Source organism: Fundulus heteroclitus, chromosome 22 (genome assembly GCF_011125445.2).
Source record: "Fundulus heteroclitus isolate FHET01 chromosome 22, MU-UCD_Fhet_4.1, whole genome shotgun sequence".
Taxonomy (NCBI): domain Eukaryota; kingdom Metazoa; phylum Chordata; class Actinopteri; order Cyprinodontiformes; family Fundulidae; genus Fundulus; species Fundulus heteroclitus.
The window spans coordinates 17,354,627-17,419,865 of record NC_046382.1 but is presented as its reverse complement, the minus strand read 5'-3'; the positions used below and the strand labels follow the sequence as shown (position 1 = coordinate 17,419,865).

Here is a 65,239-nt window from a genome sequence, read left to right as displayed (position 1 = left end):
GAGTTTAGTTCTGGTTTTGAAGAACACTGCATCTGAAAACAGCTCCAATCCTGTCCACGACTCACGCTATATGGCGCCGAGTCTGCGATATATGTCATTTCAAAACAGCCTCATGGGTATTTTATTTCGATCCGAAAATCACGTTCGCTGCATCCATCTTGGGAATTGAAAAAAAAAAAGAAAAAAAAGAAAAAGAAACACTGGCTAGAGTCTGTTTCCATCTGTCTTGTTTTAAATCCCATTTTTGCTTCAATAGGTCGCACCGCCATTGCTGGACCTGTGATTGTGCTTTTATTTATTGATTAATTCATCCACCGTCGCTGCCGTTCCACGCCTTACATCCCCTCTTGTTGTTCCCGGATCACTGCTGATAGAGACCAAGCTCCGAGGGGTTCCTGAAGTATAATGAGGAAGGCACAACTGGTTCACGAGGAGAGTAATTTGTGAAGCACTGCTGAGAGACAGAGAGAGAGAAAGAGAGAGAGAAAGAAAGAGAGAGAGAAAGAGAGAGACAACATGAAATAAAACTCAGCCCTTTCCTTCCTTCCTCTTATCTTTTTCCCCTCCGTCTACGGCTTCATAGGGTGGCCAGATAAGGCCAGGTCCTCTCTTTGTTGCGTTACACCAACATAACACAGACTTTATGATCACAGGGTGTCATTATTTCTTCATTCTTGAACCTGGAGACTAATTAGACCCCCTAATAAAAGTGTCTAATTTGCCTCACAACTGTACGGTCCGTCCACGTGTCTTATTGAAATAACATTAATGTGTATGCTTCTTTCTCTTATTAAGTCAGCTGCCTCAGGCGGAGGTATGGTGAACGCAGACACAGATAGTTGAGTGATAGTGCAGTCAGCAGGTTTAACAGCAGCTGCAGCATATTTTTTTCTCTGCTCACACAGAGGAGAAAGAGAATCAGGAAGCAGGGTGGAGGACGATCTTTTGCACGCAGTTTTTCCTCCTTACAATCAAACATTTAAATCCTGTACATATTTAGGTTTGTTTAGTCTTTATTTCACACGACCGCCTAAAACGTGCAAACCGAGAGGATCAGCTACCCGGGAGGGAAAAATTCATGACAGTTCTTCATCATCTCCAGAATTTAAGCTCCACTTGAGACACACCAAGTTGTGCACGCTGCACACCGATTTGCAATTCAAAAGCTATTTGCATTCATTTTTAGAATACATTTTTACTGCTCATGCCAAAATGATGGGAGCTTGTCTTTGTCCCACAAGTGAGGGAAACCCAGCCTGCACATGCTTTATTTTTAGTATACGCTGGATTCACTGTCTGGGAAATAATGAAACCCTGCGATCATAAAGCGCCCTTATTTTACTTTGAGCAATATGATTATATTGAATTTGATGCAGTTTCACCTCAGTCTTAATTTTGTTATCTTTGCTATATATATATATATATATATATATATATATATATATATATATATATATATATATATATATATATATATATATATATATAATACAAACACAGTATATGTATACAGTCTTTTTTTTTTACTGCAATTGAGTATAAGTCAGTAAAAGTCAAACCAACCACCTCTGGGTTTCTTAAAAAGAGGTCTTTCTCTATAATCCGTATAAATGCAGACTGTGGAAGAACCACAGTGCTGGTATTAATGGACCTGAGTGCAGCATTCGACACAGTTGATTAATCCATCCTATTAGAGCATCTGGAAAACTGGGTCTCTCTTTCTGGTGCATCATTGACTGGTTTAAATCCTAGTTGAAGAGCAAGGGACTTTTTTTTATGTCAGTAGGTAACTTTACATCACAGACGACAAAAATCAAATGCGGTGTTCCCCAAGGGTCCATCCTGGGTCTCATCCTATTTAATATCTAAATGCTCCGTCTAGCTCAAATCATAAAAAACAACATCAGCTACCATAACTATGCAGACGACACACAGCTCTACATCACCATGTCACCAGGTGACTATGAAACAGTTGAAGCACTGAGAAAATGCCTAGAAGAAATCAATGCCTGGATGTGTCAACATTTTCTTCAGTTGAATAAAAAGCGATCAAGTTAGCACACAGCTTCGACTGCTTCAGCTAGGAACCACTGATCAGGCCCGAAATCTGGGTGTAGTGATGGACTCAGACCTGAACCTCCAAAAGCATCTAAAGACAATTACAAGGTTAGCTTTCTATCACCTGAAGAACATTTCCAGGATTAAAGGACTAATGTCTCAGCAGGATCTGAAAAATTAATCCACGCGTCTATATTTATATTATATTATAGTATGAATTTAAAATTCTTCTTCTAACGTATAAAGCCCTTAATAATCAAGCTCCATCATATATCGGAGCTCTGATTACCCCGTATGTTCCTAACAGAGCACTTCGCTCTCAGACTGCAGGTCTGCTGGTGGTTCCTAGAGTCTCTAAAAGTAGAATGGGAGGCAGATCCTTTAGCTATCAGGCTCCTCTCCTGTGGAACCAACTCCCAGTTTTAGTCCGTGAGGCAGACACCCTGTCTACTTTTAAGACTAAAACTTTCCTTTTCTAAAAACTTATAACTAGAGTGGCTCATGTTGCTTTGAGCTACCTTTATAGTTTTACTGCTATAGGCTTAGGCTACTGAAGGATATCAGGATCTAATTTTCTCATTCTATAGAGTTCTACTGTTCTTCAATTATGCATTACCTGTTGTCATTTCTGCTTATAACTTTTTGTTTTCTCTCTTTTTTTTCTTCATAGTAGGTACATCCTGGTCTGGCGTTCTGTTAACTGTGACATCATCCAGAGAAGACGGCTCACCCGCTACTACCATCTAATGTAGAACAGATTACTAGATCAATGTGTGCTTCTGTGCTTTTTTGTCCCTCTTGTTGTGTCTCTGCTCTGTCTTCTGTAACCCCAGTCGGTCGAGGCAGATGACCGTTCATACTGAGGCCGGTTCTGCCGGAGGTTTTTCCTTCCCGTTAATGGGGAGTTTTTCTTTCCACTGTCGCTTCATGCTTGCTCAGTATGAGGGATTGCAGCAAAGCCATGGACAATGCAGATGACTCTCCCTGTAGCTCTACGCTTCTCCAGGAGTGAATGCTGCTTGTCGGGACTTTGATGCAATCAACTGGTTCCCTTATATAGGAACATTTTTGACCAATCTGTATATTCTGACCCAATCTGTATAATATGATTGAACTTGACTTTGTAAAGTGCCTTGAGATGACATGCTTCATGAATTGGCGCTATATAAATAAAATTTAATTTAATTGAATTGAATATTTAGTAGAATTGATTACTGCGACGGTGTTTTTACAGGTCTGCCTAAAAAGTGGATCAGACAGCTGCAGCTGATCCAGAACGCTGCTGCCCGCGTCCTCACTAAGACTAAGAAAGTAGAGAACATCACCCCAGTTCTAAAATCTTTACACTGGCTCCCTGTATCTCAGAGAATAGACTTTAAAATACTTCTGGTAGTCTATAAATCCCTGAATGGCTCAGCACCTAAATACATCACAGACTTGTTATCAGTGTATCAACTCTCCAGACCACTCAGGTCTTCTGGCTCAAATCTATTCTGCATACCCAGAACCAGAACCAAAAATGGAAAAACAACATTTAGTTCTTTTGCCCCATTTGTCTGGAACAAACCCTCAGAAGACTGTAAAAGTGCTGAAATCATGAGTTCAATGTGCTTTCCTCTGTATGGTTTCTTTTCTTTAAATTGTCACTTTGAATTGTCTTGTTACTGACATGATCATACTGTGTACACTAGTATGAATAAGAAACAGGTAAAGAATGACACAGCTAATAGAAAACGGGCTCTCTGAGTCTGGACCAATCAGTTCAGAGCAGTTCTAAGTGGGTTCTAGAGCCAAAGAAATCACCCCAAAGTCTTAAAGGTATGAAATGGATAAACCAACATTTGGCCTTTCTGCTGCTTTTTAAGGTAAATCACAATTTTCTAAAACGTGTTTTTCTGACACAAGAAAGACATTTTCACGCTGTAACCAGACATGTGCTTCCTTGTATGGATGTTGATTAAGCCGTCTCTGTCACTGACCAGAGATGTAAATAGAAACGGATTGTTGTCTTGACAAAAAAAAAGATCTGTTTTAATGGGAAACATGTCAAAAAAAATACTGAAGATCTTCTAAAGGCGGATTGTAAATTTTCAAACCATCAGTCTTAGGAAATTTCTCATTATAGTTTTGTATTAAACTGACATATTAATTCAAAGTATAGCTCATAAAATCATGTCAGCCCTACTGTTCTGCATGAATTCACATGATGAATGAGAAAAACAACTGACTAAACCAACATTAGTTACACCTTAATCAAATATTCTGACAGGATGTGTTGCCTTAAAAAAATAGTTAATGTTTTTAAAATTCAGTCCTTATTTAACATAACCTTAACAAACATGTTTTATTAAAGTTTCAACAATCTTATTATCTAAAATATAATTACCTCCCAAAAATCTAGTGTGGGTCGATTATTCTTTTGTTAAATGTTTAATTTTGGAGTCACCTTAAGTTGCTCTTATAGCTTGAGTTTAGTTGTTCTTGTGACTGCTGCAATAAAACAAAACCCACTTTCTTTTTAATTACCAGACTCTGCCCCCCCCCCCCCACCCCGCCACCTCCAACTCTGAGACCCAGAGGCGTTTAAAGCTGAAAGCTTTTGTCCTCACCTCCAACTTGATTAGCCTTTTATCTGCTGTGAACTCTTGTAATTTAGCCAAGCAGACAGCCAATATTTCCTCCATTGCCAAACATCGCTCTCCTCTAATCAAAGATCATATCAAGGTGTATTAGCTGAATTGGTGAGTCTGCTTTATCTGTTAACCCCTCTCTCCGCCTGCCTCCTCTCCAGCGGTAATTGAGCTTCTCTACATGTAAATGCCTCGTCTCTCTCGACAACGGCTTCTCGGGTTTTTCACGCACTACCTATTAATTCAGCTGCGCTCCGGATCTCTTCAGACACCATTAGAGCTCAGCTGGATATTTCGGCATGCTTTCTCCGTGTGCTTTCTGAGTGGAGTGATGACACAGTGGATGACATGAAAAGTGTGCATAAGAAGAGCTTTTCTCGGCTGAAAAGGGATTGCTGACAATGTGAAATATGTTATTCCTCCAGGTCGAGGCATGAATAAAAAAAAGTTATAAAGCAGTGACCGTTATCAAGTGCAAAAGATTTCATGATTTTGTTTTTTACGGATAGCATTAGAAAAAAAAAAAAGAGATGTAAATGGGAAACTTACCTTGTTTTGAACTGTTCAGCTGCGGATACAAAAGTTTAATTGTTGGCGGTCTCATTTTTACGTGTGCACAGCAGGCGACAGAATCTGTGCAGCAGGCAGGCCCGTTTAGCACCCAGGCTATTTCACAGCGGACCCGTGCTGTTGTGCTGCATTCAGAATGAGACAACAGCTGTTTGGAAGCGTTGCTGAGCTTATGCAGTGATTCTATCTTCAGGTTTGTGTTGGTTTTGATGAAACAATCACACGTGCTGAGCATCAGTTTGGAGCGCAGAGGTTGCGTTGATGTATCTGGTTATTTTAGGCAATTATGTTCCAATAATTGCATATTTCTACTTTTTGCAAACAGTAATGTACAAAAAAAAAAACAACACATTAATTATTTCCTTCTGTTGGTCCCCTCCTCTTCTGTTTGTCAGCTTGTCTTGGTAGGCCTTTAATTCCCAGTGGCTTTTGTTGGCTGTTGCTATAAAACCTAATTAGTTTTGAGATGTGCTGCTGAGTGATTTTGTTTTCATCCCCACAACCTTCTTTAACCCCTTAGCACATCGACTTTTGATATCTTGTCATGCCAAGTTCAGCTTTAGATCTCAGGATTACTTGACTTTATGTTCTGCTTTTCCAGGAATTGCAGGTTGCACTTTATCTTGTGCCACATTTTCCAAGAGAAATGGTTTTCTATGTGGACTGGACAGGGACAATTTTTCTCTTTTACTATTTTTACAGATTTTATCAAATGATATATATATTTTTTTTGACAGAGGTTATTTTCAGCTGTGGATTTAAATACACCCAGTGGAGCAGAGATAGATTACAGAATCCAGATGGCAAACTTTGAATTTACTCCACATGATGTCCACTCCCCCACACGTATCTTAGTGTTGCATCACGCTGCTTTAGTGAAATACGGCGCAGCTCATGTTTCTGACTGTTTGGAGACACGGTGAAGATCTTTTGGCGCAATAAAACTGTGTCGTATAATATGCAGTGGGTCTCCAAAGTGTGCACACTCTAGTTAACTTTCCATGTTTTGTTCTGCAAAAATCCATGATTCACTTTAAAACTCTTTCCATTTTTATTGCAACACGAATCTATTGCAATTCAACTGGAAATAAAGCAAAACACTATATTGGATGGATTCAAAAGCAAAATAAGCAAAAAAGAAAGAAAAAACAACCTGATTGCATGAGTGTGCTTAAAGTAATACTTTCCATTAGTTTTTTGTTTAAAAACACATTGAGTCTTCCTTGTTAAAAGTCACTGGACATGTTGCATCTTAATCCGGAAATATTATCACACTATGCTTTGCAAAAGGTCTCCAAATTTCTCAAGTGATGAGGAGGTCTGTTGTCCAGCCCCCTCGATCTTGTTTCTGGACTCTTACTGGGTCGTTTAAATTTTTGTATTTTCTTCTAGTGAAGTCATTCTTTATTGGATTTGAACGACTGAGATGCTGAGAAGCAAAATCCATCTTCATCTTTCATCATTTGATCCACTTTGAACAAAAACAGAAAGCTCAGAGCATGATGCTGCCACCAGTATATTTCTTCATGGGTATTGTGTTCTTTTAGGTTCTGGCATAGTGTTGTTGTTTTTTTGGTGCTGAATAAACAAAACCTTTTGGTATTGTGGACCAAAAACTGTATACTTGGTTTTGTCCGAGAAGAATGCATTCTTCCACAAGGATTTGAGAGATTTTAGTAATGCCAAGACCTTTTTGCTAGATGAGAGGACTTCTGTCTAGCAGACCAGATATATGCAGAAAGCAGGAGACTGTGTGTTTTTTCTCTCATGTACAACAAGCAGTGCTTGGCAGAAAAATCCTGCAGCTCCTTCAGTGTTGGTGTCTCCCTCAGCATCCTTTCTGACCAGCTTACATCAAATCTTCTCAACGCTTCAATTTTTTTTTTTTGTAATGCCACTGTTGTCCCATTTTTTCTTTTTATTCAATTCTATTAACTTATTTTACCAAGCAAATCATGTGGAATATAGCACAGACACCAAATAAGAACAAAATGCTTCTGGCATGGCCGGCAGATAGCGATAAACATAAAATATCAAAAGAAATAGACGCAAAATTATTTCAAATTATTACTTTAACTAAAGGGAGCAAATAGGCAAATGTCAGAAGAAATCCTTCTGGGACGGCAGAACCTTATTTCAGGTTAATCAGATTCACTATAGCTGATAGCCGATGTGAACTCAGAAGGACTGAATGCTGAAATTGAATCAAAAAGATCTTCTGCAGAGTTTTGGTCTAAGTGTTTTGCACAGATATGCAACCAGGTTCCTGCGCAATGATTTAATGTTGATATAGGCTGTCATGGTGGAAAATATTTATTATTTATTGCATTTTTATAGGGTTTGTAGGACTGAAATCACTGGTATGAGCATCTTCTCCTAAGCAAACATATAAATTAGGAATGAATTTCTCTATTACCGTTTAGTGATTAGAGGCTCACAGGGATTCTCCTCGACCCTGTCGTCAAACTGAATTAATGTCTGTTGCTGTTGTCGTTTCTAAGGATTGATTGGACATTGAATTTAAATTGACATGGTCTCAAAAACACTTGACTATTAAAAGCTTCTCTGTGAAATCCCTCGTGACGATGTTAAACGAAGACGAATTGCATCCAGAGTGAAGAAAAGTGGGTATTTTATCAGTGACTACCACAGAAAGATGCTACCCGACTGCAGCTGTAACAGAGCGTTTTACATTTAGCCGGATAGTAAGAAAAAAAAAAAAAAAAAAGACACGAGCAGTCCCCGACAAACAGCAGGGATTCAGTGCCGCAGTGCAAGAAGTGAGGCACATGTCAGCGACACCAGCTGAAACCCAGAGGAAACGCTCCAGCCTGCTGATGGAGATTTCACTGCGGTCCCGTCTCCCCGTGGAACAATCTCTGTCTGGAAAGTAGGAGTGTGGAAGTGGGGGCTTGTTTGCACGCCTGAAACACTGTAAAACTGAGGAAAGACACAAAAAGAGTTTATTTTAGGGGGTATTTTTAAAGGTTTTCTGAATCAGAGCAAAATTTCGGGAGCCGGCGTAGTGATGGTTCTAAATTATTTACGTTGTTTTACAGAGAAATAGATGTCATTCCCACTGTTTTTGCACAACTCTGGAAACGTGCCAGTTTTCCAGTGAAACAAAAGCCCTGGTGATCAATTGGTGAGCATGAGGAGCTGGAAAAGCTGCAGTCCTCTTTAGGTGGGTGTTAGCTGCTTCAGCAACAACACCGGGCGGCGTTCTGTCCATCCTCACAGGAGAAACCAGCCTTCTAGACAGAAAATTGCTGCTGAGTCCAGGCTTTGTGGCACGTTTTCTCTGGACACACTCCTCTAAAGGCCTTTTGCTGCAGCACGATAATGTATGCTGTGTTTTCTCTTTTTTCGGCATAATTTGCCGGGGATCAGACTCATCTCAATAATGAATGCAATTACAGGTTTCCCTTTATGCCTAACATCCTGATCGGCCCATTACTGTAAGAGCCAAGCTGTTTCACGGTCCTGTCAGGAGGTCTGCATGTGTTCTGTGTGCAACAGGGCCCAAAGAAAATTAATTCAGCAGAATTACATACCGAGAACTCCCGTTAACTTACAGTTAATTCAGTTCCACAAATACAATCAAAGAATGAGCTTTTAATGGCAAAAAAAAATAAAATCTCCCCTTCAATGTATTTTGCTCAGAAATCTAGTGAAGCTTTTCTTCGAAGAATATTTCCTTCTTTGAACATGAATGGTTTCTTGCGAAATGGTTCGAACCCGTTGAACTTCTCGACCTAGAGAGCAATGAATTTCCGTTGAGTGTTTAATAGTGCTGTGATAAGAAAAATGATGTTTTCTTTAACACATTTATTTGTATGGGTAAAATCTGCAGGTGTGCGTGGTTAAACATTCAGCCCCCCTGAGCCAGAACCTGCCAGTCTTCAGTTGTTTGACTCCGCCGGCTTTTTGGTCATTCTTATCGGTTTACAGTCAGTGTGCTGCTGAAAGGCCGTCATCTGCTCCACCTGTAATTTATTTGTAACCTCTAACAGGTTTTCTTGTAGTATTGCCCAGTTTTACCTTAAATGACCTAACTCGCTGTCCCAAGTGGAGGAAAATGTCCTTCCAGCACAATGGCGCCACTACCATGTTTCATAGTGGGGATAGTAGGTTTTAGGACAGTGTTCAGGACGACTTTTCCACCCCTGACGGTGTTTTTTATGAACACCAAAAAGGGTCGTTTTGGTCTCATCTGACCAGAGCACCTTATTCCACATGTTTACTCGGTCATCTGTGGTTTATCCCTCACGACTTTCCTGTTGCCTTTGACCAGGGCCAGATGTGGCCCCCCAGGACTTACAGCGGCGGTATCTGCTTTAAACTTCGGCACAACTTTGTCCCTCGCCTGTCTGGTAGCACTGGATTCAACACTAAGGAAAGGGTGTTAAATAAATGCAAAAAAAATGGGAAAAACGTGCAACAGTTTTATTCCACTTCACCAGAACATTGAGTTTGCAGTCATAGTTTGAGAAAATGTCAAAAAGTTTAAGTTTGGAAAGGATGGTAAATTCAAGTTAGCATGTTTCTGAGAGAATTTGTGTTTCAAAACAGTGCTGATTTAAAAGTTTGAATATCTATCTATCTATCTATCTATCTATCTATCTATCTATCTATCTATCTATCTATCTATCTATCTATCTATCTATCTATCTATCTATCTATCTATCTATCTATCTATCTATCTATCTATCTATCTATCTATCTATCTATCTATCTATCTATCTATCTATCTATCTATCTATCTATCTATCTATCTATCTATGATTTATTATGATTTTGACTCAGTTTGTGCAACCAGTTTATCATGAGGAAACAAATATACTGGCTGGAGTTCTTAACTTTCATTTTCAAGGATATTTTTACTTTTTTAATGTCATGTGCAAAAGTTCCCACACTCTTCAGATGACAACAAAAATCTTCATTTCTGAAAAGTTTCTCTGGCTGACAATTCTCTTATTCTACATTTATTTGCCATGGAGTAATTAAAATAAAAACTGTAAAATGAAGAAAAGTAATTTTTTTTGTCAGATCTGACTTTAATAAAATCCGTTACATAAGCTCATTATTTAGCATGTTTTAGCTCCGTTTAATCCACACAAAAGCCCAAGTATCCAAACGAGGTCTGTGGCTTTATGGAGCTTATGCACAGGCTTATTCTTGGCAGTAATTTCCTGAAATCTGTCCTGCTGTCTGAGAAAACTACAGACAGATCATTAGGGAATCGTAATGCAATAATCGTGTAAGATTGGAGTCATTATAACAAAGATCTTTCACAAAAACCTAGAAATGGCTGAAAAATCTTCAGGTCATCTTGAAACCAAACTACTCAGGGTAGCATTTTTCTCTCCATAAACCTTTTAAAGCCGTTAGAAAAGAAAGACAATGAATAAAACAAGCAAGTCTCTGTATCATTATCGTTTAATGCAACTCCCTTCTCATCTCATATAGGTTTCATTTTCCGTTACATAAATATAAAAGTACAATCATTTGTATAAATGTGCAACTTGCAAACTGAATTCATTTGCATACATTAACTGGATGTTACAGCATGAAGCAAGCAACATGAGACACGCTGAGGTATGGAGTGGTGCGGATGCAGTCATGAGTTAAAGTAAGTGGATGGCTAGAGTCGTGAAGCAGCTTCTAAATCAAGTGTGTGGCTCCAAATCATCTGCCTTTATAGGGACAAAAACAAAGGCACAAATGTCTTTTAGCTTTTGAAATCAAGCTCGGTGTGAAAACCAATATTGTTCAGAGTTTCGAGCAGCCAAGCACAGTGAATAATACGTCCTTATTTTTTGCAAAGTCACCCATGTGTTACCCGGCCCACCGATATGACTTTCAGCCAAATTAATGTCAATAAATATTGATCCCCGCAGAAGCTGCTTTAACAGCCATAAACACCAAGAACGCAACGCGCTCCTCCTTCGCAGAAATCCAAGAGAGCAAATTGTTATGCCTCACACCGTGATTGTGGAGAAATATGCTAAATAAAGGATAATTGTGCCACCGCTCCATCAACCGCATCAGCAAATTACACACTAACAGCGTCTCCAGCCTTTTTTTTTTTTTTACCCCCCATGTCAAGCTAATTGTTTTATTATCGGGCTTGCCATGGAAGCATGACATTTTAATGAAGAGCCGCTGCCTACAGAGCCGCGTGAATGCAGTGCAACATGTGTTTACAGGAAACAAACAGTGTCAGTGATCATTTCTAACAGTTCACGATCAGATTAACACCGAGGACTCGGCAGCGCTCGAAGTCGTCTTGGTTGCTCGCAAGTTGCGTGGCCGCCGCTTTTGCACGCTGCCTAGTTTCACTTGAATGACGGGGCCTTGTCGAGGACATGAGTAAACTGATTAAAATGCAAAAAAACAAAAAAAAAAAACAAAACAAACAAACCCACAGATATCCAAATTCAAAGGCATACCTGTTGCTACCAAACGCAAACAATGCTTAAGACCACCGGTTTTCTCCCTCAGAAGATACAGAGAACAGCAGGGCCGTCGAAACCATTGTAATCAATGGAAATCACTTTTGCAAACTGCAAAAAGGGGAACGTGAGGTACAAACGCGCACAAGCTCTGCTTGTCACGGAAAAAACAACAAAAAACAAACAAAAAAAAAAGGAAAGAGTTTGTTGTACGCAATGACTTCGGTAAGACAATTGATTTAAAGCCACACATGCCTCAGGGGGGGACCAAAAGTTACTCTCGATATAACAACTACAGCATCAGCCGGATATTTACATACACCCATCATTTGCCTGGAGGTCGTTCAAATTTCAAGCCTCTGATGATCGATTGGAACGTCAGAGATGATAATTTGTCGCTCAAATTTGAATTTATTACATATTTTATATAATCCACTCAGGGTCTCAATTCTAACTGCAGGCTAGATTATATACATACACCCCAGCTCAGTGCTTGGATAAGTGTGGCTCACAATGCTAAGGCCAATCCTGGACTGGAGGAGACTAGGAAACATCCATAAATCCAGTTTAACATGATCATGAGCTTAGACATTAGCACCAAGAAACAAGCAGCTTGTTGAAAATCTAAAATGTACAGCTGACCCTGTGGACAAGCCAAACGTCTACTGGAGAAAATGTTAATAGTCAGATGAGACAATGATTGAGCCGTGTGTCCACAGTGGCAAGAATAATAATAACTTGGTCACAATTGGATATTCAAACAGAACAAAAATCATCAAACTGGTGCTGGGTTGAATATAATGGGCCAACGTTAAGTTTCTGCAAAGGCCGCAAACTTAACCCTCTAACAAGTGTTTGGACTATGCTTAATAGTAAAGTATGTGTCAGAAAACCAGCCATTTTAAATGATATCACTATAATGATATATATTAAATCAGAATTACACCAGGACCTGGTTTGTGGCTATAGAAAACATTTTTAATCACAAGGGGTGCATGTATACATCTAGGCATGTTTAAAAAAACCTTTTGTGTTATCAGTCGACACTAAAAAAAAGGAATGATTAAACTAAGTAATTAATTGCCCAAGATAAAGGCTGCAGTCGTTCCATGATGAGTCTATGTAAAATTCTGAGCGACATTGTATCTTAAATATCTAGACGTGTTTCATTTTCAAGGAAAAGACAGATTTAAACATTGTCATATATCTTTTTTTCAAATAACATCTTCAGTAGAGCATTCACCTACAGTGTATCCTAGAAAAAAGGAAAAAAAAAAAAAATAAAAAATCACGCGTTGTCGTCTTTTGTTTTCAGTCCTGTGTGGTACAGTCCGGCTGCAAGAGTTTATGCAAAAACGGCGTGATCCTGTTCGAGAGTGCGGATACGCAGCGGCTGATTATGGAGGTGTAGAAAAAAAAAGTCCTGAAACCTCCTCCACTCCACAACCGTAGTTCTCCAAAGGAAAGGTGAGGGTTCACGTAGGACATTATTAATCAGTACTGATTAGTTCAAAGCGGTCCCACAAATTCGACCCCTTCTTACCCGTGGAGACAGTTTACAGCAGGGAAATCATCACTGAATCCAATATGTAATTTGGTACAGAATGCCCACCTGCCTGCTAAAACATGGGTGTAAAGTCATTGCTGTAGGAGAGCATAGGATTAACTTTGCTGCTGCTGCTGCTGCTGCAGACATCTCCACATCTTCTCCACATATTTTTGAGAAACATAAAATATAAAGATATTCCAATTAAAAGCCCATTTTATGCAGCAATGAAAGGCTTTGCTCTCATTCCTTCCTTTCATCTCGTTTTGTTTGTCCTGCTGATTGACTGTATAACGGAGTGTAGATATTTGAGCTATAGGTAGAAAAATAGATTTAAAACAGTACTCTGTTTGTATGTACAGCTATGGCTTTACCATAATGGCATGCAAGGAAGAAAAAAAAAAAACGACAACAAAAAAAACTAAGACAGGCCTGAAAGTTGAACTACCTGAGTCATTTTCTCTAAATCCTCTTGGTGAGACTACAGGGAGATTATTCAGATCTACGCACTAGAACTCAGAGCTTCAGATTCGGTTCACACCTTATTGGAAATGGACTTCAGAGACATTCCAGTTCTTTACATATATATATATACATTTATGACGTGTCTGGTATTCACAGTGTAAGAGGGACGAGCGGGAAAAGGCAGAAATGCAAGGAAATGGAAGCAGTAGGGGGGGGGGGTTGTGTGCAGTGCATACAAAGTGAAAGCAGAGGTGATGGGGGAAACGCAGAAAAAAAAACAAAAAACAGAAAGCGCATGGAGGGACATTAGATGTGGAAGATAGATGGCGGCGGTGGGTGAACCCGTGGCCGTAAATTAGCATTGCACACGAATCTGGATCTGAAAAGGGGTCGATTAACGGCACCACGACTTCCCGCAGCTGTTCCCGCCGCGGCGCTTCGTCCATCATGGTCGCCACAACGGTTTAGCCATGAAAGTGTGTTAATCTTATCTCCGACACATAAATAGCTGCTAGAAACAAGGAACTGTTGTCCAACAGCGCCTCTACCTTGAAACTGAGATTAAAACGTACAAAACAACACATCAGTTCAAGCTTTACCACTTTGAATAACACTCGTGAGTTTCCAAAGGTAGTGGCGACTGCAGCTGCAGATTCCAAGTGTGGTTTCAGGAGTGCAGAAAGTAAAGGTTTGCTTGGGGGATGAAGAACGCAGGCGCTCATAAAGCATGCACCTCTCAGCGGGAGGCCATTATCGATCCTGCTTTGGGGGGGGGACTGTGCTTGCAAGGGATCTTTTCCTTTGAGGGAGTCCCCAAACTAAACATCATCAAAAATCTGCGGGAGTCCCTCAAAAGAGCGGTGGACAGCCAGAAAGAGAAACAACTTCAATATGTCTTGCGAAACTGTGACATTTAGATGTCAGCGTGGACGTGTTGTAAAAAATCTGCACCGCCACTTCTGAGTCAAGCCGAGAAGATTTCAAGCCACACACAGATGTTGATTTTTCCCTGCCTTTCTAACAGTCGTGTGAAAAGTGCTTTGAGAAGGTTTTCTTCCATCAATCTCTCTGTCTGTCACCAGTTTTGATTTACATCACGAACTTAAAGGAGTCTGCTGCCGGCAGATGCTACGCCGTCTCCCCTGAATCGGCTCAAGCTTTATTGGCTTTGAATACTTTTGGGATTTTTCAGGGTCTTTTCTGAACAGAAGATTTTTTTCCCCCTGTGTTTTACTGTGACACTTTTACATCAATTTGTTAATAGCAGACAACAATTGAACTGATTCTTCACCAAAATTGCATTAAATTTGTTTATCTTTCTAATTTGTACAATGCTTTGCAAATATTTTTGCAGCCCTTAAAAACTTTTTTCGAATCAGAAGCACAAACCTTACCGTTCTCAAAGTGGATTTTGGGTGTAACATCAACACAAAGTTGTGCATTAGTGAAAATATAATTTATTTATAATTTCTTCAGGAATTTTTGAAAATAAAAAACGGGCCACTTTAACACATTCATGTGCTTTGATCTAAACTGTCTCACTGAATCATGCTGAAAGTCTTTTGTAGCCTCTTGCAGGTTTACTTCCAGTCCTTTCCTACGTTTAGTTCTGTCTAGCGTCTCATGATGTGTTATCTGCCTACTAAAGAAAAGAATCTCCCCAGCATGATGCAGCCACCATGTTTCATTGTTTAGGGTGATATGAGGTGTCACATTTTGCAAGAAGGCCAAAAACAATACATTTTGCTCTCATCAGACCGTGTGGCCTCGTTTTTTGGACATTTACTTTCTCTCCAACGTAGCTTCTGGCCAACTGCAAATGGGGTTTCTTACAGCCTTATTTCAGAAAATTTCCTCTTTGCCACTCTAACTTAGATTTTTTTCTTTAAGTGCAAAGCTGATAGTTGTCTAGTGCACAGATTCTCCCACCTGAGATGTGGATCTCTGCAGCTCCCCCAGAGTTACCACGGACCTCTTGGCTACTTCTCAATTAATTAATATTCATTCCCCCTTTCAGATGAAGGATGTAACTATGCTCCGGGAGATGTTCAAACATTGTGTAGAATCAATCCCTGCTTTAAACATCTCCAAAATGTTCCAAGGACCTGTCTGCTGGGTTCCTTGGCTGTTACAATGCGGTTTATTTGCTAACGTTCTCTAATAAATCTTCATATAGAAGCTTCATTTACACTGAGATTCTTAAAGTTGCTTTGTTCGACTTTATTTAGGGATATCTGATTTAAAGGGGGGGCTGAAGATAAATGCGTAGCACCCTTCTTTTCATTTTTTTATTTGAAAATGTTTCCTTCACCTTCACAGGTATATACTACTGTGGTCAATCACATTAAATCCCAGTAAAAGACACTGAAGATCATGGTTGCGATGTGACAACATCTTAGACCTCTAATGAGTACACTCGCAAGGTTATGAACCATTTCTGAAAATTAAAAACAAATCCTTGCACTCTTGTCGGATTTACCAATACATTTTCACCCAATCCTCAAAAATGTCATTTACATTTATTGTGTTTTGCAAATATTTTTCAATATCCCGCAATTAATCACCGATCGAAAAAACCGAACCTCTCTGTTTTTCCTCACATTGAGCGGTTCAGCCTAAACCACAAGGCAGAGAGAGAGAGAGGAAGAAAGATTTGGTTGTTGCCTTCTGTTACCCTTCAAGTCAGTGTCTCTGGCCACTCAAACATGTGCTTATGGCTGATAAGGAGGCCAGTTCCTCTCTCTCTTGAGAAATAGATTTTCATTCTTCATCTTTTCACATTTTTCCATCTGCAGAGAGAGAGAGAGGAAATTACTCTTTGTAGCCTGTTGGTGTAGCACTGGAGAGCAGTCCTGTGCCACAGCCCTGTTTAAATGAGCCACGTCGCGGCCATGCGGGGGGAAACTCTACCTGTCGCCGTTGGAGCCCCGGAAAAGAAAGCAATCATAAAAAAGGGATGGGATGGGGGAAAGCAATGGAAAGATGAGAAACGGTGCGCAATGCATGAGAAAAAATGCATAGATCGGTATGTGCTATATCATTCAGGGATTATAGGCCAACTTGTTTGCGTCAGCATCCGGTATGTACATTCAAATGAACTAGCAACACTCCGGGACAGCAGAAACTGTGCATTTCGTCTTCTCTTGGCTCTTTTTACGGCACAAGGATTCAGCCTCGACAGCTCTGATGAGCTCCAACCCGATTCCTTTAGATGCTTCAGGTTTGGGAACATGGTCACCATGCTTTAAGAGCAGCGCTGTCATTCTCTCTCTTCATGCCGTCATCCTCACAGCAGGTCTGTAAGCCCAGTCAGGAGTATAAAAAAAATAAATAAAAATAATGATACATCTCATGCATAACAAGTTACCCTTTCAAAAACACGTCGGGGGTTTCTGCTGTAAGGTTTGGGAGGAGCCTGGACGCTTTCTTTCCTGCCTTTTTTTTTTTTACGCGTTCTACCTGGAGTTACTCGTCTCTGCCAGTCTGTTGTTCATGATGCCCAGGGCCCCGACCCCCCCGGAGAAGCCGTTGTGGCGGGAGCTGCCGCAGACCGTCCTGGGATAGCCGTTGGCAGACTCCGACAGCTGCTTCTGCATCAACGCCAGCGACACCTTGTTCGACGCCGCCAGGTCCTTCATGGAGATCATTTCCCCCGACAGCCTCCGTCCCTCCGTGTCGCTGTCGCACGGCCCGTCCGAGTCGGGCTGGTGGCCGGGCCGACCCTGGCGGGCCTTGGAGCCCGGGCGGATGGCGTTGCGCCTCGCCAGGAAGGCGTTGGCCTTGTTGCAGCGCTGGCAAAACAGGCAGCTCATTTTCTCCAGCATCCAGTTTAGCACCTGCTTGATGACGATGGAAATGACGTTGAAGAGCGAGTAGATGCAGCAGACGCCCATCAGCATGAAGCAGAAGTTGGCCACCCTGTAGAGGCTTTGGTATTCGTACGCCGCGCCCTGGCTGCTGACAAAGTCTCCGAAGCCGATGGTGCTGAAGGTGACGAAGCAGAAGTAGAGCGAGTCCAGGTAGGCCCAGCCCTCCACGGGGCTGTACATGGCCGAGGCGCAGCAGGAGATGGTAATGGCCGACAGCCCCAGGATCAGCATCACGTGGTACACCGAGGGCTTCCACCCCGGGAGAGAGTAGGCGGAGAAGTCGTGTCGGATCCCCGGCGGAAGGAGGCCGCTGTTCCTGATTCTCCGCTCCCTCACGGCCTTCATCACCACAGCCAGGAGTGTGATGATGCGCTCCAGGAAGAGGTTAAAGAAGAGGATCGTGGCAGCGCAGCCCAGAAGGCCGTAAAATATCAGGAACACCTTCCCAGCAATCGTCACAGGCGTCGTCATCCCAAACCCTGCAGAGACATAAAGAGGTTACACAGTTAGCCTCAGAGCTGAGAGACCTGAATATAAACCTTTTCTTTTTCTTTGGGCTTGGAGGTGATGGAACTGTTGAGGCTAAAAAGAGTGTCCGGTATTAGAGCGATGGGCGGGCATCAATTAAAAAAGATTAGTGAATTTTATACTGAAACATAAGTATGTGCATAATCTAAGACCAGGGCAAACTTTATATAGCGCCGTACAGGAGCAGCAGCCAGGATCCTTAAGACCCAAACATATTCAACAACAACCAAGTTAATTTATTCAAGTAATTCACTTCTAAAATTAAGGGCCTTAATCTTGTATTGCTCAGTAAAGAAGTGTTTATTTCTGTTATTTTATTTTACTTTTTACAAATTATGGCTTCTGAAAATCCGAAAATTCAATTTCTCAGAAAATTAGGACGCTAGACAAAAATAAATACGTGGAGTTTTCTAAGCTCTTCAACTGGAACTCACAAATAAAATGAGTCTTACACAGAAATGTTATGTCAAGGACACATTACGGCCTAAATAGTTATGAGAAGATTTGCCATTTGTCAAACAGATGCAGAAACTGACCACCACCACAAGGAGCAAACCAGCTCAGAGTAATTACTAAAGAAGCTGACAGGAATGCAGATTTATTTATCCCAGCGCATTCATGGAAAGTTGAGGTTCTGCAAATAAAAAACGTAAAATAGATCATTTACAGTTCACAGTGACTTCAAGGCAGACCAAAGCACTGTTATATGTTAGCACGGTTATATGCTAACATATAACAGTGCAGGTCTGGTGTGAAAAAAACATGCACGATTGACTAAAGACTGGAGAGGATTGTAAAGCAAAGGCTGTTCAAAAGTTTGGGGGAGATTTGTTCACAAGGTGTGGACTGATGCTGGAGCCACCAGCCAGAAACATCCAGGACACGAGCTTCAACCTTCACATCCTTTGTGTCTCTGTGGTCCACATTTCTCTGTTTGAATAAAAGTACATTTTGAGTATAAATGAAGAGCGGAGAGAAACCAAATCCAAGCTGTTGGTGGTAGAATGTTGAAGTTTCCAAAGTCAGTGATGATTTGGGGAACTATGTCATCTGCTTGGGTTGGTCCGCTGTGTTTTATCAAGTTCATCGTCGATGGAGACATGTGGGAGGAAATTTCATGCCGCGCTCTTCCAACAAGCTCTGTGGAGGAGCTGATTTGATCTTCCAGAAGATCTTTCTGGCCACACTGCCAAAAACACACATACCTGCTTGAATGTCCCTGGTACCACCGTGTTTGATGGGACGCCTAACTCACCTAATCTGATAGAGACTCGATGGGTAGCTGTAATTATTTAGGTTTTAGACTTAGACTTAGACAACTTCATTTGTCATTTTGTATGTACAGGGTGCATACAGAACAAAATTTCGTTGCATACAGCTTATAGGAGTATAGTCAGATTCCAGGTGGAATAAGGCAACATTGCAATATGAAGTGCAGCAGTGATCAAAATGCTAACATATAACAGTGCAGGACAAAAACAGTGTGCCGTCACATTATGCAGGAGAATTTACAAATCATTTTTAATGTGCAAAATGTGCAAAATAATGGATGCAAAAAGGCATTTGTGCAAAAATGCATGTCTGTTGTGTAAAGGGAAAGTAAGAGTTCGGCAGCATTGGTAATGCCAGTTAGGGATGTGGTGGCGCAGATGTACAGATGTGGTGCAGAGTCCAGTTTATAGTTCAACAGGTTTTATGTAATGTTCTCCATTTATGGGGAACTGAATATTTCAGTTTATAGAAGCTGAACTGATGTTTTGCAAAGACAAGGGAGACAATATATTTTATAAGTTTTCTTTTAAATATTTAACCCAGGTTTAAGGTGTTTTGCATTTGAATTTTCTGTAAAGATGACCAATGTTCTACTATTTGACAACAATGATGTCACAATAAACAAAGGACTATTGTGCTGGTAATACTGACTTTTACTGCAAACAAGACCCATTTAAATCTTAAAGTTGACCTAACTATCAATCCACTGTTGTTTGCCTGTGTAAAAGAAATCAGTGTCAGCAGAAGCGCCAACGTCGACTCCAGCCTGGGGGCTTACATGCTCCCAGATCGGGCCCTGTGCAAAACCTTGACATGCTTCAAGCACAAGCACGAAAGCACATTTTATTTACGTAGCTCCGTTGATAGATAAAAATTAAAAAAAGTGTCCTGCAAAGGCCCAGCAAATATAAAAACATAAGTCAAAAGACAGAAAACAGTTAAATGTGTAATATTCTGGTTTCTGTTCTGGTTTTATTTTTGAGTCATTTTACTCTCCTGCTTTAGGTTCTCTGCTTACTTTGAGTTTTTGTCCTGTCTGGGTTTTTATTTACTGTTAGTTTATCCGGTTTTGTCATCTGTCTTAGTCTTAGCTTTATTTTCTGTTTTAGGTTTTTACTTTAGAGTGATTTTGTTTCTTAGTAAGTTTGGTGTAGTTTCTGTTCACTTGTCCTGTCAGCTTTTTAGCTTTGGTTTGAATTCATTTCTTGTTTTGATCCTCTGCACTGATGTCTGGTCTAATTACTTACTCTGCACACCTGCCTTACTCCACCCCTGTTGCAATCATCTCTGACCGGTTCCACCTGCTTCCTCCTCCATAAAAACAGTCGAGACCAGACATCAGTGCCAGGTTGTCATGTTGAGTGTAGGTGAGTTCTCCTCTTGCAAGTTGTTATGTTTTGCTTTTGGATTTTGAACCACCTTGTCTCCAGAAATCTGTGCCATCCCGTTCTGTCTGTTTCAACCTGGTCTGCCCCGAGAATCCGTCCGCTTCTGTGCCGTCTTTTGGATTGACGGTCCTTTTTGTTTTTTTTCCCTGTTTTGCTTTTTGCTAATAAAAGAACCTGATCTGAACCTCTGCTGGTCTGGCTGAATTCTGGGTCTGCTGCCGTGATTCATTATAAAATGATGAAGATAATTTGCAAAGACGATGAAAATGGCTGCAGTGAATGCTTTCCTCCAGAAGAGGCAGGAGCACAACCAATGGGAGCGGCGGCGCCATCGTGTCAAAGCTTCAAACTAAAGCCTCAGTTGACGTTCAGAGTAAATAGAATTTTCTTTGCCACTTGTCTTTATCTTTTTAATGCGCAATATATGACCTGTACATAGATGAGGGGATGCAGACATGAACTCGTTTAATTTGTGAAGATGTTTTTACCTCCCCCCGCTGTGTTACCTAACTTCTCAGCGTCTTCTGTGCAGCTGCCTCAGTCTATCCTGAGTGTTTGAGCTGAGGAGAAGTGGGTTTGATGGAAGAGCAGATCCCTCTGGCTTTACTGTGTGCTAGACCATTAATCCCCAGGTGTGATGGGTTTAATGTTATTTTCATAAAAATCAGGGGGTGAGAAGGACCGATACCATACGCTCTTTCCACCATTTAACCACCACAGTGATGATATTGAATGAAATAAAACCGTTTATTTCATAAAAAACATAAATATACAAAAGATTAACAGTATTGGAATGAGTATAAAAATGACTAATGGTGGTGAAGTCACCAAATCTTTTAAGGTCCAAATCTCACCTTGGATCCAGCTGTGGGAGTCAGAGTTTTATTGCATAAAATATGATATCCATAAAGTACATTAATGCACAGCTCCCTGCACACTCATTGGCTCTCCTGATAAAGACGTTTAAAATGCCTTTAAATTAATGAAACTTCTATTGCAGCAGAATATTAGCTTTTTTTTTAAAAAAAAAAAAAAACTACACTTATTTTGAATACATTTATTCAGCTTAGAAAAAAAAAACATGATGGGAATAATATCTTTATATATATATAAAAAAAAAATCTTTAGTGCAACACTGAGTGTTGTCCCTGCTATGTCCTATGCTTTGTACGACTCCGGCAGCCAATAAGAGAGGACTTAGAGCTCTGCTAATATTTCACAAGGATGGTGCGTTCAGAAAGAGAGATCTTAGTCCAGAATCGCTCCGGATCTCTTTTTTGTTACAGGATTTCGGTAAATGTTTACTTCTGGGGACTGAGACATTTATATGTTGATCATGAATATCTTGCGGAAAGCCTCAGCCACGACCCAATTAATCTTTTTTAAGCAGAACCCACCAGATTTAAATTTCAGAGGAACTGCATGCACTCTAAAGTGGATCCCGGGGCCTTTAGAGGCGAGTCAGACCCACAGCATCACAGATCCTTTGCGTATCCTAATAGTTAAGATGCTCACTGTGTCACGTGTTTGATGTTGAAAAGCTTATTCTTAGTCTCATTTAACCAAACCACTGGGTTCCAGTTGAAGTCCCTGAAGAGCTTAGAAAACCCCACATATTTACATTTGTGATGGTTGGAAAGAAAACTATTCATTTTTGGAAACAACTCCAAGCAACCAGTTCTCATGTGTGGTTGTAATGATGGAGACTTAGCTAGCACAAGACATAACTTATTGTTGCAATTCCCAACACAGAGGTGTGAGGTTTTTTTTAAATTTATTTACATATCCCATCATGTCTCACAGTGAGGTGGCACCTCACTTTTACTCTTTTTTTCCTCTGACTGCATATATCAGAGTGTTTAGTTGTAAAAGCCATTCTCCAGATGCAACCAGTTGGACACACATCTGCATTACTTGAATGGCACGTTCTCCTGGTCACTTATTTTGCAGAGTGACTGCAAGCAACAGGCCTGGAAGTTATGGGTCGCTAATTAAAAGTCCCGTCACGCTGTAACAAACTTTAAAAGTACAGAATCATTTAAAATGATGCTTCATTGATGGTCTGGTGCTGAAGTTGTTGGGGGTGGCAATATCTGTAGCACCAGTCGTTCAATAATTTCCCTCCTGCTGAATAAACTATTCAAAAAACAGATTTTTCTCCAAAACCTTCGGTGTGCTACTGCAATAAATTAAATACTTGAATCTATTTCAAGTTTCCTTCTACACAAATGTATCTGGTGTGCCAATAAGTGTAAAAGGTGGCTGTGTATTCCACGACGTTAGGTGTGTTTTGTCTCCGTTTTATATTTTATGTTTTTGCTTGACAGTAAGTGCACACATCTCTGTTTAACTATTAAAATCATCGGATTTTCACTGTTATGTATTCACATTACACTCATTCGTACATCATTCTGTTCCAGGCTCAATGTCCGGACATCTCATGGACAAACACACACACACACTTTCACTGCGTTATGCCGCGCATCAACAACAAAGCAGATGTTTTATTTGTCAACAAATAAAATCGTGCTCAAATATCAAGAAGTTCAGTTTTGGGCCAAGGTTAATAGATTTTTCCATCATCCACTTCGGTCTCCTCTGAGCATTAGACCAGATCGTTTTTCTCTTTTTTTTTTTTTTTCCCCCAACCATCCTCGTCAGGTAATAAATGGCATCAATAGCATGACAATCCTTCCTTTATGATGGACAAAATGGCTTTCTTGACCTTATCTCTGGCCGTGAAAACCACTCTGGAGCGCGTCTTCTGTTGACATGCCAGCTCATTTAGATCAATTCTGATTGATACAGATTGTTTTATAGACAAGGGGGAGCACGGCTCCCACGTGTGCCGCTCCCACGTGTGCAGCGACCAAACAAACAGCGATTTGTGCATGTTGTAGACGCTGACATATTCGCCTTTATGAGGGTGACAAAGTTCACCAGCAGACGTCGTGGAAACGCCGGGGGATGCAGACAGGTGAAGGGCTCCGATTATCCAAATTGAGCCCTTCAGGAGAATCCTACTTCAGTGTATTATAGTTAATTAATTAGCAGACCAAGACTCTTTAACCTGCCTGAATCAGTGGGAAAACAGATTACATCTTCTCAGCGCTCGCAGAGACAGCCTTCCGCACCGTCTCTCATTACCAAGTAAATTACCTAAGAGAGGAAAAGGCACCAGGCATCGATTCAGTGTAGCATTTCAGAGCCATTACTCCAGACCACTGTGTCAAGACACATTAGGGGATAGCAACCAATAATAGAAAGCAAAGCCCAAGCAAGCAAACGCGGGCCTATTTGTTTACAAAGACTTATTTATTTGTGCAAAAAAAAAAGGCTCCTAAATAGAGGCTACAAGAGAAAGCAGTCAGACGGAGATGGAGGCGCTGACCTCGGCGAGCGAGTTGAGATGAGTTATTTCATCCAGCGGAACTTGATAAGGCAGAAAATTATATCTGTGCTAATCCGATTCAGCCGGAGCTCTGGGAGAATATTTATTCATTAACATTAAATAAAGTATTCTCAACTCAACATAGAGTATGACGCCATGCTTCAGCGGCTGCACACATAATTACACACAAGAGATTCAGGAATGAGAAGAGTTACATAGACGGCCCCATTTGTATCCATTAATTATAATTTGACAGTTTTTTTTTTTTAGCAAAGGTCTGCACTAAAGGTTTATTAGACTGGAGGGGGGGAAATTAAAGGGGTTAGATTAACAGACTTTAGAATAACATATTGTGATTTTAAGCCCCTTTGAGCGAAAGACACATTTCATCAACAACTGAGAAACTGACAAACCCTTGATTAATATTCTTTTTTTAACATGAGCAACGATTAGACGAAATCCTGTTAGATAATTCTTAGATTTTAATCAGTTCAAATAGTAAGTTAAACGTTCATAAAACATCACATTTTAACCATGATAATCATAGCTTATCTGTGTTTTGTTTCTTTGAGTTAATGGATTCCAGTTTATTTATCTATCAGTGATTAGCTCTAAGTGGTTCTTGTCATGTAGGTTGTTTGTAGGACAAAGGTGCAGACAGGTACTCAGGAGCAGCATAATAAATAGAAGGATTTAATTATAATAACATGCTAAACATGCATCAAGGCGAAGGACTTAAAGCACAGACAGGGAAATGGGGTAATGGACATAGTGAAGGATTAAGCAGTAGAACGGAAGAATCCAGGGTCGAACAAAGAGAACTGGTGAGCTTAAATACCGAGGCAGGGCTGGAGAACTACAAAAGAACCAGAGGTGATGTGGGTCAGCTGAGCCCGGGTGAAGGCAGGGCAGCTGAGGGAGGGAGACTAGTTAGCTGAGGAACCTGAACTAAGACACATACAGACTTCTAACCAAGAAGAAAGATGACCACTGAACTGAGATAAATAAATCCAAATGCACAAAGAACAGAATACATAAATAAACTAAATAACTAAACTCAAGGAATAGCTAATAAGGCAAGACCTGCCAGAACACAATAAAAACAGGGAAATGATTAAAACACAACATTTAAAGGGCAGCTTAAAGCATGGCTGGTAAGTAATCAGCACTGTGATCACTGAATGTTGGGTACCTTTTAGAGGTTTGTGTTTTAAGTTATTTTTGTAACAGTTTTGTAAACATAAAAAAAATAGCATTTGCCTCTTAAATAGGTTTATCAGATTTTATATATAGTCTATATTTTTCATTGTACTTCTTATTTTTATGTATGAAACTATGTGAATTTTTGTTTTATGGGACTATGGATGGAAATTAGCAATTTGCTAAATCTGGTGTATTTATGGCAACATTGTGCATTCATTGATATACACTTTTCTATTCAAATAATAATAAAATAAATAAATAAATAAACCTGTCATGGTTTGTGATTGATAAGGAACTAAGAATCTTAAAAGGCATGGAGGGAAATGCAGGAGCCAGGAAGGAAAAGACAAATCAGCGGAACAACAGAGAAACAGAAACCAGGAACCCAACTTCTACTGGGAAGCAATCAACTACGTGAAAAACAGGTGAGAATAATCAAAAACAAAACAAAAACAACAACTAATCATCAAGGGAAAGACTAAAGGTGGGGAGCTGAGGAAGACACAAATGACAGATTCCAACTTTGAACAAATAAGCAAAAGAAATCAAACAACTGTTGATCTTGACACAAACACAACAGAAACCTAAAACCTAACAAGCAAGGATCTTGGCAATAATCTTCAACTGAAATGAAATTGTTTTTAATTTAGTCCAAACTCGTTGAAACCTCCTTCTGCTTCTTTTAACGTCGCATAAATCCCTCCCTGGAAAAGGCCGTGAATTTATTCTTCACGTGGATCTTTGTAGATCATGACACTGATAGATAGGTACTCTGCACCTTCTTGTATGAGCCGATGTGACGAGTGAATTTCTCCATTGTGAGATCAATAAAGACTATCTTATATTATCTTATCTTATCAAAAATACTTTAAAGTAGCTTAACGTCACTACAATATTGCAGTTTTGTCTCTTTTAATACTAACAACATACAGCAAAAACAAAAAAGCCTAATCTATAAGTAGTTTCTAGTTTCACAGAGCCTAAATGTTAATAATCTTTGGAGAACAGCCTTACTTTAAGAAAAAAGTATCTCTCAAGACGCATCCAAAGCCTCGGGTCATCATAACGGGTCGATACCAGATTGTAATGGATTCAACATTTAGGAATGATTTCATCACCTGTTTCAATCATCTGTGCTAAAACAGTTATTACATAATAACATTTAAAATAAACAGGTCTCACTGCACTTCAGTGGCAAATTAAAGTGACTTATTATGCCTTCTGTTAAAGTAGGGGTCCTAACAGCTCACTCAGATTATAAAGGGTAATGCTAACAGTGATGCTGGATGCGCTGCATTTCATTTGATGCACTTAGCCGACCACTCAACTCTAAATAGGCAATCACATGGTGAAAACTGCTCAGACTCCGTAGCACATAAAGGCTTTCATCACAGTTCTGGTCAGAGGTTGACATTCCCTCATCATTGCTGTGGATGTCACATTATTTTGGGGCACCACTTAAATATCTAATGATGTTTAAGAACAGGAGTCGCACAAGAACCATCTCTGATCCCCAGAGGGTTAAAGTTTTACATACAAGCCCCCATTTATAATTTGATCAATGTTCCTGGGCAAGTTGCAGTGACACCACAGGCTTTTTGAAGCCATCAAAAAGTTTCTGGCAGAACTCTGGCTGGATACCTGAGCTCCCTTCTGGGCAGAATTGATACCTTTAAATTGGTTGGTTGCACACCACAGAGCCCTTTTGAAGTATACACCACTGTTTTAAAGCTTGACATCAGCCTACATTGTCAATTTCAAAGTTGTGATCTAGGTTTGTGATTATTGTCCTGTTTGAACACCCAGTTGTGACCACATATCTTGCATCTGACCCAAAATGCCTCCTTGAACTGTTCAGTCACTTTGCAGCTCAGGGAGTTCAATATTTTCCGTGTAACATTTAAAAAAAATAAATAAATTTTAATTTCAATGCCAGATGGCTCACAGAAACAAAGAGGATGAGAGTTTTACTTTAGCATCTGGCTGTGACCAGAGAAGTGTGACTGATAATAAGCATTTTTCACAAATGAAAACAGCCACTTACAACAACCTACAAAATCTGAGTCCGAAACTGGAACCTGTAAAATGCTGCTTTTTTTTTTTCTTTCTTTTCAAGGTTGTTTAAGAAGCACAGTTAAAATCCTATTTTTTGTCCCGCTGAAAATGAGAATCTGTAAAACCGCCGTAATCAACACTTTAAAAGAACGCTGGCTCTAAAAGCTGTTTGAACCGTCAAAGACAATCAACATCCACTACATAATTCTGATGTCCAATTCAGCTCATTTTCACTCTAAAATGCAGTCTCACAGCCAAACATGAAGCGCTTATGAAGTGTAATATTTGACCGTCATCGTTTTTGACCACTTTTTCATGTCACTGTCAAAGGTCAAAGGTAAACTTTACTATCCCCGAGGGGCAATTAGTTGTGCAGACAGCAGTCAAACAGGCACACAACAGCACCATTAACAGAAAAAGAGAAAGTCAGAGTTCATCCTCACACTATCAAGTTCACCAAGCTGACAGCAGACAAAATTAAAATATTTTTTCCGTCCTTTTGCTCGACAGCCTGGCACCGTGTACCTCCTCCCTGAAGGTAACAGAGAAAAAGCTCCCCGTAAAGAATGGGTCAGCCAGGATGATTTCAACTTTCTAGTGGGTTCAGGTGTTGTAAAGGTCCCAAAGTTCATTCAGGCGTACGGCAGCAATTTTACTGCGTACGTTCACAATGCCCTGCAGACGATTGTTGTGTTTGACTGAAAGTGACCTGCTCCAGAAGATACAAGGGGAGAACAGACTCAATAAAACAAGAACAAAACGACCTCATAAAAGCAGACTCACAAAAAAATGTGAAGCTTTCGATAAAAATGTACACGGTAGTGCCACTCACTCTACTTGGGGCCCACAACTGAATTTTTTCATCAATTATCACCCCCAGTTATTCATACTGTGGCACCAGCTCAACCGTTTGATTATTGATTGTCACTTTTTTCCAAACTCTGTGCACATTTATTTGGGATTTCTCCACATCGATGTTTAAAGAGGAAGAGGAGAACTGACTCACTCTCAGTTCTTGCTACAATGACAAAGTCGTCTGCAAATTTGATTAAGTGGTTTCCAGCAGGATGGCTCTGACTGTCTTTTGTGTACGAAACAAATAAAAGAGCGGGAAAGGACACAACCCTGTAGCCTCGTGAGACCATTCTGATCTCGCGAGCTTTCAAGGTTTCACTCGCAGATCAGTCTGGCTACTTTCCGTTAAGGAAAATTTGGAGCCGTTCACCAAACGAACGTCCAATCAGCGTTGGCTTTGAGGCGGGTTGAGGTGTGACGCAACGGGAAGCGCGACAGTTCAGTCTAAAGAACATGGCGGCTTCAGCCGATGAAACTAGCGTTAGCGTGGCTATCGAGCAAGTTTTATCGGAATTACAGAGTATTTCTTTGCTGAGCTAACGAGCCTTTACCTGCAGCAGCAAGAGTAGCTTGGCTTGTGGTTGTGTTTTCATCGTCGCTCGTAACAGAGTGACGACGAATCTGATTGGTTCATTTGGCCCGTCTATCACCAACATAGGCCAATCAGCTAACCAGTATTTTCGCCCCTTCCCCAAATTACTTCAACGGAAGGTTTCCAGATGGATATGCAGAGCAAATCTATCTGGCGGAGTCAGGTTAACAACCCTGAGGAATACCAGTGGAAAAAAAGGATGGAGCTAACACTATGTAATGTTATGAAGTGGTATCACATTACCAGCAGGCGGGTAATATCAAGAGTATCAACTAATATCTTACACACACTAAATAACACACTAATTTATCATTTGTTTTCAACAGTTACAGAGCATGTAAAGGAAAAACCTATAAATTAGTAATAACAGGCTTTCACCTCATGAAGTTCCTGTGAGAAGCGACTCAGATTAAAACAGCTCAGTTACAGATAAAAACGGAGCGGTTTACGTCTACCCATATCTTATGTTTTGCTCCTGTCCTTGAACTGTGTTTGAGTCCACAGCTCAGAGAGGAACAACAGCAGCTGTCCCAGCTTGTTACAAACAAATACAAGCCTGACTAAAATCGGAATTAGGTTGTAATTTGTTTGTGTAGAGAAAGTTTTTTGCTGCCGTTCTTGCAAAAAAGGAAAGATTTTTTTTACTACATTTTGCAAAGTGTAGATATTTTTGTGAATTACTAATGTTTTGAATAACAACTATATTTTTATTATTAGTAATATTACTATTACAATATTGTAATACTATAGTAAAGGCAAATCCAACACAAAAACCTGTCAAAGGGAATTGTTAATTGACTCTAAAGAAGGATGTTTGCTTGATAAAAATCCTTTTAGATGAGTAAACCTTGACTCAATGTGCTGAAATTAAGTAAACATTGTCTGAGTTGACAGTGACCCAAACATAGGAGGGAACCATGCCAGCAGTTTGGGCATCAAAAGTAAAGAGTTCCCAAATTCAACAGGGCAAGAAAGTCAAAACTGACAGGAAACTAGCTTCTGTATCTGATGAGGATTAAGAGTGAAGGAGGCCGGGAGGTAAACGCCTACTCAGAGGAGTGATTTATGGTCGCACAGCCGCTGTGTTAACAGCCACACTTAGGTCCCAGCTAAGGGACTGCTTCACTGCTTCACTATTTTCACGTCTTTGTCTGAATATTATTGGTCTGTGGGGTTCCTACAAAAACAGTGTAAGACCCGCCCCACTAAAACATATTCCATGACAATCGGACGTCATTCCCAGATTGGAAATTGGATCGCTAAAACCGATCCAATGCTCCCTACAGGTTTTCCTGTGACAAATGTAGTTTCTTCTACTTTTTTTTTACCCTTTCTTTTACCAGCATATGTTTAAAAATATTTTTAGAAATAGTCAGGACAAAGCATGGCACGTGGAAAAACAAAAAAATAACAGCTAAATTGTTGTTAAGGGTATTAATTTTGCAATGAATTCTTCGTCTGCTGAAAGTGGGCCTTTATATGACATTTTCTAAGAATTTACATTTATCCAATCCACACAAAAACATGACAGACGTGTCAGTCGACCAAACTTAGGCCTGGTTTACACGACAACGATGCATTGATAGCAGGATTCTTTTTCTCTCCTCCTCAGTTAATACATGACAATGTTTTAATTACAATCTCATTCACACAGCAACAGTAGAGGTGAAAATGGCCTAATTCCCCCGCTACGCCACAAGTTTGTGTTATGTTCTTTGAGACTCAACATACGCATGCATACAAAAACAAAAACCCACCACAACTAATAAACGTCCAAGATGGCAGAAAATAAAGTTTTGCTGTGGGGAGACAAAGAGAGCCAGTTGTTGCATAAGGTCCAGCGTCTTTGAGTTATACTGACTTTGAGTCAGCAACACAAACAGTACTCCACTGTTCGCCATTGTTGGTATTTTCTTCTTCTGTGGTTTGTAAAGTTGTAGGCAGCCAATATGTTCTGAACATAATGAAGATCAGGATGTTTTCTCATCATTACGCTCTGGCACCGGTTTTCAACTTGTGCCATTGTCAGAGAAAACGTCCACCGGCATCATGTAAATTAACAGTACAAACGCATTTTCATCAGAAAAGCGTCTTGTAAACAAGGCTCTGGTTTATGTAAATATTCATATTAATGTGAACATGGACCGAAACAACTGACAAAAATGTAATTTAAAGCATAAACTAACCAATTAAACAGACCAGGAAGCCTAAGAAATCCTAAAAGAGAACATAAACAACACATAAATAAGGTCATAACCACAACATCTCAAGCAGATTTAGGTTAAAACTCCCAAAGCTTCATCTTATTTTTGAGCCATTCATTGTTCTGCAGCAGGTTTTCCAGGTCCTGAAGCAAAAAAATCACACAATCATACAACCACTTCTGTATTTGACCTTTCGGTATGAAAGTCTATTCTGACTGTTTCTAGAGAGTTAAACTTTTGTCAGTCTTCAAAATACGTTGCCAAACATTTTGGACATCGCAGAAATGCACAACTCAGTGAGGTAATTTCAAAACTATGCAAAGTTTTTTGTATATTTTTGCAGAAATTTACAAAGACCATTGACGAGAACATGGACCCGTGCTAATAATAGCAAGAATGTTAACAGTTGAGGAGTGATGGTTACACAGTTTGACAGCTACTGGAAGAAAGGACCTAAAATAATGCTCCTTCGTGCATTTAATACACAGAAGCCTGTGACTCAAGGAGCTCTCCAGTTCTGTAACAAAGCCATGCATGGTGGGGGAAAAATTGTCCAACATTGATACTATATTTTTCTGGAGTTCTTCTGTATCTGCACTGAGTCAAGGGGGAGGTGCCAGAACAGAGCTGGCCGATCTGACGAGCTCATCCAATCACCTCCTTTCTGTTGAGAAGCTGCAACATCACAGAAGATGGCTGATGCTGAAACAGAGTCAAATGAGGTATTCGGTTGGACCCCCTGTACTCTTGAAGACCTTAGTCTCCTTAGCAGGAGTCTGGGTTGACCCGTCCTGTAAAAAGCATCAGTGTTGTGGCGCCAGCGCAGTGTAATGTCCCGGTGAACACCCAGGCGTCAGTGGGGTGGGTCTGCACCTGCGAAGGCCCACCACCAGCTCCTTGGTGCGGACGTGACCAGTGAAACGAGACCAAGATTTAATGGGGTCCAGGTTGTTTTCTAATAAGTCAATGCAATAATCTGTGAAAACTCTGCACAGGGCTGTTTATTTTAGTGTTAGATCAAACAAACATGAGCTGCCTTTTCCAGAGCTTAGATGTACTTTTTGCCAAACCAGACCTTGAAGTGGATGAAAATTATACTCATTTCCTGACTAACGTTTTAAAAATCTCAACACTGTTTGACAACCTGCTGTGAGTTTAGAAGTAAATGAACGCAACACTTTTACAGGTGTGTCTCACAATATGGAAAACGATTATCCTGGAGCTTATGTTGCGTCGGATAAAAGCCCGCTTGACACCTATTACAAAGTATTACATCCTCAAAGAGCCCTATTGATTCAGTTCACCGGAATAATATCCTCCCAAGGCCGCTGCTATAAATCTTTCCGTCTAATGTTAGAGTAGGCTGCCTGTAGCAGAAATGGTAAAAATAGCAAAAAAGGTTAGTCAGAAAGATCTGAATGTTACAGAGGGAATGTTAAAAAGGAACTTCTGGGACTCTTGAGCCAATATTCAAAGAGTCGCTCTTGTATGTTTTCTCTATTTCTCATTTAAATATAATTTATTTCCAGCTATGAGTACCCCTTTTGAAGAAAATGAAAATCAAACAAATAGCTTCTTTGTTTTAAAAAACAAAGATCAAATACTCTCATTTCCCCCTGATTGTCGTGTCCTGTAAATAAGCTTCAAGTTCATACCAACGGCGTCCCGTCAATCTGAAGAGTCCCGCATTTGGCCCGAAACGAGGAGCAGCAGAGAACGGCACGCCTGCCCGCCCCTCTGATGACAAGCTTATGTGATGAACAGGAACTGATTAGTCACGAGCGTGGCGCGGCGGGGGTCCGCAGAGAGGACAGAGGGCCGAGGAGGAAGCGGCACCATGGCCAGACCTGCGACACCATCGCCGTGCCATCTGCTGAGGAGCTGCCAAGTTTACTGACTGCAACAGAAATACACGCCGGATGCTGCCAGGTTTACAAATAGCACGTCAAAAAATAGGTCGTTTAGTTGGAGAGCATATCAGTGCATCTGTGCGCTGTATATTTAGATTAAATACTGTAATATAACTTGTCTAAAAGCCAAGGCGTTCAACCAGGTTTTTTTTTTTGTGGGACCCTGCAGCAAATCAATGAAGGCTTTAAATTCATCGCCCTGCTCGCCCACACATAATACACGTTAATGGCGTTTGTTCCGCCTGTCGATGAAATGATAATGAGCGTGCAGCGATAAGAAATACGGGACCAGCAGGATTATAAAGAACCGCGCGGAGGACATTCATTAAAACATGTCGATGCGGACATAAATTACACATGTAAACACTTTGTAAACGTAGCGTTTACCCACTGAAGGGAGTAGCAGTGACGGACCAATCTGACCAAAACCTACAACACGTTATTCTGGCTCTTATTTCTTTACAAAATTTCACTTCAGCGGTTAATTCAACCGCAAAGAGAGCCCGGAGCACTGCTGGCTCTGCTGTAGTCCATATTGATATTTTTATCTGTGGAAAAGAAACGAAACAAAACAAACATGCTGCGTTGCTTTTGGATCTGTACCAACATTTGTTCCTCATTTCAATGAGTTTTTTTTTTTTTTTTGTCATTTTTAATTGAAAACACGACAGATTACAATGTGTGGAACCTTTCTGCAGTTTGTCACATCACATCCGCAAATTTATTCAGTTATGCAAATATTTTAGAGGACAAACCAACACAAAGTGGATCATGATTGAAAACTGAAATGGAAAGAAAGAGACATATATTTTTAAATATATATGAATAAAGTCTAAAAAAAAATGTGGTGTCTATTTGCTTTTACCCCACTCTGAGGCCCCTAAATGAAAGTCATTACAACTAATTGCTTTCAGAAGTAAGCTAATTAGTATATAAAGTTAACCCGCGTTTAACTTTATATCAGTAAGAAAATAGCTTTTCTTTAAAGGTCTGAGAGCGCTGTTAGATGATCATGAAGGCCAAGGAACGGACCAGACTGGTGAGTGACAGGAGAGGGTTGTGGAGAGGTTTAAAACATGACTGGGTTATAAAACACGTCTCAATCCATCATCTGTAGATGGAAAGAGTGTAGTAAGATGGATAGAGCTAAATAGAGGGCAATCCTGTAAGGATGCCTGTTAGGGGCTGCAAAAGGCTTGAGGCTGGGGCAGAGGTTCACCTTCCAGCACGACAATAGCCCTAATATGTAGCTAGTTTTGGATAGTTTTAATGAAAGCATAGTAATTTGTTAGAACTATGTTGTCAGGGACCAGACCTAAATAGAAAGGAGAATCTGTGGCAACTAAGACACGGATGTTCACTGACGCTCTCTGTCCAGCAGTGTTGTAGTCAAGTGACTATGCCTCGAGTCCGAGTCCAGGTTCGAGTCTCCAGTGTTCAAGTCCGAGTCAAGTCCAAGTCATTAAAAAAAAATCTGAGTCGAGTCCGAATCAAGTCCACTACTCATCCGAGTCAAGTCCGAGTCGAGTCCTTATTGATCAAGTCGAGTCCAAGTTCTGCAGTGAAAATTAACGTTTGTTGTAGGAACATGCCGTGACGTGTGATGTATGACATGAAGCAGTAAAATTCCATTGCACTAATAATTTAGATATTAAAATCATACACCGAATAATATTCTAATGTCATATTAAAATTATAGCCTAATGATATAAAAAAGAGTCTTTTTCTCAATTTACGAGTCAGAATGATCTGAATGTAGGAGTCCGAGTCCAAGTTCGAGTCATCAGTGCTCAAGTCCAAGTCAAGTCACGAGTCTCTAAATTTAGCTAATGACTCGGACTCAAGTTCAAGTCTCGGACTCGAGTCCTACAACACTGCTGTCCAGTATCACTGGACCTGAGCTATTTAAAAAAAAAAGCATCTTGGCCAGTAACTTCAGGCAGCACGTATGCAAAGTTAAAAACTTGCAGCCCTTTTCTGCAATGCAAGTTGATTCCACAAAGCATCGCCTTTGGGGGCTGAATGCAAACGAGCGTCACACCTTAAGAGACGTGTGTAGTTTGCAACTGAATTTGAAGGCAATGTATGCTTTTCCTTCCACTTCACAGCGACACACTGCTTAGTATCATGCTGGTTCATCACATTAAATCTCAATAAAGCAAAAGCTCAAGGTTGCACTGTAACACAATTTGGGAAATAAATGTTCTAGGGGTATAAATACTTTTTTAAGGCACTGTAACTGCAGACTGAAGCAATCATTTTGTCAACTTAGTTCACTGACTAGTGTGTCTCTCACCAGATTTACAGCTTCCCTCTGACAGATATAAACCAAGTGTCCCTCTGCTTAATATTACACTTTTCTTGTAGGCTCCCTGTCTGTACTTAAATTAATGCATAGCTAAAAAAAAAAAAAAAAATAAAAAAAATGGCATTTTATTCCCAAATGTAAACCCAGCTTTTAAAACCCCTCCAAAATCAGCACGATGAGCCTCTATCTTAAACTAACAAATAACACAAAAACGACGCTTTTTGCAGAACAAACTCACACCTTTTAACGTCTGTCCCGGATTTTTGTCAAATTACGAGGAGACACTCAACGCATTTGCCAGAGGGGAAATAAATGCTCGGGTTTATCCAGCCGTGTGAAAAGCAGAGGCACAAACGCATGAAATTCAGGGCTGTGTGAAAAACTTGATCCCCATCAGGGACTGCAGAGTTAGTGACAGCTGCAATAATGATCTTGCATCGCACATAGAGAAACCACAGAAAGCTGTCATAGAGAAAGGATACAGGTACGCTCTGCTGCTCATAATTAGATCAAGCGTCTACTCCTCCAGCAACTAAACGTGCCCATCTACGTGCCAGCCAGCCTGAAGGCGGTAGAATCACACCGGATGTGTTAAACTACACGTGATCCTGTATGTTTCTCTTTTATTATTCCTGAAAGAACATGAAAAACGATCTAATCTAGACAGATTATGTGACCCGAGCAGATGTGGATTATGTATCGCTCTGTTCTGAGGATAGATGACACGCTGCCGCTTCTTGCTTTTGTAATCCAATCTCAGTGATGAACCATCTTGCAAATTCAAGGACAAGCTTAGAGTTAGAGTGTGCCTCTTCAACTTTCTCCAGAGTTAAACCCCTTTCATGTTCGTCTTGTTGAAGCTCATGAAAAGCGATGAGCCTCAAGGAGATCTGAAAGTCCTTTAAACTAGTTTGCATACATTTACATCTCTCTGGACTGTCTGCGTTTATTTATTATAAACATGTCCAGGCTGTCACACGAGCAATCCTGCAGTCGCGCAACGCAATATCCACACGGCAGGAAAAATAAAAGGTTTCTCACCGCTAACAATGCACATAAATCATTTTGCACGAAAGTTTCACCAGAAACATTTTTTTCCCGCTTATTGCAAAGTCCAAAACTTCCACACCTGTGTGTTATCAGTGAGTAATACCCCGCTTCCTATTAAAATACATCAATCACCATCAGAATTTTAATTGCCTCTGTCAAAAAACTAACCTTAAACGGAACCCACCCCGGTTTAATCACGATCTGCCTCGTCGTTACAAAGAGGACTCTGAGAGTTATGCAGTTTGGGGAGGAAGGAGCGCAGAGAAACTGCTGTGTCCTCTAAAATAAAATTGGTCTCACTCGATGAGCTTGGTCGGTGAGATACTGTAGGTGGGTGAACAGGTCTTAGCAAGTCAAGGCAGATTTATGACCTCCTGCGAAGGAGCGCAGAAGTGTGCACAGTGTCCTGTACAGCAGTATGATGGGGATTTATTGAAGATTCTCCCTCTCTCTCTCACACATGCACACAAAAGGAGAGCTGCATTTACTGATCACTTCTGGAAGCACTCAGAGCAGAGGAAACAGTGGGAAAGTGGACTGGATGGAGAGCTGAAGAAGGAAACCGCCGTCTACAAATGTGAACTTTATTTCCACAGCCTTCATTTTGGGTGTTTGCCAGCAGAACCGGCCCGGGGCATGAGCAAACCAAGCCGCTACTTAGGCACCCCAGACCGATCTCGCCGCTTCAGATTTGCTGTTATGTTTCTCAAGGATGTGTCGTGACCTTTTGAGCTCTGGCTCTTTGTGCACGCCAACACCCAATCCTGACAGAAGCGTTTGACCAGAAATTGACCCAGTGGGACTGTCTTTTCCTGAGCTGGAGAGAAAATAGCAAGAATATACACGATGCCTGTAGCTCAGTGCTGTGGTCTTTGGCAAAGACTGATAACAACAGGAGAGTGTGGAGATTTTTAATGGGATATATCCACTTGGGTGCTTCCCTTTTACGGCTTGGAGGAACTGTTTCAGGAGGATGACGCAGGTCACCAGGCCAGATTAGCGGAGATATTCTGCGTGCCATCCCATCCTCAGTCTCCTCCATTGCTAGCACCACCTTCCTCACTTCCAGCTGCAGACCCTCCTAAGCTCCTTTGTGAGCCCCTGTGCCATTCACGCCTTCTGAACTTCGTTGTTCATCTAGACTATTCTTTAAACTGTTTTTGGCCCTTCTACCGAGGCCCCCTAGTCATTTCTATTCTTACTTGTCACAAAGTATATTTCTTTTTAGTTGAGTTTGAGTCTTTTGTCACTGTTACTATTTGTACGCCTTCTTTCCTGTTTTATTTATATGGTGGTTTTCCTCACAGGATTTCAAGCTTTCTGTTTCCATTTGAAATATCAACAGGTTCTTGTCTTTGTTAACCTCAGTATTTGTAAGCTCAGAGTTTTCTGTGTATTTTCTCTGTTCGCTGGCGTTCCTCTGTCCCTGTCCATACTGTAGGTATCTTCATTCAGGCATAACAAAGCCATTCTTAGTCCTGCACCTTGCTTCTGTACTGCCTTTGGGTCCATTGATCAAACGTTCAATTCAATTCAATTTTATTTATATAGCGCTAATTCACAACATGTTACCTCAAGGCAATTTTTCAAAGTCAAATTCAATCATTCGGATAGTGTCCTATCTAAGGAAATGCAGTAGATTGCATCAAGTCCTGACAAGCAGCATTCACTCCTGAAAGAGCGTAGAGCCACAGGAAGAGTCGTCTGCATTGTCCACGGCTTTGCAGCAATCCCTCATACTGAGCATGCATGAAGCGACAGTGGAGAGGAAAACTCCCCTTCAACAGGAAGAAAAAAACTCCAACATCATTATAGAGTAAACCCATTTTTTGAATTTGCCCTTAAACTTTCAGGATCTCAGCATCAGCGGCATTAGCACTTTAAATAAATAAATAATCCATGGTATCCTACAGGTCTATTGGCAATCGTGTTTAAGCTTTGTGAAAATTCTTAAAGTAATTTTATCTAATTAGAGTAGCACAATCTAATGCTCAAAGGTAAATAAAAATGCAACTTTTCTGTTGGGTGCATCTCTTTAATGAAGAACAAATTCCTTATCAACAATATAATTATCTATTTATTGGCTTCTTTAATTTAGAATATTACATAACTATGAATTGTTTTTAGCGTGTATGCTGCACAGATATCCATTTTTTTGTCATATATTCTTCAAATTGGGAAAGAAAGATGAATACACAATTCAAGCAAGGCCCATGTGTGTTGTTCTGCTAGAGTGAGGAAACTGCTACTTGTCTCAAATGCCCATATCTATAGTAAGAGCAATAATTAAAACGTAAAAAAACAACTGCAGGGGTGACAAACAAAGCTGATTGAGTAGTCATATTTATTTTGCACAGTGAGCAGGAGGGTTGTAAAGGAGGTTATAAATCCTGCTGCCAGAGAGCTACAGAAATAAAATATTTTTATCAGTATTTAATTTGAAAGCTTTTATACACATAATTACCAGATGCGGCAATAATAAAAGAGGTCGCCGTATAATTGCTGATATTAGTTAGCAAATATTATCAAGCTTTGTCTTATAAAAGATAATAAAATTTGAAATGCATTAGACATGCCGATTGTTAGAGGGAATAGTCAAGACCTTTATTTCTCCAAACAGAGCTGACCTTACACGTATAACTCTTTGTGTTCTCACAGGAATAACCATGATCTTACAGTGAAGCTTGACCCTTCCTTTGCATCTTATTATGGGATTGTCCGAGGTTGACACTTAGATAGCTTTTGTTTTATGTTACGACCGAAACCGGTTGTAATTCTAGTTAACGAGTTAAAATGTTACTCAAAGTAACACCGCATGGGGTCAGTTAGGTAAAATTTCCAAAACGTGCATCACGTATGTGTTATTTCTCCATTAACCTTTAACTAGCGACCTGTAACAATAATTGCCTGTGACCTCAACCAGTCTCTGCTTTGCTTTCTATTTATTCACAGAGAATGCTGAGTAGGGCGGCTTTAATCTAGATATTATGTGCATTGTAAAGAAATTTGTTCTTCCATAATTTAGACTCATCCCCACAGGCCTTCTGTGCTGCATGGCTGGCATTCAGCTTGACTTAATGACTAGCGAGACAATTTTTATGCTGAGCGTCTGGCCTGTGCACTTTCTAAAAAGACCCGTGGTGCCTTTCATGTGACTGAAGGCCCTCTGTTTTCCATTTTTAACAGTGACATTTCCTCTGAGCCTGTGATTTCACCGAGGAGTCCGAGGAGATCTAAAGGGAGGGGGGGACACACACAGAAGGCAGCAGAAACTGGCTTATTGACCGCCGCACATCAGTCCTGTGAGGTGATTCTCATCCTGCTGTGAAAAAAAAAAAGGAAATCGGGCATCTGTCAGTTCTACTTAACTACTTTAAACACTATTGTTTAATGTCTTAAAGAGAACGTAATAATATTGTGTAGATACTATGATTAAAGACAAAGAAAACATGCGTTTGTTGGATCCATGTAAGCATATTGCGTTGATTCAACATTATCGTGTCATGTTCTTAGAGAACATCATAATATTGTCTAGGTACCATGCAATAAATGAATGCAATGAGAGAAAATCCATCCATCCATCCATTTTCTAACAAGTCTATCCCTTGTGGGGTCGCGAGGGGTGCTGGTCCCTATCTCCAGCATTCAATGGACGAGAGGCGTGGTACACCCTGGACAGGTCGCCAGTATATCGCAGGGAAACACAGAGACAAAAGGGACAAAACCATTCTTGCACACACCCACACATAAGGAGAATTTAGAGAGGCCAATTAACCTAAAATGCGAGAAAATAATTTTCCTGAAATAATCTGTTACCCTGGTCGCACAGAATGCACCCATCTGCTAGCCGCTAAACTTAACATCACAACACGTAAACCCAAAGAATTTAAGGGAGCAGAATATTTCATGAGAAATACATTTTACACAACACAGGAGCCCAGATTCAGATTCAAAGTGCAAAGATGACTTTTCCGGTACACTGATCAGATAGCTCACAGGGCAAGGAGACGCCTTTAGTAATTTACAGGTCTTAGGATCAAAGCTGGTGCGCTTTCCTAAAACCCCAACTTTCAACTTTAATTGATCAGACAGTTTTGGAGGGAAGTGACCAAAATTATCTTGAACTGACAGAAGGTTGCTGTGAAAGCAAAAGGTTTGTGTGCAACCAATGTCCACCATTGAATTGATCCAAAGCTTTTTGTTGTTTCAGTGTTTGCAGCAAAACTGTTTTTGCAAACGAGCTGCATGGCCCTGCAGAAACACACTATGTGGTTCCCAAACGGTTAAAAGGACAAAAAAAATAAATTAAGTGTGAGTATGGTAATTACAAGGAGGCTGGAGATAGCTGTTAGACAGGAATCAGCAGTGTCTGGGACTGTCTAGCAACAACAGCGGTAAAGTGAGAGACAAACCTCAACGACAAGTCTGAGGCAATGCAGCGATAAATTCCCTTTCACAGATTGCATGCGGGTCCCACCCACCTCCTGGTAGCACATGTACCAACAGTAACACCAACACAGATGGTTTTATCCCAGTAAGGCCGGACGCAGTGATTAATCTAAATAAGAGAGCGCTCACTCACCGGGAAAACACTGCGCGCCTGCAGGAGTTAGCAGTCTATCATGTGGTTTCTCGCACTGCCTAAATGTCAGACACACGCTCCAGCAGGCTGAGGTGACACTGTCTTGTAACCTCGGTGCCACGTGGCTCACGAAGCAGAGTACAGTACAGGGGAGGCCTTTAATGGGAAGTTCTTCTCTAGGCACGCAGGGTCCGATCAGGCATGTAATAGTCTCACAGGCCTCACCAGGGAGGGTCGATAAAGATCAGCTGCAAAATCAGCATTTTCGAAATTGGCCCCAAAAAAGACTCTGAGAGAAATATTGACTGTGGAAGACCAAGACTAAACGTCTAATAACTATCTAAAACAAACAGAGGGCGTGAAAGGCAAGGGATTTATTTTTATGCATTGATCATTATAAATCAAATCTATATGTTTAGTTTGCAGTTTCTCAGTTTATTTGTGCTTTTATCTTAAAAAAAAACAAACAAAAACTAGCTTAGGCCTGTTACTTATTATAAGGAAAATTAGGTAAGTTAAAATGACTCACAGTAATGTTCTTGTAATTTTGCACAATGGTTCAAAGTTTTTCTTAAATTGCTAAGCAGCAATCTCAACATGCACCTTCAAATTATTAATTGCCTATTTAGCTGACAATTATCAAATATCTAGATTCCTTTGAAAGCTTCTACTTTCAAACAAGTATTTGAACAATGTCCTTGTTTTATCATGCGTACCATGTCCTGCCCACAGATGAGTGGGATGGAAAGACCGCAGAAAAGTTGGTTCGCAACACATTGATCTGCAGCTTTCCAACAAAACATCAATTAATAATAGTATAAATTGTTTAATCCTTCACCAAGTAAGCTTTCTAGGTTATATTGTCTATTAAATTTTGTTCCACAAAAAAAAAAAAAAAGCACTCAAAGCACTTTGCAAAGTCAAATTAAGTCAAATCATACAGATTGGTAAAAAAGTTTTCTATTTAAGGAAACCCAGCATTCACTCTCAAAACTGGGAGTTGATTCCACGGTAATCATGTTTGGGAGGATGCCAATGATTTTATTTCTAATAGAATCAATTTTATTTATGAAGAATACCATAAATGTATTACTGCTGAGAGCTAAGGGAATGGGTGGATCAACAGAGCTATGACTCTGGGTAAGTTTGGCAACTATACTAAGAAGAAACCTAGGATTATTTTTATTGTCCTCTATTAATGATGAAAAATATGCTGCTTTAACTCTGCGAATGGTTTTCTTATACAACAGTTTTTCCAGATTAGTTAGGATTCCTCAAGATGTGTAGAGCACCATTTTCTCTCCAATTTCCTAACGTTGTGCTTGAAAGAACGCAGCTCTAAATTAAACCAGGGAGCCAACTTCCTGTGAATAATCACCTTATTTTTCGCATGAAAAATGCAACAAGGAAGTGACACCTTCAACAAAAGTGTCTAATTGTGAATGGGAAGAGACAACATTTCTGCCATCTGCAGGGCATTTCTGTTATATTGAGGATTTTGAAAGGGGGACAGACTCTTTAAAGTTTCATACATTACTGTCTGACGAAGATCTACTATAATGAAACCTTCTTTTGGGGGTGGAGAACTCAGTTAAATTGAACTCAAAGGTTATTAAAATGGTCAGACAGGACAGGTTTGTGAGGAAATACTGTTAATTATTTGCAATCAATGCCATATGTCAGCACAAGGTCCAAAGAATGAAGGCAAGAATGTGTCAGTTTATGCACATTTGTAGCAAAACCAATTGAATCTAGGATAGTATTAAAGACTACATTAAGATCATCACATTCAATCTCAAAATGAACGTTTAAATCCCCCACTTTTCTCCAGCTGCTCTCAGTTTATGGCTTATTTTATGGCTTCTCTTAACTCAGATATTAATTGACATACATAATCTGATTTCATAGCACTATACTTTAGATTAAAGCTTTTTTTGTCTTGCATGATGATATATTTCTGAATTACACAAATTCAACAGTTACAAAGGGAACCAGCATCTGTATCACCATATAGAAAAAGATGGAATGTGAGATGAAAGGGCAAAATAACTGGTTCATGTAATTAGTACAGAGTCCGTCTGTCACTCTTTCTGTGACTGATGTTCTGTGGAAATTAGTGAGTAGCCCTATAACAGCAGGTTAGAAATCCCCCAACAATAAATGAATCAGTCCCTTTGCTTTTTTGCAGACAACTTTGTGGTGCTGTCCACGGTGCTGAAAATGCAATGTGTCTTGGAGTTAGATTTTGTGTAATTTTACCTCATGGCATTTTCTCTATCTATTTTTTTCCATTTCTATTTTTTTTTGGGTGCACGAGGACACTGTTGCTTTGCAGCCAGGAGGTTCAAATCCCGGCCTGGGGTCTATCCACATGGAGTTTCCATGTTTTTTCCTGTGCACATATGGGATGTCTCTGGGATCTTCCCACAGTCCAAAAACATGACTTTTTTGGAATTTTTTGTCCATGTCTCATGTTGCCCTGAGACGGTCTTGCCACCTGTCCCAGTGAGGTGATGTCTTTGAGTAAATTTCTCTGCATTGACTAACACAAGGCTCCGCTGCTGCTCTCACATTTACTAGTTGTTTTTTCTATGATTAAATACATGACAGGAATTTGATATATTTGAAAATGCTGTATTGTTCATTCTGACTGAGGTTAAATGTAATCTAAATTGGAATAAAAATCATGAACAAATTACTGCGTCTGCATATATATATATATATATATATATATATATATATATATATATATATATATATATATATATATATATATATATATATATATATATATAAAACAAGGACTGCTGTTCTAAATGAGTTTGGCTCCATTTGAGTCTTTTTTCAGTATATTTTATAAGTTAAGCAAAATACAAAGGAATCCATGCAACACAGAATATTTTAAGGATAAATCACAACTCATGCAGAGTCATGATGGTCAACTTATGAAATGTGTTTATAGCAATATATTAAATCTGCTGGAATGTTATGTCCTCTGTTCACTGTCCCATGACATTATTTGTCATTGTGAAAGGTTTTGACTGCATTGAGACTAAAGACCTTATTTAAAGCAAAACAAAGCTGTATGTGGGTCTGGTTTGAGGTGTTAAACTATCTTATTTACCTCGTCTCCCTTTGTGTGTCCTCTGCATGTGGGTGGCTACAAGTGCTATAGAGCAGGAAGCTGCAGTAGCTGCCAGGGGGCAAGTACAAGCAGGACACAATTTATCCCAAGGAATAAGCATCCAAACCACAGTCCACAAAACTGCAAAACAACCTTCTGCTCTAACTGGGCGTATCCACTCTGTCTCAAAACATTTAAAAACCCATTACTCAATTTTGAGCAATTTTTCTTCTCTTCAATGTCTTTTTTTTTGGTCAGTGACTAACAATAAGATATACAGGCCCTTAAAACTTTTACAGAGAGTTGTCCTAGTGTCCTAATTGACAGTTGTCAGCCATCAGTCCTCCCTGTAGGTTATAATTAGCAACTGTATTGATGGAAACTGTGTTAGCAGAACAGGCTCTTGTGCCCTCCTTAATGAGAATGAAAACAGGAAGGCTAAGACTGCGAATGTAGGCCAATGCTACACTACTAAAAGTTGGGTGATTAAAACTGTATGTAGTTTTCTGCAGCACAGATGATTTTAAGTAGAGTAGGGCCTCTTTGCTCAGTGTACAAAAAGAGGAACGATGGGGAAAAAAATAGTTCAAACACTTATAAAAAGATTTCTCATCCTGATTGAAAGTTTGTGGGTCTCTTTCTGCATTTTATTCCCCAATGTCTGCAACTGGGCTTTATTAAGGAGTACTCATGTTTCTTTGCACATCTTCTGAGTGAAGAAATTAAGACAGTATGTGCTTAAAAAGTCTGACCACCAGCTGTTCCCCATCAATTCATGCTAGAGACTAGATTTTGTGATGCTCTTAGTTGTGTTTGACGTATTGCTTATTTTGTTATTTACTTCTTTTTTTAACTTTAGCAAATCGTGGCTCCTTTCTGCTCCTGTCCTGTCCTTTCCTGAGTTACTTTTGCAAAGTCTGCTTCCTTAACATTTACTGTCTGCCAAAATCAAAGAGATCAAAAAAAAAGTTTTGTAAATCAAGCAACCACCACTGAAGCTCTCCATCTCTAAAACCAGGTCTCCCATCAAGCACAAACAGGTTCTCGTGACAAACATTTCAATCAAGTTTTTGGCAGAGGTGCCCATTAAGCATCATATGACATAAAAGTTGTATTCTTTGGCTTTACATTACAACCACTAACTTCAACAAATTGTTATGTGATACACCAATGTAGGGTAGCACATGCTGTACTTAAGAAGTAGATATACCTGTCCTGTTGAATTGTCAACCTCCATTCTGATCTTTTCTGTCTTTTGCAGCCTCTCGCAGGTTTTGTACAATGATCAACCATCCATATATTCCCATCAACTCTGACCAGCTTTCTTAACTCTCCTGAATAATATCCTCCCTAGAACATTATACTGTCATCAGCATGTCTCAAGGTCAGGACCTTTGGTACTGATAAGACCAGGGTTTGGCACTCTGTAATGCTTGCTGTGGCCCATATTTGGCTTGTGACAAAGATTGAGTGGAACATTTTAAGGTTTTCTTTCAATAATGGCTTTCTTTATACCACTATTCCACAAAGTCCTGATTTATTGAGTGCACTACTAATAGGTGACCTTTCTACAGATTCTTCCACCTCAGCTCTGGATTTCGGTAAAGAAGGCGTTCCCAAAGTGGGGCTTGCGAGAAACCTCTTGGGGGACATGATGATTTATTGTTGATGTGCTAAAAAGATTTTGTATTTCCTTATTTGTGACCATGACATCAAAATTAAACTTTGCCAGATGCTCAATATTTTTCATTTTAACACAGGGTGAAAGCTGCACTGTTTTTGTAAGAGTTCTTCTGAAAATGCTACTTTATTCTTGTAATTTTCTGGCTTTATCTTCATAATTTTCCCAAAAAAAGGGAAAAAAATCCCACCCGCCAAATGGGTGTCGCCAGTTTCCAGCACTCTTATTTTGGGGGCTGCAGGCAGAAAGTTACCACTGTTGTCAAGCCTGCTTCTCTAAATAATGTTCTTCTTTCCTGGCATGTGAATTTATATGGATGAAAATGTCTTGGTAGGTTTGCATATGTGCCATGTTTGCAATTTTTGGACGAGGAATCCAAGATGCATTACAAATACAACTTATTATTATTATTTATTATTATTATTATTATTATTATTATTATTATTATTATTATTATTATTATTACAGTCCTCTATGAGATGCTGAAAGCTTGGGATATGGTTTTATAACCTGACCCTGCTTTCAACCGCTGTGTTCCTCGGTCATTATGAAGCTCATTGTTCTCCCGTGTTTTCTAATGAATTAATTAACAGCTGAATTAATACCTGGATGAAACTGGAGACTGGACTTCATTTAACGTTTAGGTGATCTCTGAATGTAATTGGTTGCACTGGACTTTATGTAGAGATAGCAATAATAATGGGGGCTCAATGCAAATGAATGGAATACCATTAAAAACATTTTAAACTTTATCTTTTACTTCCATCTCATTATAATAATGCACAAGTTGGGGTTGGTCATTTTACATAAAAACAACAGTTGAAATTGAGGTATAACGGTAATGTCACAAAAGATCTTATTCATTCAAGGAGTTTGAATATATTTTCATCTCCCTGTATCAAGCCACGCATCAGCCCAACATCAGACCATCAGTCCCTGTCTCCATTCTCATGAACCACGTTTTACAGCACAGAAATATTTTGGCTGAAACCTTCTGGCCTTTTTTTGACACAGGGCTATTTTGTTTCTGGAAAACAGCTTCACCCATTTCCCACCAAATTGTGCAAGCATCTGTCACTTCAAGGGCTCTGCCAGAGGGCATGTCCCATCATGTGGACCTCTGCTAAATGAGAGAGCTAATTGAGGATTGGTCTGTAAAATGCTGGCCCCACCACTGACCTTGTGTCTACCACACCACGGCCCAGCGGTCGAACGCACTACCTCTCCTGACATGTGTACAAAGCAGTGTTCACAAGATGCTTCCTGCTGCTGAGGGGACTAAAAACAATACAAGGTGGCTGGGTGTTCAACAGCCACTGTTTAGAAGTATTTGGTAATTTGGAAAAATTGTTAAAAAGTACAATTAAACTGCAGCTCCACTGACTGACACCACCTATACCTTGTTGGGTTTTCAATGGTTTGTTTCACAGCTTATTTGTCAGAATCTTAGTCTACGTTCAAGCTGCAGGGAAATGTGACCCAAATCTTTTTGCCCATATGCGACCCATAGTTTACATAGTTTTTCATGGCAGTGTGAACGGCCTGATTCCGATCTTTTCACCCGCAAAAGAATCTGATTTGTGCCACTTTCATATGTGGTACTAATTCAGATATGTATCAGATATTTTTCAAAGCATCCACTGTCTGAACAGTCATGACACATTTAATCTGTCTTTTACGTCACTGTCCTGGATCTCACTACACATCCACACCCAGTAGTAGCATTTAGCGCTCCATATAAGACCATTGTTATTTAGCTGTGCTTCTTACTTTACTTCCTCTTGGTTTGGGTATAGTTGGACCTTCCCCCTGGAAAGTCAGAGAATCTTTTGAGGCTGTTGTCGGAGCCAACATGGCGGCGCCAACCTCTTTGCTCAGGTTTACCACTTTCCCAGCTCCTATTTTCGATTTTCCAGGCAAATGGAACGCAACATTAATATCAAACCGTTGCTCGACAGCTTTCTAATAATAACCAGAAGAGACAACGGCTGGTCTCTGCATTTTTTGAACAAAACTTTATTGAACTGTTCTAGAAAAAAATTACATTCACCATTACTTCCATAAACAACGAGCACTTGTGTGACGTCACCTTCTGTTATCTGCGCTTACGGGTCGCTTTGCAGCCTTGGGCCGTTCAAACAGCAGTATGATAGCGGTTGCATTTAATAGTAATATGAACAGCCACCCTGAAAAAAATCCAATTCTAGCAAAAAAATCTGAGCTGAGCATCAAGACCTGCAGTGTGGACGAAGCGCGAATAGAGAATAAACACAAACATTTCTCTCCAATTCCTGTAATTCTTTTACAAAATGCTTAATTTCTGAGTTATAATACTGGAATAGTACATATATGCTTTTAAATCCTTCATTTTCACATTAAAATCATTCAGTTGTGGTCTATATAAAGTGGAACTGCAATGTCTAAATTCCTCGTTAATTAAACCACACTTCACCCCTTTTCACTCCTGTGCTTGTTTTGGTCTCTTTAAATGCAAATTAACCACTTTACATCTCATCCACCTTCAGGTCGCAGAGCGTTCTGGGGACGATGTAATGCATTGTGTTTGTTACTACACCCCACAACCAAACATTTTCCACTTATCCACTTGAAGCTCCGACAACCTTCAGCTGATACCACAAAATCGCAGCAAAATAATAAAATAAAGATGGCGGACTCACTAAATTGGTAAGCAGGAAGTCCTTGACTTTGTTTAGCAGCTCCGCAGCAAACACTCTGACATAATTGTTAAAAAAAAAAAACGTAATAGTGAGTAGATATCAAGGATGTCTATGCAGTTCATAGAGAGCTTAAGTAAAAATTTTCAGCAGGTCAACTTTGTGGTGCTGTCAGCAGGTCCAGTGAACAGAGGAGACATGGCTGCCTCTCTTGGTCTAGTGTCTGCTAGGACTAGCGCATGCATCAGGTGTGCAGACCTATGGTTTCAAATGCCTTCGTCTTCAGGGCAGTAGAAGGAAAACCGTGTTGTAATTCTCTTCTGGGAGAATCTTCAGCTCAGATTATTTTCTGCAAAAGGCCAGAGAGCCAGTTTCAGAAGGCTTTTGTTATTTTCGGTGCTTTACATCGGATCCCATGTTTCTTTGAAGATGCCGACCTTTACCTAGCCAGCGAGATCAAGACGTTTACTGAGTGCTCCCCCCAGCGCAGCCTGTGGACAGCTGTTTGGCAAAGAGGAAGAAATGCTGCTGCATCCAGAGCTTTTAGCTCTATGACATGACGGGGATTCCAGCTGTAAATCCATCTTTCTTCTTTCTGTCATGAAAACGGGTGACCACTGTGCATCATGGCCTTCAGAGTTTATACCCGTCTGTTTTATCTGGTGCAGTTCAGTCCTTGTTTTCTGAAGCCTGGTTTATGCATGATGCATCCGCGAGGTCCATTTTGGCTTCCACGCCCCTCCGCACGGCCAAACATTTCCGTTCCGTGCACCTGGGAAAATTTCCGACTATGGTCGAACATTTTCTTGGAAGATTTTTACTTTTGTTTACTGAGTAGGTTTATGAGGTTTTACTGACATGTGATATAGCCCATAAAAGGCCTTATTGAGACCATACTGCCATCCTCCTACATTGTCTTTATCATGGTGATCTGTTGGTCTGAAACAAAACAACTCTTGGAGCCCGTAGACTTAATTGTCTCAATTAATTGAAAGCCAGAGAGAAGTGCGTTCAACATAAAGTCTCCCATAAAGCAGGCTCTATAAATAACCTGTATATTCACATCGCAGGTTAAAATCTATTTTCTGTAGCATTCTTTTCTGTGCTGAACATAATTAGAGACCTACTGTATAGGTATATCAAACATTAAATTTTCTGTATGTTTTGTACATTATTAACTCAAGTGGAGACATAGGGGTTAGAAAGCAGGGAGCTTGCATCCTGTAGAGGCTGCAAGGTTCCTGGTCCGAATGCTACTCTGGGTCCCTGAGCAAGACACTTAGTCTCAGAATGCTCCCTGGGTGCCGCACAGTACAGAGGACTGGTTTAATTGGACTTACATTGGACTTTTGCAATGACAATAAAGATGATTATTGTTATTTATTATAACAATAATAATGAAAATAATAATATCAGGGATTATGAGAAATTATCAACTAATCAAAGTTCATATTTTCTTCCTTCCATTACAAGCTCCCATGACTGAACTGTCTCTGTAGTCCTTTACCATCAGCTTGTAACGCCGCAACATGAATGAATGGACAACAGTCTAAGCCTGAACCATCAGAGTGTACCTGCACATTCTGATTGTTCAGCAACAGACTATGGCCAAAGAAGCTGCCAATTCTCACTGCCAAAAACACAGAATTTCCAGTCAGTGAATACACATGTGTGCTTTTCCTTGAAACGTCAGCGAGCTGTGGTGCGTCTATCCTGCATGTGTTGGGAAATGAACACGAGCCGCATCAAGCAAATACCATCCCAGCATTGACTACTACAGAACACATTTAATCTCCAGCTAAGCCCCACTGCCACAGTGTTTGTTCTCCACCACACCTTTGTGCCAATGCTACAAAATGTGCATTAATAAAGGGAAATATCATAGCAACAACCTGACGATAACGAGTTTATTTCCATGTTGTGCAACTCGGATGCTCGGTTGGGACTGGTGATTCACTTAACACAACAAGGCAGGGGGTCCTGGCCTCATTTTCTGATAAACTTGGATGAAACCTTCTTTAACCCTGTGGTACTGCTTATACACTGCAAATGGAGCATTGAACCTTCAGCCTAAGATGATTCGAAGATCACTGAGTATGGGACAGGAAAAATAAGGAAAAGGTCAATTCTGCACCCGTCATCCTAGAAACACAAGCAGTGGTTGGGAGTAGGTGGGTGGTGGGGTGTATAGCAAGTAATGCACTTCATATATGTGACACTACATAATGTTTTGCAAAATGTGCTTAATGAAATTTGTATCTACATGAACTGATTATTTAGGCATCTTGAAATATTTGATAGTGACTCAGATACAGCATAAATACTGCAGATGTTTGCCATCGCTGCAAAATGGCAAAACCTTGTATTAAAACATCATATATGGCATCAGATCTGGAGATGAGGTTGCCCTGCTTTACCCATCTATGTTCAGATTTACATCGGAGTATGTCCAAGGTGACCGGCCGTACTATTACTGTATCACGCATGCTGATTAACTTTTTTCTGCTACCAGCAGCAGTTTGTCATCGCTTGCCATTATAAAAACATCACTGTGATACATTTAGTCCTCTTCTGGTTCTTCCTCTATGTCACCTGGCTTTAAATTTAGCTAACCTTTGGCTAACATGAATGCAAATCTTGCTCAGTATCTAAAATTTCCGCCTCCCAATCCTGACTCTGTCCCTGATTCTTGTCTGGATTTCAGCCTCATTGACTTCTGCCAAGTTCTGCATTGTGCAAAGGTCATTTATTAGAATAACCCCCGCTCCAACACAGCCATTTTTTTCTCAGTGTAAACTAATTGGGTTAGAAGTTAAGCCCTGACTTGGACAACCTTTCTAATACCCTTTTTGCAGCATTTGATCATTCTTTGTGACAATGCATTTTTTTCAAGCATGGGATGATTTGAGTCTCAGTCACAGACGGATCCATTTCTCTGGCATTGACATGTGGTGACTGAAATCCATTAGATGTCTAAAAATACTGCTCAGGCCAACTTTGACTGTAAATATACAACCAAATAACATCGAATCAAGTGAACTCAAGGTCTGTAGAGTTAGATATTAGTCTAACTATTAACTAATTATGTAAAAAAAAAAAATTACTCACGAAAAGCAGACAATTACAGCAGAGCTTCCCTTCAGTGGAAAAAGATTCTATTTACTGCTTCACGACTGCCTGCAAATGGAGCCTGGCTCCTCATGGTAAATACTTGGAGAAATAAATAATGTTGCTTGTAGTACTGTAGGAAAAATCTGAGGATCAGTGAGGTCATTAGGCACTGATGGTCCTTTGGGGAATGATTAGCCAAACCAACAGTCAGACAAATATGGGAATCTCCTGTAAGCAGTATTTCTTACTTAGTTTCCAGCTAAAAGCTTTCAGTCAGCCAGGCTACTACAACGAATGAAACTCTTACTGAAAACTCCTCACCAGCATGGATGTTTTATGTTCTGTGAAATGATCATTAAATCGTTATACTCTTCTAGCGTGGTCAAATAGAAGAACTGATTTACAGCTGTTGGTTTTCCACAATACTCTGCACTTTTCTTGTAGAGCTGAAATGTTAATAATACCCTGCTTTATCCATTCCCAAGTTGTTTTTTTAAAATCCTTGTCCTAAGGAAAATCATGCGATTAACAAGTTTCAACAATGTTACCCAAACTGTCACTCTCAGAAAACAATTGGTGAGGGCAATGAGGCACAAAGTCAGCACAGACGAGACAAAGACTGGGATATCTGGACCCAATGGCCACAATTGTTGTTCGAAAGAGCCAAGAACATTGAGAAAACTGTAAAATATGGTGGTGGCAGCATCATGCTCTCAGGCTGTTTCACTGCCACTGGAAACGCATCTATTATGCATGAAAACATTGTCTTTTTAGTGTGTCCCGTCGGACAATGTAGCATTACTAAGTGCTGTCTTAATACCAAAAAGAGCCAAACAGGTTATATTTTGACAACTTGGAGCCTTACTGCATTCGCCATAGCGCTCCACTTGCTTTATGTATGCAACAAAGTTTATTAGATTTTATTCTGGGACAATTCCATGTTAAATGGACACAGAAATGGGAAGATAGAAGAGGAGAAAAGGAGAAAAACAGATGAGACGAAATGCTAAAAGGGACAAAATGTTAAAGAGAAAGAGGAGAGGAAAGGAGAGTGCAATATAACATCCTCTGAGTCTGCTTCTATACCTGCAAAGAGATATATAAAGAACAGCAAAACAAACCGATAAAGTATTACAGGTACAAACAACCAACACCTTGATACCATCACTGAAGAATATACAGTATTATTTATTACAACATGTATAAAGTGACAGCTAAAGACAATAATAGGGGGTTTCTGTATAAAAGTGAATCTGTAAGCACCTGTAGGTGTTTGTGAGAGTGCGCTTGTGTATGTAAGGTTTATCCATAAGAAAAATGCCAGGGGAACCAGAACCCCAGATGCCCATAGGGGACCCCTAGAACGAAGGTACCGAAGAGGGACCAACACAGGGATAGCCCCAAGAAACCCCCCAACAGCCACAACACTGAAGCCCCCGGGAACTGCGTGTACGAGCCCATGTGCTCTGCCAGCAGCCAGCTAGGCCAGAGCGAATCCAGCCGTGGGCCCAGAGACCCGAGGCCCTATACTCCCAGTTCCAGGCACCAGCAACCCAGATTGGTATCCAGCCCCCGGACCCGGGAGGTTAACCCAAACATCAGGATGGAAAAGTTTGTCTGTGGCAGGGAACTAACCAATGTACATGAACTCCTGCATTTCTCACAAAAATAGTCAGGTATAGAGATAGATTTATGCTGGTAGCTGCTGTTTTTTTTTTAAAGTGCTGTTTGGCATTAATGAAAATATTGGTCGTGGTTTGAATTCACAATAAATTTAAAGCTCAGTTTTTCAAAATGAATCTTTATGCAAAGAGTATGCAAAGGCTTGACCAGCATGCATCATTCTATGTCGATCTCATGGACCCTAAGTGTAAACTTCTCACGTTCAACAAGTGTTTTGCCCTTTAAAACCTGGACAGTTGTAAGCAAGGATGAAACATAGAGGTATTTTATAAAACAATCATTTAATTTAATGTAAAATCCTAACTAACAGTGTTGTTGGCTGAAAGTCCAGAAATGTTTGCAACTTAGAGTCAAATCCGCACAACGTGGGTCCGATAAAGCTGCCGACCCCCTGCTACTGGTGTCACATGATTTTCTTTTACTCTACTACTCTACTCTCTCAATGACATGCGCCCTTTGTTAGCTTCAGGCTATTTATCGACATCACAGAATATAGGTGTGTTTCCCGACCTCAAACACCGTCATTTCCACTAACATGAGTTAGGGTCATTTTCCCCGTACGTAAGAGACTGTAAGCAATAACTGATAGTTGAATATTTTTTCAGATAGATTTTACCCAATGATGTTTTTTGTTTATTACATTAAGGATAATGATGTTCAGGCTCAATATATTCATGACCCTCTTTTCATGCACAACTACCATCCAGCCCCAGGCCTGGTGACTCTGTCATCCCAGCAAGTGAATAAAACATTCCTGAGGTTTACATTGGTAGTCACTGGCTATGTGGGCAAGGGAATTTGTAGTCATGTCATTATATCTTACAGCCAACTATAGTAAAAAAAACAAAAAAAAAAAAAACCTTTGTGGTATATACAGTATATCCAACATGCTTCATTTTTTTTCCTTTTTTTTTGTACTTCTATTCAATACTGTTCGACTGACTATAAAGCAGCAGCCTTTGAGAAATACAAATAAATAAGTCAGCGATAGACCCGTCCCAGGAAGACATAGGGGAGTTTCTGTTCAGGTAAAACAGGGATGAAGATACTGAAGTAGAAACAGGGATGATAATAACGACAACATGTTGGACCTGAGTGATGATAATGAGGAGGATATTTTCCTGCGCACATCCTCATTTATCCGGGTCATTGCAAAAAGCAAAACGCTTTTTTTCAGAAAAACTGAGCAAATGTCCGGTTGCCTCCGGTTTAAGCCCGTTTGCTGAGGAGGATATCGGTGATGGCAGCTGTGATTGTGCCTGTACCGACTGTATGTAAAGGCATAAGGGGAGCCGGAATAGTCTTGGACCCTGCAGGAAATCCTTATTAGGTGCATTGTTACGGGACAAAGACAACTACTACATGTGATACTTTCACATGGGCATGGAAACGTCATGGTGTGACAGTCAATTTGCCCCTTTTTGTTTGGTGCTCTCACAGTGGTTAATGATGATGCATTCACTGGACAAGGCTCTCATGTCCAGAGAAGGGAAGAGCAGAAACTTTTTTTTCTGTAGGAATGTTTAATTAATGATTCCCTACTTTAAATTCATATTAGAGCCTTCTCATGGGATCTACCCCACAATACATGTTTTTTTTTTTTTTTTATCATTCGATGAGAATGTGTCAACCTGGAAAGAAAAGAAAACGCTTGAATTTTTCCATGTTTTGTTATGCGTTGTATTTTTGATGAGATATGGTATTTGGGGTGTAGCTATAGAGGTACAAAGTGCTCGTTGCTGTTCTGGGGTTAAGAGGACGTGGCGGGTTGTTAGAGGAAATGACTTAGGATGATGGTTGCTGTGGAAAACATTTTGGGCTGTATTTCAAAAAGTGGCGAAAGCCTTTTCTGGTTGCGCAGCTCTAGCTTCAAAATACCTCATATGGCCTGCAAAGCAACATTATACCCCTATGGGTTCAACATAGTAAAGAAATAACAGTTATCTCTGGAGGAAAACTACTATAATGCACTGAAAGGGCATGGAGCGGCACTTATTTTCGTTGCTGATTTCCCAAAGTCAGCAAACAGCTTCCTGCACGTTGCAGTTGTTTAGACCCCATTTGAGCGAGAAAGCTGCAGCAACATTTTTTTTTGTAGGCACGTCTTTCCCGCATCTCTGAATCAACACATCACCGGACGCATCGATAGTCAGTGATCCTGCGCACAAACCTCTGGTAAACAGCCGCATCATGTGCTTTTATCTTTCAAAGTGATACCATGGAGGCACATCAAGGGGAGCAAAGAGTCACTGCTGATTTGAAGCCTCTTCCACAGTTGAGTCGGAGACAGGAAGTGATTGGGAGGAGCATCCAGAGCGTGCAGGGGGAATGCCGCTCTGATAAAGAGTGATGTGGGGAGGTCCTCAGATCCCTTTCATATCAGCAGCTCCCAAGCATGCCAAAGGACAGGCATACTAAGACCAGTGGACTAAGCTGGTGGAGGGGATCAAAACTAGAAACTGCCGGAGAAACGGGGGAATCTTTACTTCTCACTTTTACTCCCTCCTTTATCCACGCAGCTGAGTCAGTTTGGATAATCTGCCTGTCGGGGAAGACAGTGATGCTGCATGACAACTAGACTACAAAGGAGGACAACCTGCCACAGACTTGTAGGCAAACACAGCTGCTGCGGCTGAGTGCGCGGTCGCCCTGAGAGCTCCCTATGAGTGCATTTGTGTATCTAAGAGCGGAAGGTGGGAGGGCCAATAAAGCTCTCCTGACAGGTCTACAGTAAATAAAGTTGTGACAGTTCTGCCTATGTGAATCCAATTTTCCCTGAGCAATCATAGCATACATGGCCATCAGTTTCCCGTCACATCCTGTCTCACAGCAGCTTTCAATTAAAAGTAGTAGCCAGGGGTAGACCATCATGTGGCATATATATATATACATATATATATATATATATATATATATATATATATGTATATATATATATATATATATATATATATGTACATATGTTTGTGTTTATACGTTTAGGGCAAGGTCAGAGATGGCGCTGCTGTCAGCTTTAATTATAACCTGGAGGGCTTTTGTCCATTCATTTTCACTCTCTCTCTCTAAAATGCTTTGCACAAGTATTCATACACCTTGAACTTTTTCACCTTCGGTCACGTTACAACCACAATCAAAAACAAATGTCTGTTATTAGTATTGTGCGCGATTAACCAACACTAAGTACTGGATATTTGTGCGGTGAAACGATGCTGTATGTGGTTTTCAAAATCTTTAACAATTAAATCTCTGTTAAGTAGCGACATCACTTGTATTAACTCCCCTTTAATTGTTACCCCTCTCCCCTTTTTTAATGATGAAGTGAATCCACTGCAACTAATTGCCTCACGAGCCAGATAATTTGTATGAGGAACTCACATGTGTGCAATTTAATTCAGGCTGTTGGTCTCAGGGGTTTGTCAGCGAGCGATAGTGCACAAAGCTCATCACGAGGACAAAGGAACACTGCAGACAGGTCTGAGATAAAATTGTGGTGAAGTTCAGAGGAGGATTAGTTTATTTACCAATATTCGACGTTGTGAACATCTCACATCCCGTGATTCAGGAGCTGCTCAATTAAGCATGAGCTTGGAAGGAATAGCAATAAACAGAGAAGCAATCAAGAGTGACCACAGAGACTGGAGGGGCTGCAGAGGGGCTGCAGAGCTCCACAGCTCAGGTGAGAACCTGTCAAGTGCACACCTGGACATGGCTGTGCACGAACTGGGAAACTGGTCAGAGTTGATGGAAAGATGGATGACGCCAAATTCCCATCAATTAATTCCTAATTTCAGTTGAGTTTCTAAAAGCTTGCAACTGTAATTGCATCAAAAAGTGGTTCTATCCAAATGTTGACTCCGGAGAGCTAAATATAGACACGCATGCACTTTATTCAGCACCATCCATCTTCCTATAAACTTTACTTCTCCTGTCCCTGCTGCAGAAAAGCATCCCCACGGCATGAGGCTGCTACTTACTACCATTTTCCACAGTGGCAATGCTATGTTCAGGGTTTTAGATATCCGCAACAAACTCCACTCTGTGTCTGCATTTAAAGGGAGCTGGTTTCCATTGCTTCATTTAGGGGTATCTGAGTACAAAGTGCTGGATAAATGGCACTTTTTCTTGCACATCACAACAATAAGCTCCTTTGTGTTGGTCTATCAATGAATATTTTGAAGTTTACATAACATAACAAATGCAGGGAAAAAAGAATATAAGTACTTTTTGTATGGACTGGATCTGCTTGAGGTTGTTGTGGGTGGGTAGGAAATGGGTGTCAGAGCTATCAGGCATGCAGAGCATTGCACCGTTGGCCCTCGGGTTGCCCTGGGAGGTACACTTGCTCTTTTCTGACCTATTGCATGTGTAAATGTTAAACGGGGGGAGGAGAGTAGAAGGGGCTTCTCATTGACATTCCTGTTAGTTTGATGAGAAATGTGGCAAAAGGAGAGAGGCTGCACCCATGGGTGCTGTCCTATAGCCAGCGACGAGTGAGCGGCTCCAAATGGCAAACAAGTCAGATGTTGCCCCTGATTCCAAAGTCCGTCAGAGCCAAACATTTAAAACATGACCAACAGAAAAGTGGAAAGTGAAATAACATAAAAATGAGCCAGTGGAAAGAGAGAGGCTTCTGCAGTCCCTGGGACATGCAGACTGAAAGTAACGATATGATTATTGAACCATTTGGAAAGACATGTGGCTCCAAAACCCATCTGGCCCAAAATGACTTCGTTGTTACAGTCATCGCAGTGCAAACATGATTACTGTGTGTTTCTTTTCCCTCTCGCTTCATTTTAAGCTTTGAGACGTTAAACTCTAAGTTTTCCAAAGAAGAACAGCACAGTGGACATAAAACATTTAAACATATCTGATAAAATGGCATGTCTCTTTGTACAAGAGGAGATCAAGATAAATAATTTCAGAGGTTTTTCCATCTTTATAGTACCCTGTAGTTGTACAGCTGAACACCATTTTAAGGTCTTTTAAGAGGAAAGAATAGAATAAAAACTGAAAATGATGTGATTGCACACGTGTACGGCTTTAAACCTGTCTTTTGTTTTAGCACCATTAGAACGTAATCCAGCCCTCTGTTTGTTTAGGTAGCAGTAAGCATTGCACTTCCAGATCTGGCAATATTTGTCCACTATTCTTCCACAAAAAGTGCTTTAATTGCACAAATGCCGGCAGCACTAACATCAGAGCTGATGAAGTCCCCCGAGAGGCTGGCCCTCAACCATCTTCGCCCCCTGGTGAGTCTTCATTGGATCTACTGCAGTTCACCTACCAGCCTGGCATTGGGGTGGATGATGCCATCATGTATTTGCTACACCTGGCCCAGCTGGAGAGACCTGGGAGCACCGTGAGGATCGTGTACTTTGATTTCTCTGATGCTTTCAGCACCATTCTACCACAACTTCTGAAGGACAAGCTGGAGCGGTCAGGAGTGGGACCTCCATCTGTCGTAGTGGTTACTGGATAACTTCAGTCCATGTCCTAACATACTGGTAGGACGCATAGCTGTGTGTCTGACAGGTTGATCTGCGGCACAGGAGCACCGCGGGCAACTGTGCTGGAGCCGTTTCTGTTCATGTTCATCCTCTACACTGCAGATTTCTCCATCAACTCACCAGGTTTCAGAGGTTCTCTGATGACTCTGCTGTAGTCGGCCTCATCACAGATGAGAGTACAGACAGAGGATACAGAGCTTTGTAGACTGGTGCCAGCAGGGCCATCTCAGGTTAAATGCAGGAAATACAAAGAAGCTGGAAATGGACTTTCCCAAACGCAGACCCACCTCATTGATACCAGTTAACATCCAGGGGACTGATGTGGAGATGGTGGACTCTTATAAGTACCTTGTTGTTCGCCTGAACAATAAACTGGACTGGAGTCACAACACTGATACTCTTTAGAGGAAGGGTCAGAGCAGACTCTACCTCCTGAGGGGTCTTTTGAAATGCTAGGGGCACTCCTGAAGACCTTCTTTAACTCTGCGGTGGCATCAGCCAATCTTGTATGTTGTGGTTTGTAGGAGCAGCAGCTTATCTGCAGCTGAGAGGAAGCGGCTGGATAAACTCATGAGGAGGGCCAGCTCTGTCCTGGGATGCCCTCTGGACCCAGTACAGGTCCATCACTGATGGACAATGTCTCCCACCCCATACATGGAGCTGCTGCAGAGCTGGAGAGCTTTTTCAGTGACAGACTGCTGCATCCTAGATGCTCTAAGGAGCGTTTCTGCAGATCCTTCATCCCAGCTGCTGCTAGACTCTATAATCTCTGCTGCTAACAACAAACTCAATCCATCTTTACAAACATACTGATGGTCCCACAGGTTCTTGTCTCTATTTCACACTTTTTTCGTTCTCAGGGATTGCTTGTACGTTAATGGAAATTTAGCTTTTTTTTTTTTACAACGTTCTGTAATCAACTGCTGTTTTTCTTATTTTTTAACGTGAACATTTCATATTTATCCTAATATGCTGTATTATCTATTAATAATTGCACAGTGTCTTTTCTCTCTTTTGCTTTACAGTTTAACCTTAAATATAGCTTTTCACAATAATTAATCTTATGTGTAACTCCTGTGTCTTCTGTCTACTTGTTGTTTGCTGCTGTCATGCCCGAATGACCCTATTGTGGGACAATTAAGGCATTTCTATTCCAGTTCGTCAGATTGAGAGAATGTCTTCTGTTCACACCTTCCTCTAATCGTTTTATAATTTAAATCTCACCCAGGTCTGCCTTCTGTCTGTGCTCTGGCCCTTCCAAAACATAAATCTCCTCCGGATATAGTCATTCTTTTGCTGATTTGGGTGCATGCTTTGGGTCGTTGGCATCCTATAATATAAAGTCCCTCTTTATCTTTAGCTTTCTAGGAGAGGCTTAAAAGTTGTTGTTTTTTTTGACAACATCGACTGGTGCTTGGAACATGACAATGGCCCCAGTTTCAGCTGAAGTTAAACAGCCACAAAGCGTGATGCTGCCACCACCATGCGTCAATGTGTATACAGTGTTCCTTTGGGAACGCGGAGTTTGACTTTAGAGCTTAGTATGTCTTTTGGGGTTATGGCCAGAGAGGATTTCACCAGGGTTTCACCGTCTCACATGCTTTAGGGGGCTTAAAATATGTTTTTGCTCATGTATACAAAGCTCAAGCTTCCTTCTTTGTAGAGAAAACTGCCTCATAGCCCTGTATCCCAGGCATATAAAGAAAACTGGAGATTGTCATCAAATCTTTTACACGGTCAATACTTGCTGGAAATTCCTGTTAGACTCTTGGAAGCCTCCCCAAACTATGTTCTTCTCCTCTTTTTATCAGTATTTTTTTTTTGGGTGGTCCAGTTAAAGTCAAAGATTTTGACTTTGCATGTCATTGCTGCACCGTTTTTCTTCTTTATGACTGTCTGTGTGATTAACTGTCTTGAAAATTATTGGGTGCCTTTTCCTGACTGATACATTTTGACACTAAAGTCCCTCCTATGCTCTGAATGCTCTCTGTGGACAATAGCATTTGCTGCCAGATGTGCCTAAGAAAATGTCCCACTATACCAACTTAACCTCATTTAAGGTTAATCAGAAGCACATTAAAAGATCTTAATCTTCTCGTATTCACTACTTAGAGAATCTCATGTAACTCGAGTTTGAACGTGGTGATCTCCTGTTTTGAGAAGGAGTTCACACTTGTGCACAAGAAAAGCTTTCACTTAGTTTCTAAGTTGATTTTGTTACGAGCTGCAGGACACATAAAAGCTGGAAAAAGTTCTGAAACAACTAATCTTGTTCTCGTTTTACATTATAAAGCCTTGTCTTTCATCAGGGCTGTGAAGACTTGTTTTTATCCACTGTAACAGCACGAAAATGGATTCAAAGGTCAATGCATTCAGTGAAAGCTGCAAACATCACCCACCTATAGTCGACACCACAGTTCCAACAAAATAAAAAGCGCCCGTAAAATCCCATCTCGGTCTCAGAGCATCAGCCCGAATCCCGGCGGCTATGGCGGCCTCGTACTCCCGCAGGAAAGAGTTGAGCTCCTGCAGGCTGATGTTGAAGGTCTCACTGAAGTTAAGGAGCGTCCCGTTCCAGCGGCCGTGAGCCCGCAGCTCCGAGGGCCTCTCTATGGCCGAGAAGACCGCAGCGCCGCACAGCAGGTACACCAGGATGAGGACGGCGAGCAGCACGAAGCGGCCGTTGTCCTCGTTCAGGTGCAGGGAGCGGCAGCCCTGCAGTCGCTGGCTGGGCATCATCCAAATTTCAGCACCACACGCGCGTCGGACAGCGACAGGCTCCACATCGAGTGCGGCGTTCACGGGTCGGCGGACACGCTCTGGAAGTCACGGTCCCGCTCGTCGCTCGCTGCGCTTGGATGCAACATTCCCCCCGCTCACTTTGCGCACCACATTGTAGTTGTTTCAAAGAGTGGCGGTGTGCACTCCACATGCGGACACGAGCGCGACGATCCGCCAAGAGTTCAGCAGAAAATCTCCGGGCGCATAGTTTCATAATACATACACTCTATCCCACGGTTATGGCAATGCAGTTGGTGTTAGGTGGACTGCAGATTGAATCCAACAAGGAGCCGCGCGTCTTTGTGCACCAACTGGCAGCAGTATCCTTCAGTCCCCTGCACCAAAATCCCCAGTCCTTCCAGAAGATAAAAAGGGATCGGCTCCGATTTGCGCAACTTACAGATGTGGGCGACGGAAAGATTATCCCGTTCTCGATCTGAAGTCCCGTATCCTCAGGTTTGGTGTTCTGGGAAGAGCGGAGCTGCAGTCTTTGTGTGCATGTTGTAGTGGCACGCTGAATCCCACTACAGCGCATTTGGTGAAATCACTCTTCACTGTAAACCGGGAATTGTGCTATTGGCAGATAAAAAAAGGAGGATTCCCGCGCTTGTCTGCTTGTCTTCAGATGGCACGATATGCATCTCCCTCCCCGGGCAGACTTTGTTACGTTATGCCATGCGCAGCCGGGTGTGCTTTTATTAAATTAATTTTTACACTCTAGGTGCACATGCAGGATAATACTTGAGGTAAACCCTACATTATTAACAAAACAAAAAGAAAAAAAAAACAGAAAAAAAAACGTTTTAACTAAGGGCGCAGTATTTGGCATTCATCAGAGGAGGAATTTTTGCTGAATACATGCAAATTGAGTAAATCTCACATATTAGAAGTGAAACTGGATTGAAAATAAAACCTTAATAAAGAGGTAATAATAAATAATCTTAAAGTAAAGGCAAACAACAAACTTGCATACCTTGCAAAAGTAATCTATGTGAAAATTGTAGTGTCATAATCAATACTTTATATAACCATTTTTCTGCTCTTATAGCTGCAAGTCCTTTAAGGGACATCTCTGCCAGCTTTGCTGATGTAGAAACTGACATTTCTTACCAACACATCAAGCAAAGAAGCTCAATTTAAGTGTGATTGGATGCAGAGCGTCTGTGAAAATGAAGCCTAGCCACAAGTTCTAAATTGGATTTAGGTCTGGACTTTGACTGGTCCATTTTAACACATTGATATGCTTTGATCTAAACCATACCATTGTAGATCTGGCTGTATATTAATACCTGGAGGAAAAATGGTCACCCCAGTCCCTAGTTTTTACTGCCTGTAACAGGTTTCTTTCCAGGATTATCCTGTAATTAGCACCGTCTCCCTTTCAGCTCTGACCGCTACACGAGTCCCTGTGAAAGAAAAGCATTCCCACAATGTAATGCTGCCACTACGTTTCTCTGTGTCGATGGTGTCTCGCACTGCAAACTTAACTTCTTAAAGCTTTCTTTCGGCAACTATTTCCTACTTTTCACTGTTACAAAAAAAGTCATTTTGGCTGTTTTATTCCTTGCCTATTCAATCAGTTTAGGTGGATGACCAATTTTGCAGCTAATTTCCAGATGTGCCATATCCTCTTTCCACTTGTGGGTGATGGATTGAACAGTGCTCTTAGAGATGTTCAAAGCTTGGAATATTGTTTTATAACATGCTTCAAACTTATTTACCTCTAATCTGTCTGATGTGTTATTTGGTCTTCAAGAAGCTGCTTGTACTGTAATGCTCTCCAACAAACCTCTTCACAGAACAGCTAAAGTTATTCTGAAATTAAAGTAGACACAGGTAGACTAATGAGGCGACTTCTGACGGCATTTGGATTTACCTGAATTTATTCAGTGGTAAGTGGGCAGAATGTTTCAGATGTTTATCTTTTTTTCCTTAAGGAAACAATGTATTGTGTACCAAGCATGCAGTTTTAATGGGACAAAATATGGAAAATAATTAAGGGGTGTGAACACTTTTGCAAATAAGTAAACACAGCATTTGCTGGATTCTGTTTCTTTACCCCGTCGCAAAAAGATGAACAACATGGCCCTGAGGGCACAAATGTGATCCACATTATGTGTGTCGATGGCCACTAGACACAGTGACATTAAGAAATTGGTTAAGGACAGATGGGTGTGATCTCACCCCGATGCTGTCATCATTCAGTTCATTTAAAATGACAGATGATCCACTCTGTCCGCTCTTAAAGAAACCACGCTGGTGTGAGGGGTATCTTATGGTGCATTTTGTTTTAAATTGTGCCTGACTGTAAGAGGAAAATAGGCAAGGCTTTTATCCGAACAACATATTGGCTCTTCCCACAAATAGCTTTTTCTTTTTTTTTTTTCTTTTTTTTTTTGCAGTGATGGGTTAATTATGTCCAGCATTGTATGAATATAAAGGACAGGAAAAAATTAGAAGTTTCCTTTTATTCTGTTTGCTTTGTGGTGAAGGATCAATTAGAAATCAATTACCGCCTTGTGTCTGGAGAAACAGGCATACAATATGCAAAATGGTGTAGAAACCCTCTGAAATTGTCAGCATATTGCTTTTAAAAAAAAACAAAAACGAACCACATTGAATTAAGACTTGGAATGGAAACATACTGGAAAATGCAGAATCAACATGTTAGAGCCACAGGGCCATGACAGGCGTGCTTTTCCTGAGGGGTAGATGGCTGCAGGGTTGCACAGGGTGGCAATATTGATTATGCTCTCTAATCTAGTTAATTGCCTTACAAATATAAAGGCTGACTGCCGAACAAGGGCACGCTCAGCACAATTATCTCAGCTATACAGTCCGTCCTTGTCAAGTCTGATCTTTACCTGAAAATGAAGGAAACGTTTAACAGAAGCAGACTTCAATAAGAAATTGAGTCTGTGGCCCCGACAGGAGGCTTATACTTGGATCTCATCAGCAATTTGTTAGATCTCCATGGTCCTGGATCCTGGTTCCTTGGCATGCTTCAGGACACACAACATCCGCAGTGGAGGTGAAAAAGCATGGCAGCAAGTTGAGGAGGGAAAGTGAAAACACCTAAAGCTTGTTTATTTTCCAATTCCTTTATTTTCCTCTCCATCCGCTAATTTATTTTCGGGGTCACGGGTGGGTGCGTACACTTGGATGTAGGTGGGGAAGTCATGAGGCTCTCAGACTTGCAGAGCAGACGCTTATTCATACCTGCAGGCCATTTATAGTCCCCAGTCCAGCAGACTGTTGGGGAGAACTTGCCTGCCTGAGACACAAACCAATCTGGGTTCTGTGTGTTTTCAGAGATTGTCGAAAGAAACCTCTCAGACAATTGCATCTACTCAATTACACTTATTTTTTTTAATTCTATGCTGTTTTTGTACAAGGGCACAATTGACCAAATCATCCAATGCAACGTTTCAGATAATCACCCAGTACCCTCTTAAAATTAATAGTGCTGGCCACTAAAGAGGTAGTAAAGGATACCGTACCCATGGGGTTTTCTAAATCACAGACATTAATGATCATTTCAGATGAAGTTTGGAAAAAAATGGCACCCTCCAACTTTTGACTTTTCAAATTAGTCAGGGGTTCAGTCTCTGCCTATAGCTGTGGTGTTCAAATATCTTGGGGTCTTGTTCTCTGACTGGTGGTATTCTGGAATAGATGGACCGACTGGAGCCTCGTCTGCAGCCACACAGGTGCTGTAACTGATCGCGATGAAGGAAGGGCTTTTA

General features: G+C 40.7%; 1 protein-coding gene across 1 annotated transcript; it reads right to left on the bottom strand.

Annotated features, from left to right (window-relative positions):
* Positions 1 to 15,806: 15,806 nt before the first annotated feature.
* On the bottom strand, positions 15,807 to 62,142 carry kcnk12 (potassium channel, subfamily K, member 12). The gene is made up of 2 exons (XM_012859246.2): positions 61,112 to 62,142; positions 15,807 to 18,072 (listed from the first exon to the last, which is right to left on the bottom strand). Exons 1-2 carry the CDS (start codon positions 61,449 to 61,451, stop codon positions 17,180 to 17,182), a joined length of 1,233 nt encoding a protein of 410 aa, XP_012714700.1. The 5' UTR covers positions 61,452 to 62,142; the 3' UTR covers positions 15,807 to 17,179.
* Positions 62,143 to 65,239: the final 3,097 nt, after the last annotated feature.

Coding starts and splice junctions, on each gene's coding strand:
- kcnk12 (XM_012859246.2), bottom strand. CDS start 61,451: ATGATGCCCAGCCAGCGACTGCAGGGCTGCCGCTCCCTGCACCTGAAC. Junction 18,073..61,111: donor AACTGTGGTGTCGACTATAG/GTGGGTGATGTT, acceptor ATGTCTCTGCAG/GGTTTGGGATGACGACGCCT.